General features: G+C 39.4%; 4 protein-coding genes, 1 long non-coding RNA gene and 2 pseudogenes across 12 annotated transcripts; 3 read left to right on the top strand and 4 right to left on the bottom strand.

The window, feature by feature from the left end:
- Positions 1 to 9,330: 9,330 nt before the first annotated feature.
- On the bottom strand, positions 9,331 to 12,973 carry LOC112170566 (disease resistance protein RUN1-like). The gene is made up of 4 exons (XM_024307902.2): positions 12,867 to 12,973; positions 11,567 to 12,656; positions 11,181 to 11,459; positions 9,331 to 11,088 (listed from the first exon to the last, which is right to left on the bottom strand). Exons 2-4 carry the CDS (start codon positions 12,485 to 12,487, stop codon positions 9,331 to 9,333), a joined length of 2,958 nt encoding a protein of 985 aa, XP_024163670.1. The 5' UTR covers positions 12,488 to 12,656; positions 12,867 to 12,973.
- A 15,067-nt stretch (positions 12,974 to 28,040) lies between these two features.
- On the bottom strand, positions 28,041 to 33,140 carry LOC112170565 (TMV resistance protein N-like). 2 transcript variants are annotated; one of them, XM_024307901.2, is made up of 5 exons: positions 32,897 to 33,140; positions 32,085 to 32,583; positions 30,752 to 31,841; positions 30,363 to 30,641; positions 28,041 to 30,269 (listed from the first exon to the last, which is right to left on the bottom strand). In XM_024307901.2, exons 2-5 carry the CDS (start codon positions 32,558 to 32,560, stop codon positions 28,251 to 28,253), a joined length of 3,864 nt encoding a protein of 1,287 aa, XP_024163669.2. In that variant the 5' UTR covers positions 32,561 to 32,583; positions 32,897 to 33,140; the 3' UTR covers positions 28,041 to 28,250. The 2 variants fall into 2 exon arrangements, with proteins under 2 accessions (XP_024163669.2, XP_040365100.1); XM_040509166.1 differs by having other exon boundaries at positions 32,085 to 32,580.
- Positions 33,141 to 37,777: 4,637 nt separating this feature from the next.
- Positions 37,778 to 40,600, top strand: LOC112173244 (annotated as a pseudogene).
- Positions 40,601 to 41,241: 641 nt separating this feature from the next.
- Positions 41,242 to 43,938, top strand: LOC112174361. Of its 7 annotated transcripts, none has more exons than XR_002925992.2 (6): positions 41,242 to 41,485; positions 41,577 to 41,633; positions 42,015 to 42,174; positions 42,508 to 42,564; positions 43,247 to 43,307; positions 43,692 to 43,938. It is a non-coding gene; the product is annotated as an uncharacterized LOC112174361 (long non-coding RNA). The 7 variants fall into 7 exon arrangements; XR_002925990.2 differs by having other exon boundaries at positions 41,242 to 41,494; XR_002925991.2 differs by lacking the exon at positions 41,577 to 41,633 and having other exon boundaries at positions 41,243 to 41,485.
- An 8,838-nt stretch (positions 43,939 to 52,776) lies between these two features.
- LOC112169776 (squalene monooxygenase SE2) lies at positions 52,777 to 54,219 on the bottom strand. Its single transcript, XM_024306831.2, has 4 exons — positions 53,769 to 54,219; positions 53,420 to 53,531; positions 53,101 to 53,277; positions 52,777 to 52,975 (listed from the first exon to the last, which is right to left on the bottom strand). The coding sequence occupies exons 1-4, from the start codon at positions 53,973 to 53,975 to the stop codon at positions 52,971 to 52,973; spliced, it is 501 nt and encodes a 166-aa protein (XP_024162599.1). The 5' UTR covers positions 53,976 to 54,219; the 3' UTR covers positions 52,777 to 52,970.
- Positions 54,220 to 55,793: 1,574 nt separating this feature from the next.
- Positions 55,794 to 59,085, top strand: LOC112172132 (annotated as a pseudogene).
- An 8,829-nt stretch (positions 59,086 to 67,914) lies between these two features.
- On the bottom strand, positions 67,915 to 71,013 carry LOC112172133 (squalene monooxygenase SE1). The gene is made up of 8 exons (XM_024309328.2): positions 70,604 to 71,013; positions 70,186 to 70,297; positions 69,793 to 69,970; positions 69,495 to 69,663; positions 69,164 to 69,382; positions 68,800 to 69,075; positions 68,404 to 68,682; positions 67,915 to 68,287 (listed from the first exon to the last, which is right to left on the bottom strand). The coding sequence occupies exons 1-8, from the start codon at positions 70,850 to 70,852 to the stop codon at positions 68,183 to 68,185; spliced, it is 1,587 nt and encodes a 528-aa protein (XP_024165096.1). The 5' UTR covers positions 70,853 to 71,013; the 3' UTR covers positions 67,915 to 68,182.
- Positions 71,014 to 71,234: the final 221 nt, after the last annotated feature.

Genomic DNA, 71,234 nt, shown 5'->3' with positions numbered 1-71,234 from the left:
GTCAAGGGTTCTATGTAGCGGATGATCGTTGGAGAATCATAACCAACGTAAACACCTAATCGTCGTTGAGGACCCATTTTGGTGCGCTGTGGAGGCGCAATTGGCACATAAACTGCACACCCAAATATGCGTAAGTGTGAGACATTAGGCTCATACCCAGTTACCATCTGGGACGCAGAAAAGGGTTGAGTGGCAGTGGGCCTCAGACGAATAAGCACAGCTGCATGCAATATTGCATAGCCCCAAGCAGAAATAGGGAGATTGGTGCGCATTACCAATGCCCTAGCGACCATTTGTAGTCGTTTAATGGCGGCTTCTGCGAGACCATTTTGGGTGTGAACATGAGGAACAGGATGTTCAACATCAATCCCAATGGACATGCAATAATCATCAAAAGTCTTTGATGTAAACTCTCTAGCATTGTCTAATCTTATAGACTTAATAGGATGATCAGGGTGGTGAGCCCTTAACTTAATTATTTGTGCTAGGAGTTTAGCAAATGCAGCGTTCCTTGTGGACAATAACATGACATGTGACCAGCGTGTCGATGCATCAACCAATACCATAAAATATCGAAATGGTCCGCATGATGGTTGAATAGGTCCACAAATATCACCTTGGATTCTTTGCAAGAATGGTATATTTTCTTTGGTGTCCTTTGCATAGGATGGTCTCGATCCTAACTTTGCTAAAGAGCAGGCTTTGCAGAACGAATAATGGGCTTTCGAAATAACCAATGAGGATTTTGGTTGAGCCATGAAGTCACTTTTGACTTTAGAAGCAGAAATTGGAGTCAGGGGAGCAGGGGTGGCGTCAAAGCCACCCTGGAGCCGCAGGGGGATGGCGGCGCCGGCTAGTGGTGGCCGGACTTGAAGGGGGAAGGCGCCGTGAGGCGCAGGTGCTCCTCCTTGATCCAAATTTCGAGTTTTACTTCCTTTCGTTCTGAAAAAGGGATGTCCGTGTGAAGTCTTTAATATACGGATCATCATGTCACGACCTGGGTGTCCCAAACGGTCGTGCCAAAGCCTATATGTGTCGGAATCCCATAAATCATCTCTCATGACATGGTTGGATTCAATGACTCGAATAGTGGTTGCATACAACCCACTAGAGCGACACATAAGTTTCTCTAAGACTCGTTTATGTCCGTAGTCATTAGAGGTGATGCAAAGGAACTCTTGTCCATTCTCACAATGTGTTTCCACATGAAAACCATTGGCTCTTATATCTTTGAAGCTCAATAGGGTTCTTCCTGCCCTAGGAGCATAAAGAGCTTCGGTGACATTCAAAGTAGTGCCATTAGGCAACATAAATTGAGTTGGTCCTCGACCATGAATCAATTGAGATGGTCCAGCCATCGTAGTCACAGAAGATCGAGTAGGCGCCATCCATAGGAATAGCTGCCTGTTTCGAAGGATGGTATGTGTAGTGGCACTATCCACGAGGCATTCGAGCTCTCCGGGAAACATACTGAAAAATAATAAAGTTCGAATTTAGAATATGTCCAAGACATTTGAATAAAATAAGTCGATACTTTATTAATGATAGCCAATGATTACATCAAAATTTCTTGACTAAAATCTAATCCAATATAAAATCAAATAGTAGACGAATCGTAGTCACTTAATCCGTTCGGTAATTTCAATTTGGTTGTGACCAGGTAAGGTAAGGCGAGATTTTGGTGGAGCGTTGCTCACTTTTTAAAACCGTTCTCTCAGATCAAACCTTGCCTAGACATCACAAGTACTCTTGAGTACGCCTAGAGGGAAAAAATGAATACAATAAGTCATTTTATTGATTTAGGGCATAATTGCCATTACATAATTCTTGGAAAAGTAAAGGACTATACTAATCAAAATCTGCAGCATCTTTGTGCAATTCTTTGTCAGATTTGAAGTCCGCTATGGTGAGATTGACGTCGGCATCATCACCATCTTCTTCTATATTTTCGGCAAAATTGGCTTCATGCTCTCTGAAGTCTCTAAATGCCTTATAATGCGCAGCCAATTGTTTGCTCGCGTTGCATTGTTTGAACCAGTGCTCACTAGATCCACATCGATGACACATGTCATTGTGATTTCCTCCCTTTAATTGAGGTGCATTGTTTGCACTTGGGTGGCGTCCCCCATAGGAGTTGGCGCCATTCCCACGGCCCTGGGTGGTTCCTCCATGTCCTGGAGCCCCACGGCCTCCTCTCCCACGTTGCCATGTATTGCCACGTGATCGTCCTTCATTCTGACGAGTACCTTCCTTTGTAGGGCGGTTATATGGACCAGAACGTCCGTTGTGTCCCTTATTCTTAGGGTTCCGCTCCTTGCGCCCTCCTTTGGGTGCATTATTATAATTCGCCTCATGAACGCTCTTAGTTCCGATAGGCCTTGAATTATAATTCTTCACGAGGATATTATCATGCTTTTCAGCTACAGACATAATAGTAATGAGCTGATGAAATCTCGTGATCCGTCTAGTATCAAATTCCGTTCGATATTGCTTTGAGAGCAAAATTGCTGAGACGGGGAAGGTGGAGAGAGTTTTCTCAATTAGTTCTTGCTCTGTGACGGGTTGTCCACAGAACCCCAACATGGTTTTGAGGCGTAGAACTTCTGAATTATATTCAGCTACAGACTTGAAGTCGGCGAATCGTAGATTGCCCCATTGAACTTTCAAGTCAGGGAGGAGGGTATCCTTGATATTACCAAATCGCTCTTCTAGCGCGACCCATAATTCTCTAGCATCCTTGATTGCCATGTACTCCAGTCGGAGTGATTTATCCATGTGGCGCCTCATCAAGATGAGGGCGGTGGCATTGTTCGTAGCCGTACGCTCAAATATGAGAGTAGGATTAGGAGCTTGAATTAAAGGTAGGATCCCTTTTGAAGTGAGGTGGTGCTCAACATCCGTGGCCCAACTATGATATTCCGAGCCAGTTGAGGTAAGTGCAGGAAAGTCAAGTTTCGACATCCTGAAATAAGAAGAAGAAATATATTAGTTTCGGAGTTAAAACTTCCACGACAACTAAATATTAAGATTTCCGAGCTATGCTACCAAGAAATCGATTTCCAAGAAAATTGGATTAGACCGAAACAATGATGTTTATAAGGTCATAAATCGATGCTTGCGGACGCTCTTAGTCCGAAGTCTTACGAACGCTCTTAGTTCGTTAATTGCGTGAATCCCCACGATTCCGCATTGAATCGAACCCACGTTCTATGAAAGGTGGGATGAAGAAGAAGGGAGGTTTTTAAGTCCCCGAGAAAAAGAAAGAATTTCAATTTAGGAACTTTAAAACTTACGCTATTGGATACTTACTTGTTGGTTTTGAATCACGCGCGTGTCGATGCAGGCGTGATGGAGCGAAGGTTTGCAGCGGTGTCGGATTGGGGCTGCAGTGATATTGTAGCGGCAACAAGTTGCAGTAGGTGAGAAAAGGAGCTGCTGATGTAGGTGCGCTGTAGGGGCAGCAGGGGCACGACCGAGATGTAGGGCTGCAGACGCGCGGGCGTGTGGACAAGCAGCAGCGTGCGCAGGGGCGCGGGGCTGCAGGGCAGCGACGTAGGGGCGTGTGGCTGTAGGTGCAGCGCGCAGGGCAGCAGGGGCTGCTGCGATGTGGTAGGGCTAGCTCGGGCTAGGTGGCTTCGGCAGATTTTGGTTTTTGCTTTGTGGCTAGAGTCGTGCTGATAACGTGTTTAAGTATATTGGTATTTGAGAGAGATTGATGAGAGAGATTGATGAGAGAGATGTATTTCATTATAGAGAATAGGAGCCCTATATATAGGGATTACAAAGTGCATAATCTAATGTTACAAGGAATACCAATCCGTGTAGGATTGGGAAATCTAGAACCTTCTCTCCTATTCCTATTCCTAGTTTGATAAGGCACATTAAACTTGATTTTCCTTCAACAGATGCTTAATTTTATGAGCAAATTGTTAAAAGAATTTCGGACATGACTTCAATTAAAGGACGAGTGATAAACAAAGTGACAATAAGGTCCGAGGACCTATGCCGTATGTAAAATGAGCTTTGTAGTTGTAAAGTGATGGGTATAAAATTTATCGTGGCTCGGTAATTAGTTTTTGACTAATTGGAGAATGACCCGAACTATAAGTTGTAGTTAAGGACCGAGTGCGACTACTTGGGAATCCAACGAAGAATTGTTGAGCCACTGAAAATCAAAGTAAAAAGCATTAAGAGCGCCTAGAGGCGGCCTTTCATTCCAGCTAGCTATATTTAAGGTATGACCTAAATTCGCAAGAACACCCGCCATAAAATTGTACTATATTTAAAATCTAAAAAAAAAAATCTTCTACAAGCTTGTTTTAAATTAAAAGGAAAAGCACCATGATAGCAATATTGAGTTGGGAATGCAAGACCTCAGTTGATTGCTTGCTTGTGACAACTTACATATGTAAATAGCTAGAATTGGAATGGGATTAACACTGTGCAAGGGATTTTGGTTCATGAAACTGGAAGAATTGGACTATCAGAATAATTATTGACTTTAATGGAATACATAAGAGGCAAAGGAGCATAACGACATTTTAAATGTTTCCACCAAACATTAACAAGTACAAAACAAAAATCGACCAAATTCCAAGCTGGGTAGATAATTTGATTCTCAAGATCAAAAGACATAAAAAAATGTGCAATGTACTCAGAAATTTGATCTCCCCTTCTTTTTCTTGTAAGGCAAGATGAGTGAACTTTTCATTTATTGTAATTACAAATTCTGTGCCAATTTATTTTTCAAGATATTTTTCCTAATAAAAGAGACATTCAAAATTTTGAGCTAAAGTAAATATTTACTGCTTCATTGAGATCAACTACCGGGAAAGAATAGATATTAAGGTACCAACACGCCTCATGCGCCTGAGAGATCTCCAGAAAAACCCTAAGTCGGGCTTCCGCCCTTGGATATATGCTGCTCCGATCACCGGTGGTCGTAGGCCTATACAGGTAGCTTCTACTATCCGTTCACCAGACGTCTAATCTGCACCCAATCTGCTGTGCATCGTACTTAGTACGTTGCAGTATTTTTTCTCCTATGTCGATATCGCGGTGGTCAGTGTCTGCTCTTTGTTTCGTCCCCTACTGCGATGCTGCCATTCAAAGTACTCAACTGGAATTGTCGAGGACTGGTTAACACAGAAACGTAGAGTACTTTGGTCACTCTGGTACGTCATGTCAACCCTAGTCTGGTTTTTGTCTCTGAAACCCTTGCCGGACCGAGGCTGATGGAGGACTTGAGAGTTGAAATGGGCTTCTATGGCTGTATTTGCTTCCCCAAAAAGGATGGTTCAAGAGCTTTGGCTTTATTCTGGTCTTCGGAATTAAAGGTGAGTCTTCGTACCTATTCTGCACATCACATTGATGTTGAGATAGGATTTCCTGGTGTTGCTGGAGTTTGGCGATTCACAGGCATCTATGGTTTTTCAAGGCATGGTGATAGGGTTCAAACTTGGGACTTGCTTCGTACTTTGGCAGCACAAGTAAATCTGCCATGGTTAATAGCCGGCGATTTCAATGAGATTTTGTGTGCGGATGAAAAATCTGGTGGTTCACCACAGAACGCTGCGATGATGACGCAGTTCAGGGAAGCCTTGGCCGATTGTAATTTGGAGGACATGGGGTTTGTGGGTTCTCGTTTTACTTGGTTTAATCGGTTCACCAAGGAAAGGTTGGACCGTGGTTGTTGCACTCAAGATTGGCGTGCTATTTACCCATACTCTAGGGTTATCACACTACCTCCTAATGGATCAGATCACAACCACATTGTGGTGGAGATAGCTGCTGCACCGGTTGTCAAAGTGCCAAGACTCAAGCGCTTTCGTTTTGAGAATATGTGGATGCAACATGGAGATTGCGCTGCTGTTATTCAGAAGGGACGGTCCATTCCCTCTGTGGGTGAACCTATGAAGCAAGTTGGGTTGAAAATTGGTTCAACGAGCAGGTTGTTAATGGAATGGGATGCAGGAACATTTCGGCAGAGAAAAACAGAAATGCATCTTTTGCAATCTAAGATGGATATGTTGATGAAACTCCCTTATGATCCTATTCATTTTGAGCAGCAAAAACTCTCCAATTTAGATATAATGAACTTCTATCTTTGGATGAAGCTTGTTGGCGTCAGAGGTCAAGGGTGTTATGGTTGAAAGAAGGTGATCGTAATTCAGCCTTTTTCTCCAGGAAAGCGTCTAACAGACGCAGTCGCAATAAGGTGGCAGGTATCACTGATTTGGGAGGACAATGGCAAACTAACCCTGCACAAGTGGCTTCAGTGTTTGTTGATTACTATGAAAATATTTTTCACTCTGAGGGATCTGATCCTGCAGCTTTGGCAGTAGTTCTTGAACAGATTCATCCCTGTATTGATAATGATATTAACTCTTCTCTATTAGCCCCATATTCAGACGAGGAAATCAAGAAGGCTTTATTTCAGATGAATCCATCAAAATCACCTGGACCTGACGGTATGTCTCCTGCTTTTTTCCAAAAGCATTGGGCAATTGTTCAATTTGATGTGTGTTTAGCTGTGAGGACTTTTTAAAACACATGTCTTCTGGATTCTGAGAGCAATTTTACTCATTTGACTCTTATTCCTAAAATGAAAGAGCCTAAAATTGCAGCTGATTTCAGGCCTATAGCCCTTTGCAATGTGGTGTACAAAATTGCTTCTAAGGTGCTTGCTAATAGATTGATAGTATTATTGCCTTCTATTAGCTCTCCTCTTCAAAGTGCTTTTGTTCTTAGCCGTTTGATATCTGATAACACTCTTGTTGCATTTGAAGTTGCTCATTTTATGCATAAGCTCCGACATCAGAATGAGGGTTTTTTCTCCCTTAAGTTAGATATAAGCAAAGCATACGACATATTGGAGTAGACTTTCTTGATCTCTATCTTATCTAAAATGGGGTTTGCACAAAAGTGGATTGACACTGTTCTTTGTTCCATTAGAACAGTGCGTTATTCTATTCTGCTACATGGTAAACCTACAGGTTATATTACTCCTTCCAGAGGCATCAGGCAGGGGGACCCTCTTTCTCCATACTTATTCATTTTGTGTGTTGAAGGTCTCTCGTCCCTTATTTCTCATGCAGTATCCCAGGGTTCATTGAAAAGGGCTGAAGATGAGTCCTCGAGCCCCAACTATTCATCATTTGCTATTTGCCTATGATAGCTTTATATTCGGAGAAGCCTCTGTGGTGGAATGCTCTACATTCAAGTCTATTTTGAATGTGTATGAGCGTGCTTCTGGCCAAAGGATTAATTAGAGAAGAGCAGTGTTGTCTTTAGCAGGAATGTGCACCCGGATACTAAAACTAATTTAGCTTCTATTTTGGGGGTTCAGTGTGTGGAGGACCATGGCAGATATCTAGGGCTTCCACTTCATGTGGGAAAATCAAAATTGGCAATTTTTTCTTATCTTAAGGAAAGATTAACTAAGAAGCTGATCAGTTGGCACACAAAAATCCTGAGTTCTGCAGGGTAGGAGATTCTGATTAAGGCAGTTGCTCAAGTTATTCCAACGTATGTTATGAGTTGTTATATGCTTCCTAAAGGTCTTTGTGATGATCTCCACCAACTTTGTGCTCAATTTTTTTGGGGAGGTTCAGATTCTAATCGCAAAATTCATTGGCGGTCATGGGATAGGATGTGCCTATCTAAAAGTGAGGGAGGTTTAGGTTTCAAGAATCCGCATGCTCATAATTTATCTCTGCTTGCAAAACAGGGATGGAGGTTAATCACTAATCCTAATTCCTTGTTGTCTCGTTTGCTCAAGGCTAGGTATTTTCTGAATGGTTCTTTTTTGGATGCAGATATGGGGGATTCCCCCTCGCATGCATGGAGAAGCATTATGGAAGCTAGAACTGTCCTTCAGGCTGGATTATTTTGGCAGGTTGGTAATGGCTCCTCTATTCATGTTTGGAGTGATCAGTGGATTCCAACTGTTTCTCCTCATCAACTCTGTAAATCGGCTGTTTGTAATATTGAGCTAGTCTCTTCCTTGATAGATGCGGAAACCAAAAGTTGGAGGGTTGATGTTCTGCAACGTCTATTCTCTCAAGAAGTTGTTGATGCTATCTTGTGTGTTCCTCTCAGTCATAGAAATAGAAGCGATCGTTTGAGTTGGAAACTTGGGAAAAAGGGTAAGTTTTCTTCTAAAACTGCCTACTTGTAAGTCTTTGCTTCCACCTCTCTTGGTGATCCTTTTAGTATTCTCTGGAAGTCACTTTGGAAAGCTAAGATCCCTGGGAAGGTCTCTATATGTATCTGGCGAGCTTGTCATAATGTGTTACCAACTAGGGAGAGTTTGAGTAAGAAGGGTTATACTGGTGATATGGGGCGGCTGCTTTGCCGTCACCAGTTTGAGAGTGTTGGACATGTGTTATGTGGGTACCCTACTGCGCAGGAAATCCTTACTGCTCCTCCTTTTTCAATTCAGGTTCCTATTACTCATTCTTTTATTTTTAAGGAATGGTTACTTGAGCAAGCATCTACTCTTTCCTTTGAAAATTTTTCTAAGCTGTTGATGCTTTTATGGGGTCTTTGGAAGAATAGGAATGATAAATTGTGGAATGATAATGCTAAAAATGCTTCTACAATTGTTGCTTGTACTATGGCTTGGTATGAAGAGTTCCTTCAGGCTAATAAGGGTACGATTATGGTAACCGATAGGAGGACGAAAGCTAGAGTACATTGGACTCCTCCTATGAGTGGCTTATTGTGCATGAATGTTGATGGTGCTTATGTTTCTTCTCTACAACATAGAGGCATTGGCGGTGTTCTGCATAATGAGAAGGGTGAGTTCATTGCAGGCATTGCTTATAGAGTGCCTAATGTGTCATCTGCCTACCATGCTGAGTTGCTTGCTATTAAATCTGGGCTGGAGCTTATTCAGGCACTTGGTGTGTCTAATGTTGCTCTAATGAGGGATTGCTTAGAGGCTGTGAAGGCTGTGACTGCAGAGGATCAAGACTTCTCTACATTGGGAATCATTGTTGAAGAAATTAAAGAATTGCTAGGTGATTTTGCTTTCTATAGGTATTCATCATACTTATAGGACCACTAATCATGTTGCTCATAGACTAGCAAGATTTGGTTTTGATTCTGACATTCATATAGAATGGTTTTCTCAAGCTCCAGAGTTTGTTCTGGATGCCCTACAGTACGATTGTAATCGTATAATTCATTAATACAATTTCATCTTTACCTATAAAAAAAAAAAAAAAAAAAAACTACTGGGAAAGTAGATGCACGTGTTCATTCAAATACAAGAATTCTATCTTTTGGTTCACAAAAAAAAAGAACGAAATTAAAAAAAAAAAAACATCAACCATGTTTCTGGTCATGAATATAAGGGATTCCATTGGGTCCTGCGCTATCAAGGTGGTGATGTTTAATTCTTTTTGGATGAGCCAAATTTGCACTACTAGATGTTGCAACATCATCGTCATCATAGTGTTGAAGGCCTCGTTTGGTATTAATGCGAACATTGTGCTGCTTCAATAGTGTTTCCCAAAGCTCCTCCACATCTTCCTCATATACCATACGAACCCCACACTTCTTCACTTGCACAGTTTCCTCACTCATTATTTTTCCGCCATCGCAGTAGCGAGGTTGAAATGAGAATACAAGTGGACCGTGGATATCTGGCCACTTATTTTTTAAGTAGAATTGATGACGGGGTTTATAGAAGAACCAAATGTGATCCAATACAGGTTGACCCCATTCTTTCCCAAACAATGGACTAAAGCAATTATGGAGTTGTTCCCCACTGGCCCTAAATTCGCCATCAATGTACCACGCAACAGAAGGCGGGAGTGGTTTGAGGAGTCTAAAAATGAAACAGTAGGCGAATCCCATCCACTTGTTACTAAACCAACCAGGATGCAACTCTATAGTTATCAAAGACCCCACACTTTGGTGCTTGTACCACTCTGCAATTTCATTTCCAGGACCAACAAAGTGAAATGTTTCATGGTCAGAAAATGCTTTACTCTCAAGGTAGAGGGTTAGCAATGGAAGTGCTATACTCTTACAGCTCTCATTCTCCACCATTTTGAAACAGTTAACAAATCTCCTTTTTAGCACCGAATGGTATTGTCTTATTTGATTGGCCAATGTATCTAATGAAATGTAGTCGATAGCACTTACAAATACATGAGATGGAAGCTCTGGTAATGTCTGAAGCTTGCAGCACCAATTCAAGTAAAGCCATTGAAGTCTAGAGAGTTGGCCGACGCTCTCAGGTAGTCTAACAAATTGATTTCTGCTGAGATTCAATTTTTTTAATGAAGACAAGCATCCAAAATCACAGGGCATTGCGTCTTCAGAAAGATTGCAGTCACTTAGATCCAATTCAGTTAATGAATGCAAACCAGACAAACAAGGCAACGAAAATCCTGATGGAATGTGACTTCTTTTTCGCAATAACTGAAAATGGTCGAACATCGTATTCCATGATTTAGGTGACCGTGCTTTACATCCAGCAAGAGATAATTCTTTGAGGTTTTTCAAAAGACCAATAGAGGAAGGCACTTCTCTTATGCCAGTTCCACTCACATCAAGCTTCTCCAAACAAGCAACATGACCCAACTCATCTGGCAATTTGTCAAGCTTTGAGCAACCAGAAACATTGAGATATTGGAGAGATTTTAAGCCACCTACACTGCTTGGAAGACGCACAAGATTCTTGCAGTCTTTCAAGTTCAGCACATTAAGTCTTTCAATCACTTCAGTAGACGTAGGTAGTCCTTTTATGCCGGTGCCATTCAGATAAAGCTCCTCCAAACACTCCAAATGACACATGTCATAAGGTAGTTTGTTAACCTTTGAACAACCAGAAAGATTAAGAACTTTCAGAGACTTTAAGCCACCTACACTGCTTGCAAAATGCAAAAGATTCTTGCAATCTTTCAAGTTCAGCACAGTAAGTCTTCCAAGCACTTCAATTGTCGGGTCAACCTCATTCAATCTTATACAACCTTCAAGATACAGAAACTCGAGATATGGCATACCTTTAAAGTTTGGGGTGCTGACAAGATTCAAAGAGTGACTCAGATTAATGGTTTTCAAGTTGCATAAAGGCTGCATGACAAGTAAAAACCATAGAAAAAATTAGCTTCCATGATATATTCAACAATTATTATAACAGAATGATAATAGTGATTATAGTATACCTCCATTCCTATCCGAACATGTTTAATACAACTATGAGACAAGCTTAGTTCGAGCAGTTTTTGAGGGTTGAAATGTGATGGCAGGGATTTTAACGGATACCTCGTCCAATCAAGAATCCGTAAACTATTCGGAAGAAATTCAAGACCCTTAGGCAGGTTTCCATTCTCAATCTTCAGGTATCTTAATTTGTTCATCATTGACAATGATTTCGGAGTCACATCCATGTCCACTCCTGACTTTGTTGAGTCCACATATATGCCTTCTACTGCTTCAGTTCCCTATCAACCAAATTTTATCATACCATAAAAAGCAGATTAGTAGACTACCATGTCATATATTTACAAGCAAATAACAGTTAAAATTATTCATGCACTAAATTTCTTACAGTATTATTGGTCATGACATGTTCAACGTCTTTAAGAAGCCACAACCTACTCCACCTGCCCGGCTCGCTAGGAGATTCCCGGCAGACAATTTCCCATCCCATTTCTTGGAGCAAATCGTGCATCCATAGTCTTCCATGCGAAACAGTCAAGAGAGATCTTTCGATAAGAACTTTTATTCCAATAATTGCAGAAAAATCGCAACTGTTTAGTACTTCTGTCACTCGATCTTTGTCCTCTCCATTAAAGAAACATGCAATGTCTAGGAAAATTTTCTTCTCTTCAGAGTTTAGATCATTGTAACTTATTTCAAGTATGCCAAAAATTTCCAAGTTACAAACTCTTCCCAGTTTTCTCAGTGCACTGTTCCATTCACTTAGATCTCTTCGATACAAAGAAGAACCCAGTACTTCAAGAGCTAGAGGAAGACCTTTGGCATAACTTATAAAAGATTCTGACAAACCAAAAAAATCTTCTTCAGGGTAACCTCTTTTGAATGCTTTCCAGCTAAAAAGCTGAAGAGAATCAACATCATTTAATTCTTCGACCTTCAATCTTCTCTCCACTCCATGTCTAATCAATAAATGCTCATTTCTAGTTGTGATTAGAACTCTGCTTCCTGAACCAAACCACTCTGGGTTTCCGACCAAATATTCTAAATGACTTGAATAGTTCACATCATCAAGAATGAGAAGAACTTTTTTGTCACCTAACAACCTCCTTATAATCGTGGCTCCTTCATGACAGTCTGATATGTTGGCCTTCTTTGTCCAGATCCCAGAGAGAAGTTGCTTTTGTAAATTAAGTACACCACTTTTTTCAACAGAGTTTCTAACATCGGTAACAAGGAAACTAAATTCAAATTCACGAGAGATTCTCTCATACACTGCTCTTACCATAGTAGTCTTACCAATTCCGCCCATTCCCCATATACCAATGAAGCGGACGTCATCCACCCCTACGTCTAAAAGGAAATTGACTGGCTGCAATCTTGAGTAAATTCCAACTAGATTTTCTGCATAACTGAATGATGTAGGTTGCAATTTTGTCCATATAACTTCAACAATATCTCTTATGAGCTTTGATTCATACCTGCAATATAGAATAGACTAAACTTATCAGGAATTTAGTTTATGAAAATGTCTCTGCATTGGACTTGATTTCTTTTATATTCCTGTAATGGCATTTAAAAAGCCTCATAAGCTCAATTGATTATCTGCCTACAGTATTTGTGAGTAACATAATGAAGAGCGCAAAACATAACTATGTGTAAATGAATTAGACAAAAGAGTATATCCATACCATTCCTTTGAATTCCACCCAGAGAAACTTGCTACTTCATTTAAAGCATGTCTCCACCTTCGCACTTTCCCTCTGTCACCCCTAAATCTTTCTTCATGATTAGCGAAAGCTTCTCTAAAAGTCCCTGTTTACTTCTGTACAACAGAGGGATCAACATCATAAAAAATTGGCAGCACAGTTTTTCTTGCTTTCATGCATTTAAGAATTCTCACAAGTTCATCCAAGCACCATGTCGACCATGCATAATTTTGTGAGAGAACAATGAGGCCAAATCTCGATTCTTCAATTGCAGCAAATAGTGCTGGAGAAATATATTCCCCTTTCTGAAGTTCAGGATCATCCCTGAAAGTTGTGATTCCTTTATCATCCAACACAGTGTATAGATGGTCTGTAAAACCCTTTCGAGTATCCTCGCCTCTAAAACTCAAAAAGACATCATATTTCCACCGAGGAGCTGAAGAGCTCTCTGTGCTCATTTCCAATTGAACCTTCTGTCCTGCTGCATAGAAAATAGAAATAATGACGGATTTCTTTGTAAATCCACCATATATGAACGTTGATTCTAATAAACGAATCGAGTATGAAGCGACAAACATTAGTTGCTTTGCTTTTTGGTGGGAAACTAATTTGATCACAAGTAATTTTGAATAGAAATTCATAAACACTTGGTATTAAAGCCTCTTTTACAACAAATCATCAGGCAGAGCTACAGAAATACTAGGAAAAATAAATAAATAAACGCCAAATATTATACTGAAACGAATAGCAAAACATTCGCCAACATTGGTTAGGAATAGGTCGGGCTACTTCTCTTCTTGTCCATCTATTGGTTAGGAACCCATTTCAATATTTACACCCACACTACCCCTTTTTTCTCTTCCCCACCAATTCAGAGTGCTGGAAGGAAAAATTTATTGCACCCGTTGTCAACATTCGCCAACATCATTCGTGTTTTATTTCCAAGGTACTATGTGAGAATTTACATCACTTGTCTTCAGGTAATTCGCGTTCCCATGATTATCATAAAAGGGTCTTCAACACCAATTACTTCAACATGATCCACCTATGCATGATTCTCCTGGTGGGTTTTTGGTGGGTTTTTGATACCAATTTCTTTAACATGACCCATTTTTGCATAATTCCACTGATATTGATGGTTTCTCCTTCATTGAATTTTTCACAAGACTCTATGGTGTCTTGTTGATCCTTATCTACAAATAGGAGTGAGTTATTTTTGGGCTCTTTTTGTTTTCTGCAAGAAGTGCCTTTATGAATCAAAGTTAAAGCTTATATTTTCTTGGGAAGGGAAAAATGCACGAACAGTGTGTGGAGACTCTGAGGACTGTCAAAATGATACCTGAACTTTTAAACATATCAATGTGATACCTAGACTTATATTTTCTTGTCAACGTAGTACCTACATCAACTTTCCGTCACGGCACCATTAAATTTACCACGTGTGAGGCACGTGACATACAAAATGAAGGTAAAAAGACTGATTTTCCCTGTAACTGACATTTAAAATGCACGAACAGTGTCTGGAGACTCTTAGGACTGTCAAAATGATACCTGAACTTTCAAATGTATCAATGTGATACCTGGACTTATATTTTCTTGTCAACGTAGTACCTACATCAACTTTCCGTCATGGCACCGTTAAATTTACCACATGTGACTGTATGAGGCACGTGTGGTACAAAATGAAGGTAAAAAGACTGATTTGCCCTATAACTGAAATTTTAAATATTTTTTTTGGTAAAAACATTTTAAATATTTTTTTTTGGTAAAAAGACTTATTTACCTTTAATTTTTTTAATTAATTTTTTTCACCCCTCCACCTCTCATCGTCTTCCTCTCCCCTCGATCAACCACTCTCTAAAAAGACTGGTTGTCCTCGCCAATTCCTCCCTCAACAACACCTCAGTACTCCTCGATTTCAGGCACACAGCGCTGACGTTGTTGACCTCGACGAAAGGAACGGCGGCCCACTTCATCGCTGATTTCAGATCTTTGACAATCGCTGCTGGTGTTGCCACCAATTAAGGCAGACTTGGGAGTTGAATAGGGTTGAATGATTTTGCAAAAACAAGTTGGACTTGGTTTTGTGTTTTAGAAGTGAATCGAACAAGGGAGAAGCTTTGCTAAAAAAAAATTATTTCTCATTCTTTTTTGTTCTTGGAGTTCCCAGATCTTTCATTTCTCTTTCAAAATGGGTTTGTCGAGTTTAAGAAGATGAACAAGAGTGAGTTCAAGAACATGAACAATTGAGATTTCTTTTGTTTTTTGTTTTTTTGTTTTTTTTTTTTTTTTGCCTTTTTGCTGGGTTTGAGAAGATGAACATGAAGAAATGTTAGGTTCATACTTATCGGATTGGGATTTTTTTTTTTTTTTTGAGAATATATTGGATTGATCTTGGTTAATAGAAAAAGAAAAAAAAAATTAATCATCTTTTATTTTCAATTTTAAATTTATTCATTTAGGATTTGATGGAGTGGAAAAGTCTTTTTTGCCCTCATTTTCGGCCTCACATGCGTCAGATGTGACTCGAACTGACGGAGCCGTGATGGAAAGTTGATGTAGGTACTACGTTGACAAGAAAATATAAGTCTAGGTATCACATTGATATGTTTGAAAGTTCAGATATCATTTTGACAGTCCTCAAAGTCTCCAGACACTGTTCGTGCATTTTTCCCTATTTTCGTTGGGCATCTTTTTCTTTATACGGTTATATTCGAGGTCCAAGCACTGAAAGGAAAAACTCTTTTTTTTTTCTTTTCTCTTTTTGGTGGGCCATTAGTTCTCAAGTGTATTTTTACTGATGAAAAATAGTGTATATTTAATGATGGAGACGAAGAAGTATGCTGAGACATCCAAAAAGCTTGATCAAGAGGTTTCCAAGAAGATAAATTGAGGACATATCTGGAGAGATGAAGAGAAAAAAAAAAATGAAAAACAAAGAGAAAGACGGGTCTCCCACCGATAAGACAGACGAATTCATTAAGAGAACGGACGACCCTGTGAGAGGGTGGATGAAGCCAATGATTAAAATATCAATATTTCGGTGAAGTTTTCTTTTTTAAAGACTTCAAAATTTTCGATGCCTACCAACAATATTTCGTGTGTTATTTTGATATTTTCAAAAATGTGCGATATTTCCAAAATTTTAGGGAATACACCTTAAATGAAATGCAATGAAGAACTTGACAGAATCAGGATTCAAACCTATTTCCAAAATTTTAGAGAATATTCCTGAAATAAAATGCAATGAAGAACTTGACAGAATCAGGATTTGAACCTGTTCCCTTTCAAAATCAAGTCATTGATTTTGGTTGTAGTATACTTTTTTTTTGTATAAGTAATTTTTTTTTTCATGAATAGATTACTAATTTTTTTAGACAATATATTAATTATCCTTTTAACTTCCAAGATACAATTTCTAGCCATTATAGATTTTTAGTTTTTTTTACTCTAACATTCCTAAATACTTTTGCCACGTTATAGTAATACTAATTTGTTTGTTTTTGATTGAATAGTTCTACAACTTTATACAATCTCTAATTAAAATTATTTATATTGAAAATACCAAATATTATTCGGGTGACATCAAACATTTACCCTAAATTACTATAATTCACTATGAAATTAAGCTTGTTCACCATTTTGTTTTTCCAATATAATAGATAACTGATCAAATAAGTAGTTCACTTAAAATTTCAATGATCTTCTCTCAATTTTCATCATTTTTTTTTTGAATATTTATCGATATTGAAATCTCCTTTTCTGGACCGTCTATATTTCCTCGATACTCAATATTTTAGTCATTGGATGGAACCCCTAGCGATTGGAGCAAGTTACCGACTCTCAACGATGGCAACCCAGAAAGAGTAGAATCTAGAGAGAAGGAGAAACCTTTGTACTAGATACCCTAAATGCATTAAAAAAAAAAAAGTAATAAAAGGAGCGACCTTGTTGAGCTAAACCTAGGGTTTTGCACGTTGGCCTGGCAAACGAACATTCCCCAGACTAAGCATCAACAAGGCTCTAGTGAGAGGGTAGCGAGGTGACGACACCAAGCCAGGTTCGGATAGTCTGGGAAGCACCCCGGAACAGTCTCCAAGGGATATGGGCTCCGGCTCAAGCCCAATCTGCAATGGATATGGACCCAGTCCAACAAATGCACACCGCGTCATATATGGACTAACCTAAGCCCAGCTTTAAGACCCAACACTCAATGCGGAATAAGCTAATCCCATTTGAATCCGTCCATTCAGGATTAGAAGACTTCAGAACGAGTGTTTCAGTGTACTCCCAGCAATAGGAATGGATTATTGAATCACCAGTACCTCGCTCTGTAGACCTGTACACGAAAGGAGAAGGTCAGAAGGGAGACTATGGGGTGCCGGTCTCAAACCCTCTAATGCTTAAGTCAATACCAATGACAGTAGTCTGAAATCACACAAGCATTCAAAATACAAAAACGCTAAACACTCTTACTGATTCTACAGTCGGAGTCTCTTTGACCTGTAGCACACCGGCCCTTTCACACAAAGGGTTTCGATTGTCTTTTCTTATTGTGCAGGTAATTAAAGAAGTCGACAACGTAGGCGAATTTCCGGCGCAACAGAGACAACTTGCCAAAATGGAAAGAAGCAATCCAGGTCAAATTTGACTCCTTGACTAAGGAAAAGGTGTTTGGGCTTGTTGTTTTTACATTCCCCATGTTAACTAGTAGACTTAAGTGTACGTAATAAGACAAATGAGATTGTGAGATACAAGACCAGTATACTAGTGCAAGGATTTTCTTAACGCTTTGGCATTGATTATGAGGAGACGTATTCTTCCATAATGGACGTCAAAACGTTATGCTACCTCATTAGTTTGGTAGTTTCAAAGAAAAAAAAAATCAATATGTAGCTTATGGATATGGTCACAACTTAACTCTATAGGGATCTTGATACATAGATATATGTGAAAGTTCCCGAAGGACTTATGATATGCAATGCAAATATTTCTAGAGGAGATACCGAAATAACGTAAAAGAGGCCATAGATCCGATAGACATGTACCGAGATCAGGTAAAGGTGAGTCCCGTAGAGGAGACACCGAGAGGAGGACATAATCTCGTTGAGGAGTCTCCGAGAGGTGGCCAAAAATCTCGTAGAGGAGGCATCGAGAAAAGGCCATAAGATCGGTCTCATAAAGGATGCATTCACCGAGAGGTGGCCATAAGATCTCGTAGAGGAGGCACCGTGAGAAGGCCACAAAATCTCATAGAGAAGATATTGGAATCATGTCAAGGAGGCCATGCATAGGCCTGAACCTCCTAAAGGAGGCACTAATCCGGTAGAGGAGGCACTAAGATATGTCAAGGAGGCCATGCAAGCACTGAGAGGAGGCCATAAGATCTCATAGAGTAGGGATCAGGATCATGTCAAGGAGGCCATGCATAGGCCTGAATCTCGTAAAGGTGGCACCAATCCCTTAAAGGAGGCACTGAGATATGTCAAGGAGGCCATGCATCTCAGGCGGGAGGGCATGGATCTCGTAGAGGAGATACCGAGATCATGTTAATTAAATAGGTCATTCATCTCGTAAGGGAGGCACCGATCCCTTAGAGGAGGAACCGATCCCATAGAGGAGGCACCAGGATCATGTCAAGGAAGCCATGCATGGGCTGGAATCTCGTAAAGGAAGCACTGATCTCATAGAGGAGGCACCGAGATCATGTCAAGGAGGCTATGCATCTCGAGCTGGAGGGCTTGAACCGATCCTATAGAAGAGGCACCTAGATCATGTCAAGGAGGCCACGTATCGAGTACGAGAGGGCGTGAGGCTCGTCGATGAGGCACCGATCCAGTAAAGGAGGCACCAAAATTATGTCAAGAAGCCATGCATCTCGTACGGAAGGGCCTAAGATCTGTCTCATGGGGTCATGGCAAGGTGACCAAAAGAGTATGGGTAATTAAAATTAGATTTTGAAAACAAGCTTCAAGCTGCAGCAATGATAAGTACGTTGTAATTACCCTCCTCAGCTTAACGATTGGACAGCTAGTAATGTTTGTTTCAACCAGGAGGAAGAAGAGGAAGTGATGACCATAACTCCATAGGTTAAGAAGCTTTCATACAATTACTCATAATTCTGACTTTCTTGAGCTCCATTGTCAACTGTTCTAATTCTTGATGTTCCCTCAATGTCTCCAATGTGTTTGGGTTCTCAGAATATAAGCTGCCAAATCTTAATCACTGACCACAGAATTCAAAGTGTTTGGATTCTCAGATTTACGAGGAAGCCTTCTTCTGCATCTTAACCTCCCTGGGGAGTAGTGACCAGCAGCAATATTATCTTTGTTGGGATTGGTAACAGAGTACGCAGTAATATAGAAAATATAAGAACAATAAAGAGACACCAAATTTAACGTGGAAACCCTTCAATGTGAAGGGAAAAAACTATGGGACAAACTCCGAAAAACTTCCACTATAAAAATAGGATTACAATCATCAATCTCTCTAGAACACTAGAGGAAAAACTCTCAAGAGAAGCACTCTTGGGTACACACACAAGAACATTGTAAAAGAAGGATTGCTTTCTTTTTCTCTCCTTTTACAACTCTCTCACTTTCTCTCTTTCTGTCTCTCTGCCGATTTGAGGATTTTTTGAACTTCTCAGGTTCTCTCTCTCCATGCAGCTCCTTAAGAATATGAGGGGATAAAACAAAGGAAGAAAAACTGTTTTTCTTCTCAATCAATGTCAGCCATCATTCATGGAGAAGAATCCAAACACCTTTTTCTCTTTCACATGCACACATGCTTTCCTTCCTTTTCTTTCCTTGTTCTTTCTGCCGCATGCTTCTCCTTTTCTTCCTTTCTCCAAGTCAAGTCCAACTTGGGTTCTGACATCTATTAATTAAATGTCTAGCATAGCATGCTTATGTCTAGCATGACATGAGGAGGGAACCCAACAATCTTCATGCATCACAGGATGCATCCTTAGTTCCTTCTGCTGGAGTAACTCCAGTCTTTGGATTAATATCACTCCTTTGCATCAATGCCTCCCTTGCTTTAATTTCCCGGAACCAGAACTCGTTGCCCTCATGCTTCTTCCAATTAGCTGGCCCTGGTATCACTCTAATTGAAGCGTCACCGAGTAGTGTTGCCGTCTGGATTACCCAATTCAGCATTCCTGATAAGGATTCTCGTCGCTTTCTTTTACGAACTTTTAATCGTCGTCACAATTGCAAGTTCCAGTACCTGAATGCATTGTACATACATCTTTGGTATCTGATAAACTATATTCAATCTTCCCATTTTGGTCAGATTCCAAATGAACCAGTCCATCACCTTTATCATTCTTCTGTTGTCATTGAAGCGTAGGATCCATCCCAATTAACCAATGCTTCAGACATTTTCTCATTTACATTCTTAACAGCTTTTCTGACATTATTTCCAAGATACGATCCCTTATCCCCATCTCGCAATTCAACAGACTCATACATAGTTTCATCAAATCCATCAAGCTCCAAAGTATGCAGATCAATGTTTTCCAAAGCACCAAACTCAGTTGTTTCCTCAAAATCTGTTTCTAACAAAGTCTCATCATCACTAAATTAACCCATAAAAGAAAGCTCAGGGCTTGAACAGGGAGAACCAAAGTCAGCATCATAAGTCGAATCTTCTTTGACAACAAGGCTTCCAATTTTTGCTTCTTCTTCTTGAACACATTCTTCTGTAACAAATTGCTTAACATCCTCATTTTCAATCACCATATCAGCAGATTCTTCTCTCATCTGTACTGAGAGTTAGGTATATATTTTATAATACCTCCAGTAGAAGAAGCAACACTAACTTGTAAACATCAAATCCTTAGTAACATATGCAGCACTAGTAGCATATCACCAAATGTAGCCATAGCAGTCTTTGAGGACAAAGACATGGACTTTACAGAAGAGATCTCATCTTCAGCAATTAACAAAAGAGAATTTAATTCTTCCATTGAAACAGAGGATTTTAGTGTTTTGATTCTTATTATAATTTTAATGACAGCAAATTCTGAGAGGGAAAACCATGAAGAACTGAGACTATTATACCTCCATCAGCCATATGGAATCCTACATTAGCAAGCTGATCACATATTAACTTCACTCGAAGTAAGTACTTGTCAATAGTCTGAGCCTTTTTGGATGTTGTATAAGGAGGTCATGAGATTCATTCTATTATGAACTGAAGCATTAGCATATTTCTCCATACATCGACACCAAATTTCTCTAGAAGTATGACTTCCATCAATGAAGGAGAGAGCATTACTGGAGTAGCAGCAAGTATAGACATAACAGCACAATCATTTTGCACCCAATCCATGTACTCCTTTGTCATATCTTTGTCAGATCTTAAAGTTATCCAATGTTCTTTCTCAACTATTGAGCTTGGCCAATTGTTAAGACATTTGCTTAAATTGGGTATGCATTCGTTTGCTTTGCTTATACTTCAATTTTATATTTGCTTGAATTGGTTAGGTATACAGATTTTTAACTTGCTATCTTTGCTATCATATTTCTTTTGATGAGTCGATCGTTTATCACAAGTTTGTTGTAGGAGAATAGAATTGTGTTTATTATTGATAATAGGAGCCCTTTATATAGGGAGTTTACAGAGTACACAAAAGGTAACAGAATCGGAATACAATTAGTATACCTAGGGTACTTTCCTATTACAATTCTAACCCTAGTTTGAAGAGGCACACATTATGTCGATATCCTTCAACACTCCCCCTTGTGCCGCTCAAACTTGGTGATGACGCTTTGATTGTTGCCTCGTTAAAAACCTTGGCAGGTAACAAAAACCCTGTGGGACAAAAATAACCCTGGTCGAAGGACAAAAAGAGCACAACACGTCCTTCACTCTTCGAGATCGAACATGTAGACATCATGCCTCCCCCTGATGTCAATATCTCCCCCTGATTGCTACAATCATGGGAGTTCGGATAACTTTCTCAATCCGATGCTCTTCACATGTTTCTCGAAAGTGGATTTTGGTAACGACTTAGTAAATAAGTCCGCTACATTATCCTCTGATCGGATTTGGTTCATTTCAATATTTAGAAATGCTTGTTGTCATTTCGATGGAGGGGAGGAGGAGCACGGAAGTTGGCATTTTGCCTTGTGGGGTCCGATCCCACACTTCCGTCATCCCTTTTCTCTGTAGGGATAGAACAAGCCCATATCAATTGTACCTCTCAAATATCGAAAGATTGTCTTTATACCAATCTAATGGCGTTGCGTTGGCGCGGGGCTATATCTAGCCAACAAGTTCATAATAATTGAGGTGTCCGGTCTTGTATTGTGCTAAGTACAATAATGCGCCTATTGTACATAAGTAAGCAATTCTGCTATTAACACGTCTTCGTCATCATCCCTGGGACGAAACGGATCCCTTTTAGGGCCAAGACTACGGACGACCATGGTGCATCTTTGACTTTATCAAAAATGTCTATTGACACGGTATACAAGTTCTGAATCTAGACAAAACCGTGTTCTCCCAAGGTCCTTCCTCTTAAACTCGGATTTTAGGTGTTCAGCGGTTTCCCTTAACTCTCAAGGGTTCCAATTATAAACCGCGACAATTGCAAATCCAGAACTTGTCATGGAAACGCGTGGGCATAGTTCATCATATCCCTTCCCAATCAAGTAGTCATTTTAGTGAGCATTTCAACCTCGTTGCAAATACGCTCCGTGGTCTAGAGCCACTTGACTTGGGTAAATAAAGTCCACAAGAACTTTCATTATATTCCGTATCTAGATCCCCATAAAGATACGTAGTGACCACATTCGTAAGCTGCATGTTCAGTTATTTGGAAACTACCAAACTGACAAGGTAGTGGAGTGCAATGACATCCATCACGAGAGAAATATGTCTTCTCGTAGTCGATTCCAGGGCGTTGTGAGAAACCTTGCGCCATAAGGTGAGATTACCATATCTTTTTCTCATCACGCTATCTAACGAAGACCTATTAATGTCAATAGGTTTTATATTAGGAGGTGTTGGCATCTCAGGCCCGAATCTTTCCTCTTCGTTAGTGAATCCAATTCAACCTGGATCGCATTTTTCCATTTAGCCCAAGTTTCTCTACGTTGGCATTCTTCAACGGAGTAAGGTTCGATGTCATTGGTCTCAATAATTCCACGTCCTCATGTACACTAGTGTAGTTCGTAGAGATCTCTATATTCTTAGGAATTGGTTCTAACATTGAGGCGTCCCCCAACGATGTCTCTTGGACATAACCACAATCCAAAATATTCTCATGAGACGGATTATGAGTATCAATGATCAATGGATCAAGTTGTGCCAAACTCGCTCTCTTCTTAGGGCGAGAATCCATCGAACCTATGGGTCTCCTACTCTCTCTAGCGGAACCCATGGCCTATGACGCCATTATGCCACTTTTGTGGCGTCACCATACTACCATCCATGGTAGTGGTGCAGTACCCATCTTCTCTGGGTGGCACCATGTCCTCTTGTGGGGACATCAATCCTTGCAGGCATGTTTGCAGCAGGTATGTGATCTCGTCACTTTTAGGGGATCAAGATGAGACATAGTGGGGACAGACCACGACAATTCCTGTCGTTCCTGTTGAACATTGACGTTCTAATCTCCCCCTAACGACGGGAAGACTGTCTCATCAGAGTGACAATTCGCAAATCCAGCGAAATAGAGATCGCCTGTCAAGGGTTCTACATAGCGGACTTATAGTTGGAGACTCATGTCCAACAAATATATATATGCATTCGTTGCAATGACTCATGTTGATGCGCTGTGGCGACGCAATTGGCACATGAATCGCACACTCAAATATGCATAAATACGAGATATTAAACTCGAACCCAGTCACTAGCTGTAACGCAAATAAAAGTTGAGTGGCGGCTATGAGTCGTAGACGAATTAGCATAGCTGCATGCGTTATTGCATAACCCAAGCGGAAATATTGGTGCGCATTACCAATGTCCGGGCTACCATTGTAGTCGTTTAATGGTGGCTTTTCCGCGAGACCAATTGGGTGTGTACATGGGAATATGATACTTGATATCAATACCCAATGATATGCAATAGTCATCGAAAACTTTCGATGTAAACTCTCTAGCATTATCAAGTCAAATTGACTGAATGGGATGATCTGGGTAGTGAGCCCGTAGCCATATGTTATGTGCTAGGAGTGTAGTATAAGCAGCATTACGAGTGGATAATGGCACAACACGTGACCAGCGTGTTTGCGTATCAACCAACACCATAAAACATCTATATGGTCCGCAAGTTGGTTGATCAAATCCATAGAATTCCCTTAGATTCTTTGTGAGAATGGAATTATTTCCTCAATCTCCTTTGCATAGGATGGTCTCAATCCTAAATAACAGGCTTTACAGAACGAAACATGGGCTTTATAATCAACCAATAAAGGTTTTGGTGAAGCCATAGTGTCACAATAGACTTGAGAAGTAGATAGAGGAGTTTATGGCGTCAATGCCATGTATTTGCCGCAGGGGGTAGGCGGCACTGGCCATGTATGGCCTGTCTTTGCACAATCATGGCGCCATGAGGCACATGTACAGCTCCTTGAACCAATTCTTGGTTCTTACTTTTCTTCGTTCTGAAAATGGATGTCCGTGTAAAGTCTTTAATACATGGATCATCATGTCAAAGCCTATATGTGTCAAAATCCCATAAGTCGTCTCTCATGACATAGTTGGATTCAATAACTCAAATAGTGGTTGCATACAACCCACTAGAGCGACACATAAGTTTCTCTAATACTCGTTTATGTCCGTAGTCATTAGAGGTGATGCAAAGGAACTCTGTCCATTCTCATAATGTGTTTCCACATGAAAACCATTGGCTCTATAAAGTTCGAATTAAGGTATGTCCAAGACATTAAGTAAAAGAATTGACACTTTATTAATAGCCAATGATTACATCAAAGTTTCCAGATTCTAATCCAAAATAAAATCAAAGTAAGACACATTGTAGTCACTCTATCCATTTGGTAACTCCAATCAAATATGACCAGGAAAGTAGAGAGAGATGTTGGTGGAGCAAGACTCTCTTAAGTACCAATAATCTCAATGACTTTCCTAGACATCACATTTTATTGGGTCCGCCACATAAGAAAGAGTTTAAGACAATTGTCATTTATTGACTAAGGCAAATTGCCATTACAAAAGTTCTTGGAAAAATAAAAAGGACTAATCTAATCAAAGTCTGTTGCATCCATGTGCATTTCATCTTCAGCTTTGAAGTCCTCTATGGTGAGATTGACATCTCCACCATCTTCTTCTTCTTCTGCAAGGTACACTTCTTGCTCTCTCAGGTCCCTATATGCCCTGTATCTTGCAGCTAGTTCCTCACTTGCCTGGCATTGCTTGAACCAATGCTCAATTGATCCACATCGATGACACTCATCATTGTGGTTGCCTCCCTTTAATTGAGGTGCATGTTGTGCACGTTGTGGGCGTTCCCTAGGAGGATTTGCGCCTCCACCACGACCCATGGCGCCACCACCACGAGCTATGGCTCCATTACCACGGATAGGGTTGCCACGACCTCCTCTCCCACGTGTGGCATTGCCACCACGTGTATCCGCTCCAAACTTGCGGTTTCCTTCCTGATTAGGGCGGTTATATGGACCCATACGTCCCTCATGTCCCTTGTTCCTAGGGTTCCGCTCCTTGCGCCCTCTTTTGGGTGCATTATAATTCGCCTCATGAACGCTCTTAGTTCCAAAGGGCCTTGAATTATAATTCCTCACGAGGATGTTATCATGTTTCTCAGCTACAGATATGATATTGATAAGCTGATGAAACCTCGTGATCCGTCCAGCATTGACCTCAGTACGGTATTGCTTTGATACCACAATGGCTGAAACGGGGAAGGTGGAGAGAGTTTTCTCAATTAGCTCTTGCTCTGTGACAGGTTGTCCACAGAATCTCAACATGGATTGTAAGCGAAGAGCCTCTGAATTATATTCAGCAACAGACTTGAAGTCAGCAAAGCGCAGATTGTTCCATTGAACCTTCAAGTCAGGGAGGAGGGAATCTTGGACATTGCCAAAGCGCTCTTCTAGCGCTACCCATAGCTCTCTTGCATCCTTGATCGACATATACTCCAATCTGAGTGCCTTGTCCATATGGCGTCGCATCAAGATAACTGCTTGAGCATGCTTTGTAGATGTTCGGTTGAACACAAGATCCGGGTTAGGTGCCTGGATTATGGGTAATATTCCCTTGGAAGTGAGATGATTCTCAACATCGGTTACCCAACTGTGGTAATCCGAGCCTGTTGAGTCAAGCATGGGAAAGTCGAGTCTAGGTTCATTCGACATTCTGAAAATAAGAAGAGAAGATATATTAGTTTCGGAGCTAAACTTCCACGAAAACTAAAATAATAAGATTTCCGAGCTTTGCTACCAAGAAATCAATTTCCAAGAATCTCTTTTGGATTAGACCAACAATGATGTTTTAATATGGTCACAATTTGATGCTTACGGACGCTCTTAGTCCAAGCATTGTGAACGCTCTTAGTTCACACGAACACTCTTAGTTCGTTTAATTATGAACACTCTTAGTTCATACGAACACTCTTAGTTCGTTAAGCATGAATCCCCACAATTCCGCTTTGTTAAGTACTCAAAATCATTTGGCAACATATATTCCAATATTTGCAGATAATAAAAGGAATTTAAATACAAGAAAGCAAGAACTTTAATTGTAAAAACTTACTTGATAATTTAAAACTTTGCTTCACGATTCTTTATACACGCGCGTGTTGATGCAGGCGTGTAGCTAAAATAGGATTGCTGGAATCTGGTCGGAAATTGGCAGTTGGTGGCTGCCCTTCTCCCTGCCCTTTTTTTCTTCTTCCTTCTCCTTTTTTTTCTTTCCGGGCCCAGCCCTTCTCCCTTTTTTTTCTTTTTTTTTCTTCTTCTGGGCCGGCCGGGTCCTTTCCTTTTCTTCTTTTCCTTTTTTTTCGGTCTTCCTCCTTTTTTTTTTTTTTTTCGCAACTTCTTTCTTCCTCTGGTTCTTCTCCCTGTTTGTTGGCGTGGAGGCAGCACCGGCTGTGCGTGGATAGGCTACTGTGCTGCCGAAGGATGGAGGCTGTGCTGCAAGGCGCGGAGGCTGGCTGAGGTGGGCAGATCGGGCGCGACTGGGCTGCAGGGAGGCGAGGCTGCTGCTGCTGCAGGGACGTTGCTGCTGCGGGGAGCTGCTACTGCAGGGAGCTGCTGCTGCGCAGGTGGCTAGCACGGGCTGCAAGGGTAGTAGATGCGGTGCAGGGGCAGCAGGGGCTGCGGTGGGGAGGCTGTAGGGGGCTGCTGGGTTTGGCAAGGCGCGGGGCAGGAGGCAGCAGTGGTGCCGGCGTCTGGGTGCGGGGGCGCTGGGGAGGAGGCCGGCCGGGCTGGGCTGCTGGGTTTGCTGCAGGTATTGCTGGAGAGGTCCGGCCGGTGAGGTGAGGTCGGGGTGGAGAGATTTTTTTTTTTTGTTTGTTTTGGGTTGGCGGCAGAGAAGAAAAAGTTTTTTTTTTTCTTCTAGGGTTTTTTTCTTTTTTTTGAAGCTAGGGTTAGAACTCGTGCTGATAACGTGTTGTAGGAGAATAGAATTGTGTTTATTATTGATAATAGGAGCCCTTTATATAGGGAGTTTACAGAGTACACAAAAGGTAACAGAATCGGAATACAATTAGTATACCTAGGGTACTTTCCTATTACAATTCTAACCCTAGTTTGAAGAGGCACACATTATGTCGATATCCTTCAACAAAGTTCTATTTTAGTAGTCTCTCTAACATTGCGTAGATTTGTCCTTGCAGCAGTTCTATTTTAATAGTCTCTAACATTGTCTATGTTGACTGCAGGTTAATTCTTTCTAAGGCGTCAGATTCTTGAAGTATCAACTGATGAAGAGTTTTTTTTTTCTTTCTTTTTTTAAAGAGGATCAACAAATGATGAAGAGGTTGCCTCACTCTCCGAGATGTTTACATCAAAAGCGAAAAGCAAGTACTAATGAATTGTTTTGGCGTTAGCATGAATAGGATTTTCTCCTTTTGCTTAACACCTTTTGTGCATATATACCTAGAGCAACTAGAACAACTATTTTTTAGAAGATGCTCTTGCGGCTACTGTAACTAAGGTAACCTAAGATAGCCAATTTGTTGGCAGCTGCCATAGATATTGAAAAGTGATCATATTGTACTGTTTTGTCATTTATATTCTGTTTTTTATGTTTAGTTTTATACGACCAATTGAAGGTGATGAACAAAAGGGAGTAGACAAAGGCACAATGGATTAAAGGGAAGCCTTCAGTTTAGAAACAAAGTTGCTTAAACTTAGTACATTTCATGCTCACAATTCATATCCCGCAGCAAAGCGCTGGCACTATTCCTAGTGTTTCCGAAAGCTCCTCTGCATCTTCCTCATATATCATACGGACCCCACAGTTCTTCACTTGCACAGTTTCCTTGATCATTATTTGTTTATCCCAGCACCACGGTTGAAATAAGAATACAAGCTGATAGTAGATATCCTTGCAAAGTCGAGAGAACCAACCACGCGCCCCACAAAAGAACCAAATGTGATCCAACACAGGTTGACCCCACTCTCCCCCAAACACTGTACAACCGCGAAACAAGGATTTTCCATTGGCACTCACGTAGCAATAAATGAACCACTCAGTGGCAGGCGGGAGAGGTTTGAGGAGTTTAAAAACGACACACCAGGCGAATCCCATCCACTTGTTACTAAACCAACCTGGATGCAGCTCTACGGTAATCGAAGACCCCACACTTCGGTGATTGTACCACTCTGGAATTTCATTTCCAGGAACAACAAAGCCAAATTCTTTATGGTCAGAAAATGCTCGACTCTTAAGGCATCGTGTTAGGAATGAAAGTGCTATACTCTCACAGCTTTGATTCTCCACCAGTTTGAAACAGTTGACAAAATTTCCTCCTCGCACCGAATTGCTTTGATTGGCCAATGTATCTAATGAAATGCAGTTCTCAGCGTATACCCATAGATGAGATGGAAGCTCTGGTAATCTCCGAAGCTTGTAGCACCGATGCAACAAAAGATATTCAAGCTTAGAGAGTTGGCCGATGCTCTCGGGTAGTCTACTGAATTGATTTCTGCTGAGATTTAAATCTCTTAATGAAGACAAGCATCCAAAATCACTGGGCAATGCTTCTTCAGAAAGATTGCAGTCACTTAGATCCAATTCAGTTAATGAATGCAAACCAGACAAACAAGGCAACGACAATCCTGCCGGAATGTGACTTCTTTTTCGCAATAACTGAAAGGGATTGAACATCATATTCCATGATTCAGGTGACTCTGCTTTACATCCAGCAAGAGACAATTCTTTGAGGTTTTTCAAAAGACCAATAGAGGATGGCAGTTCTCTTGTGCCACTTCCACTCACATCAAGATTCTCCAAACAGGCAACATGACCCAACTCATCCGGCAATTTGTCAAGCTTTGAGCAACCAGAAAGATTGAGATCTTTGAGAGATTTTAAGCCACCTACACTGCTTGGAAGACACTCAAGATGTTTGCAATCTCTCAACGACATAGAAACAAGTCCTTGAAGCATGCCAATAGAGGAGGGCAGTTCTCTTATGCCACTTCCCCTCACATCAAGATTCTCCAAACAAGCAACATGACCCAACTCATCCGGCAATTTGTCAAGCTTTGACAAACCAGAAAGCTTGAGATATTTGAGAGATTTTAAGCCACCTACACTGCTTGGAAGACACACAAGATGTTTGCAATCTCTCAAGGACACAAAAACAAGTCCTTCAAGCAATCCAATAGAGCAAGGTAGCTCTTTTATAGAAGTTCCACTCACATCAACCTCTACCAAGCACTTTCTATCGCCCAACTCCTCTGGCAATTTTTCAACCTTTGAGCAACCAGAAATAATAAAGACCTTGAGAGATTTTAAGCCACCAAGACTAGTTGGAAGACACACGAGATCTTTGCAATCTTCTATTTTCAGTAGAGGAAGTCTTTCAAGCATTCCAATAGAGGAGGGTAGTTCTCTTATGCCGGTGCCATTCACGTGAAGCTTCTCCAGACTCTCTAAATGACCCATGTCATTTGGTAGTTTTTTAAGCTTTGAGCAACCAGAAAGATTCAGAACTTTGAGATTTTTTAAGCCACGTACACTGCTTGCAAAATGCACGAGACTTTTGCAATCTTTCAAGTTCAGCACAGTAAGTCTTTCAAGTACTTCAATTGTTGGGTCAACCTCATACAATCTTATACAACCTTCAAGATACAGAAACTTGAGATATGGCATACCTTTAAAGTTTGGGGTGCTGACAAGATTCAGAGAGTGACTCAGATTGATGGTTTTCAAATTGCATAAAGGCTGCATGAGAAGTAAAAACCATAGAAAAAAAATTAGCTTCCATGATATATTCGACAATTATTATAACAGAATGATATAGTGATTATAGTATACCTCCGTTCCTATCCGAACATGTTTAATACAACTATGACACAAGCTAAGTTCGAGCAGCTTCTGAGGGTTGAAATGTGATGGCAGAGAATCTGACGGACACCTCGTCCAATCAAGAATCCGTAAACTATTGGGAAGATATTCAAGTCCCTTAGGCAGGTTCCCATTCTTGATCTTCAGGTATCTCAATTTGTTCATCATTAAAAATGATTTTGGAGTCACGTCCACGTCCACTCCTAACTCGGTCGAGTCCATAAATATGCCTTCTATTGCTTCAGTTCCCTATCAACCAAATTTTTATCATACCATAAAAAGCAGATTTAGTAGACTGCCTTGTCATATAATTTACAAGCAAATAACAGTTAAAATTATTCATGTACTAAATTTCTTACAGTATTTTTGGTCAAGACATGTTTGACGTCTTCAAGAAGCCACAACCTACTGCACCTGCCCAGCTCATTACGAGACTCTTGGCGGACAATTTCATGACCCATTTCTTGGAGCAAATCATGCATCCTTAGTCTTCCGTGCGATACAGTCAGGAGAGATCTTTCGATAAGAACATTTATTCCAATAATTGCAGAAAAATCGCAACTGTTTAGTACTTCTGTTACTTGTTCTTTGTCCTGTCCATTAAAGAAACATGCAGTGTCTAGGAAAATTTTCTTCTCTTCGGAATCTAGATCATTGTAACTTATTTTAAGTATGTCAAAAATTTTCAAGTTACAAATTCTTCCCAGTTTTTTCAGTGCACTGTTCCATTCACTTAGATCTCTTCGATACAAAGAAGAACCCAGTACTTCAAGAGCTAGAGGAAGACCTTTGGCATAACTTACAACAGATTTTGACAAACCAAGAAAATCTTCTTCAGGGTAACCTCTTTTGAATGCATTCCAGCTAAAAAGCTTAAGAGAATCATCATCATTTAATTCTTCGACCTTCAATCTTCTCTTCACTTCATGTTCAATCAACAAATGCTCATCTCTAGTTGTGATAAGAACTCTACTCCCTGAACCAAACCACTCTCGGTTTCCTGCCAAATATTTTAACTGATTTGAATGGTTCACATCATCAAGAATGAGAAGAACTTTTTTGTGACATAATAACTTCTGTAATATGGTGGCTCCTTCTTGAAGGTCTAATATGTCAGCCTTTCTTTTCCCAATCCTAGAGAGTAGTTGCTTTTGCAGTTTAAGTAAACCACCTTTTTCAACAGAGTTTCTAACATCAGTAAGAAGGAAATTAGATTCAAATTCATGAGAGATTCTCCGATGCACCGCTCTTACCATAGTTGTCTTACCGATCCCGCCCATTCCCCATATCCCAATGAAGCGGACGTCATCCACCCCTTCATCTAAAAAGAAGTGGACTAGCTGCAATCTTGAGTAAATTCCAACTAGATTTTCTTCATAACTGAATGATGTACGTTGCAGTCTTTTCCATATAACTTCAACAATATCTCTAATGAGCTTTGCTTCATACCTATGAAACAGAATAGACTAAAGTTATTAGGTTATTGATATGAAGATTAATTTAGTTTATGAAAATGTCTCTGCATTGGACTTAATTTCTTTTATATTCTTGTAATGACATTTAAAAAGCCTCATAAGCTTAATTGGTTATCTGCCTACATTATTTGTGAACAACATAATGAAGAGCAGAACAATTATTTATTTATAAATTAAAGAAATGGAAAGAGGCAAAAAGAAAAGGGTATATGTATACCATTCCTTTGAATTCCACCCTGAGAAACTTGCCACTTCAGTTAATGCAGATCTCCACCTCCACACTTTCTCCTTGTCACCGCTAAACCTTTCTCCATGATGAGCAAATGCTTCACCAAAACTCCCTGTTTGCTTTCGTACAACAGAGGGATCAACATCATAGAAAATTGGCAGCACAGTTTCTCTTGCTTTCATGCATTCAAGAATTCTCACAAGTTCCTCCATGCACCATGTCGACGATGCATAATTTTGTGAGAGAACAATAAGGGCAAATCTCGATTCTTCAATTGCAGCAAAAAGTGCTGGAGAAATTGCTTCCCCTTTGTGAAGTTCAGGATCATCCCTGAAAGTTATGATTCCTTTATCATCCAATGCAGTGTATAGATGATCTGTAAAACCCCTTCGAGTATCCTCGCCTCTAAAACTCAAAAAGACATCATATTTCCACCGAGGAGGTGAAGAGCTCCCTGTGCTCATTTCCAATTGAACCTACTGTCCTGCTGCATAGAAAATAGAAATAATGACGGATTTCTTTGTAAATCCACTATATATGAACGTTGATTCTAATAAAAAAATCGAGTATGAAGCGATAAACATTAGTTGCTTTGCTTTTTGGTGGGAAACTAATTTGATCACAAGTAATTTTGAATAGAAATTCATAAACACTTGGTATTAAAGCCTTTTTTACAACAAATCATCAGGCAGAGCTACAGAAATACTAGGAAAAATAAATAAATAAATAAACGCCAAATATTATATTGAAACGAATAGCAAAACAACGTAAATAAGGAGAAATTAGTGGAGCTTTAAAACCTGAGTTTGGGGTCAGTTTGAAGTTGCGGTTCAGTATTCAAATATGGGAATCACGTAGCAGCAGTACTTGAAGAGAAAATATAACAAGATGGAGAAGCATGCAAGGGCGAGACTGAGATCGACAAGTGTAGATTTAGTGAGATTAGTAGAGAGACTAGCTGAAAGAAATGGGTGAGGATAGATCGTGAAGGCTTTAGCAGGAGGAGACTCCGGGGTCTTCAGAGTTTACCGGTCAGTTAGTGCGATCCAAGTCAGCTGGGGCCCGCGAATTTGTTTTGTTGTTGCAAGCAGGCTCGAACCCATGTCAATCGCTCACATGGATGGAACCCATCTTTGTTTTTTTTATCAAGTATTTATATTATATCTTTCATGTTTACAATAAATAAATTAATAAAAAAAATTAGTAAATATTCTCATGCTAAAGGACCCTGATCTAATGGATGGAAGAAAACATCAAAAAGTGAGTGAATAATATTTTGAATAATTATTGTTTATTTACATTATGTTGGCATGAAAAAATTCATTGGAATATTTCCTCACCTACTTTGCTGACTGTAGTAAAAGTGAAGACTTCTTAGTCAAGAAGTTGTTTTTAAAGATATCTTTTGGATTCGATTGGCATTAGCAAGTCAAGTTTTGAAAAGGAGGTACCTGCAAAAGACTGTCTGATGCATAGGTCAGTGAGTGTTTAAGTTGTAATGAGTGAAGTAGAAATCAATTGCTTCCCGTAATTGTTCACTATACCAAATATTTATAGGTGAGCCTGAGCAAATATCTTTGTTAGTGTGCGTAGTGATGTGCAATTTTTGCAAGTCACATGTAGTGAGTCCATAACGCCACTTTTAAAATGACATGGGGCAGGTCCTCCTGCTTGTTAAGGATTAGTCAAGCTAACCAATTCTTCCTTACCCGAATTGATTCCGAGTGGATTCGTCCTTGAGAGAATTTCTTGAATAGGTCGGGCTACTTCCCTTCTTGTCCATCTATTGGTTAGGAACCCATTTCAATATTTTACACCCACAATACCCCTTTTTTCTCTTCCACACCAATTTAGAGCGCGGGAAGGAAAAATTTATTTCACTCGTTGTCAACATTCGCCAACATCATTCGTGTTCTCCCAGGTACTATGTGAGAATTTACATCACTTGTCTTCAGGTAATTCGCGTTCCCATGATTATCATAATAGGGTCTTCAACACCAATTACTTCAACATGATCCACCTCTGCACGATTCTGCTGGTGGGTTTTTGATACCGTTTTCTTTAACATGACCCACTTTTGCATAATTCCACTGATATTGATGGTTTCTCCTTCATTGAATCTTTCACAAGACTCTATGGTGTTAACCATAGAAAAGAAAAGCGTTCACCATGCTTCTGGTCATGAATAAAAGGGCTTCCACAGGGTCCTGCGCGATCAAGGTTGAGTTGTTTAATTCTTTTTGGATGAGCCTGACTTGAACTACTAGATGTTGCATCATCATCATGGTGTTGAAGGTCTCGCTTGGTATTAATGCCAACATTGTTCTGCTCTAGTAATGTTTCCCAACGCTCTTCCTCATCTTCCTCATATACCATACGGACCCCACAATTCTTCACTTGCACAATTTCGGAAACAGGAGTTGGATTATGTGGGATGAGCTACAATACGAAAATAAGGTCACTTGTGGACAATTTAAAGGTATCAATTGCCATAGAAACCCAATCCATGGAACACAATATCATCGTTACGGAGTCTACAGTTGGTAAGGATTTGAGCTTGGATTCTATTATCACCCTAATTTGATCTCTAGTTCTCAATTTATAAATGTATTTTGAATTTACCTTCAACCAAAAAACACTCACAATTCACTGTACTTGAATTTTATTTTATTTAATTTGAACGACAATTTGGGTTCGACCTTGATAGCCATGCTATCATGCTATAGATTTGGCCGTTCCATTTCATGCTGAATTACTACATTTCATAAATTCAATACAATGCCGGCAAATCGTTACAAAAGTTTTATTCACTTCCTGCAGAAAATTATCCAATAATTTGACCCTTAATTATACATTAATTCTACTAACTTCCCACCAGTAGTCTCTTAGTTGTGGCAAGGCGTCATCATCATATATAGTTGGATGATGACGAAAACTGCAAATCTTTTTTTAATTAGAAGCCCCAATTCAAATATATCCTCGTTTGATTAAAGAAAATAATCTTGTTTTTCATGAGTTATGGTATTGTAACATATGATAGTAGATACATGCATGTGACTATTTCTCCACGCTAATGAGTTAATATCTTGATATTGCTTACCTGACCCATCTTCCACGATGCCTTCACAATTTCACAGTCTCAATCACTCCCAAGTCCAAGCCATGCCAGTAGTCAGTAGTCACTCTATAATTATATTGCGCGTGGATTTCGTTGATGATTTGTTTGCACACTTATAATATGATTCATTGACAAAGTGCGTATTTGCATTTGTACGTATATGGATACAAAGCACAAAGAAAACGTATATGGATACAAAGCACAAAGAAAACAATGTAATATGTAAATAAAGGGTTGCTGCTTGCTTGGAAATATATGGAGGCCACACGTATGCACCAAAGGTTTCTTTGACCAAATTTAGTGATCTCAATTGGAGAGCTGATTAACAAGATCACGCGTGTTTGGATTATATTACCAATTGGAAACGCACCGAAGGTTTCTTGGATATGGAGTATATCTTGTTTGGAGTGATCTTGTCACGCGTTTTAGATTTGTCCGATCAATTAGTATTCATTTTGATAAATTTATACTCAAAACCCTCATTATTTGTACATAAAAAGTTGTACATGTAGCGAGACATTGTCAGCTAGTTAGACAGTTCCAGCAGCATTGTAACTCCTCTAATGAAATGGCCAATCAAGTTTTATTAAATTTTTTGTTATAAAGAAATTACTTAAATATATTAAATGAAAATAAGGAGTACAAGGTCACAAAAAAAATTTACTCTCACAATAAATTTTTTAGGACGTGATTTAATCTACAATGAATGAAACAATGCAACATCAGTTTATAAATGAATATAATGATGTAGTATAACCAACCCCAATCAAAATTCGTTAGTCCATTTGTTTACCATTTTTAGTGCTTCATTGTTGACTTTGTTTCGAGTTCGTACGTCTTCTGTCAAGGGGGTCAATATCTTCTATGATGTGAAACCAAGTTCTAATAATTCAATAACTATCATTTAACCGTTGTAAAAAAGTGAAAGGAGTGACCAAAAAGAAGGAGAAGAAGAAGAAGTGCAAATCAATTACAATGTAACTTCGTTCGGAAGTCACTATCGGTACTATGACTACTATCAACTACCACTGCTGCCGTCGGAGGTGACCTTACTAGGGTGAATAGGTTTGTCTGCATGAGACCATTGAGTCAATCTCTAGAATCAACGAGAAAATTTGGTCTCATGCATTTCATGCTTGTTCTTGTGCGCTAGTATGTATATGAAGGTATAAAGAAAAATTCTTAAAGGCACATTACTATATACCTATTCAAGACTTAGTAAAGATTCTCAAATGTGAGAATTACTATGGAAAGTATATAGCTATGGAAATGGAATATTAAAAGTGTTTTAAGTATTGAAATTTTCTTCGTCTTATGAGAATTTAGGTGTGTACAGTTTTAGAGCATCTCCAATAGCTTCTCTATAATTTCTTTATTATAGGGAAGCAAAAATTAAAATCTCCAAAAAAATTCTACACCAACTCCAACAGATTCTCTATTTTACAGATTCTATAATTCTTCCCTACATCCTTCCCTCAAATTTTAGAGAATGCTGTAAATATAGGGAATTTTGTTTTCTCTCTCATCATTTTCTCTTTTTTTTTTTTTTTTTTTTTTTTTTTTGGGAACCCAAATTGTGAAATTTATTAAAGAAAAGAAGGTTACAAAGAGAAAGGAGATATGACAGGCATAAGAAGCGCCGCTAGCCTCCTAACAAAAGAATACAAATTAACGAAAACGAAAATTAGGAAGACCTAAATGGTCCCTATTACAATGACTCATCATAAAATCAGGAGTTGAATCCCACATCATTATCTCTATTTTAGAGAAAGTTATAGGAAATCTATTGAAGCAAAACAACCAAATTTTTCTTTAAAATAGAGAAAAATCAAGATATGAAGAATCTGTTGGAGTTGCTCTTACACTGTAATTAGGGAGGGTTTGGATCAAGCAAAATCACTGCAACTGCATAATGTCACCAAAGAGAGTCTTCATCTTGAAGCAGGACAAGAAATTTCTTGCAACAATCAGGTACCTAAGTGAATTTGGAGCTATTCTTGATGATATTCATGTGCTTATGTCAGAAATTTAAGGTTTACAGATCCAACATGCACCAAGAACATGTTTTGAAGCAAATCAACGTGAGGCCTAGTTTCAGCAACCTCCGGAGTATATACTTGATGTATTACAATATGATTGTAAGTTTGTAACAATGCCACTTAACTACAATGAAACTTCGGTACGTCTTGATTCGAAAAATGTATACAATTTTACTTCTTAGTTTTTACCATCGTTTTTTTTATTCTAGTTCTAGACTAAATTTAATTTTTGGATCATCAATAATTCTTTACATAATCTTCTCTTTGAATTGTCGTGAACAACACTTCATCCCCTTTCAAAATATGGATGTTAATTTCCTTGCACAAAATCCAACCTTCACTCGGATATCAATCGGAAAAACGTTCCAAGTCCCGCATAGCAGTAGTTGAACTCTATTTTTGTCTCTTTCCGGCAGGCGCGCCTTTCATATTTTAATTTTGATTGAAGGCACGTACACCTGCTTCCAACACATCTCTCTACAAACCCATTCAACATCCCTAACAGTCCATAACCATAACTCCTTCACATCCCAATCAATCCCGAAAGCTAAATCACAGAGACGCAGAGAACTAAATTCCCACTCTTGATTCCTATTCAGTTTATTGAAGATGGTTTCTTATGAGGACGTTCTGGGTGGGTTGTTAGCTTCATTGCTGGGCTCTGTTTTCTTCATGATCATCAGTGCTACACTTGGTGGAAATAAAAAGGTCAAGGCTTTAAGTGGAGGAGTCAAGAGTAATGGGTTTGGAAACGGTGAGTTTCAGCCGGAAATGGAGGAAGAGAAAAGTACAGATGTCGTCATTGTCGGCGCCGGAGTTGCCGGAGCAGCTCTTGCTTACACTCTTGCCAAGGTCAGACTATATTTTCTTTCTTTGTAATTGATTGGGAGTGTGTCCTATTTCTACTTCATTATCACCAACAACCCAGAACTTCTAGGATTTTTTTATATTTTTTATCATGCTTTTAAGGTACAAAAAGATGATGCTTCCTTCAGTAGATGAAAGTTAAATTGCTTATTCTGGTGGCTAGTAATTTGATTAGTGTAGTCCAAAATGTAGTTAAAGTTTCATTCTTTAAGGAGGAGAGTGGTGAATTATATTTCAGGTTTCAGATACTGCTGTAGTGGCTCAGCTTTTTTAGTACTTAAAGTTATGTAGTTAAAGTTACATAAGTATATATTTGCTTCTTGTTACAGGAAGGACGCCGTGTACATGTCATCGAAAGAGACTTGAGTGAGCCAGATAGAATTGTTGGGGAGCTATTGCAGCCTGGGGGCTATCTCAAATTGATTGAGTTGGGTCTTGAGGGTAAACAATCACCTTATTCAGTTTAGAATGAACTGTGTACATCTACATATGAAGTTACTGCACAGTTTAATTTCAGTGATCTTCCATAGTTTCTGATGAACAATATCTATTTGTGACTACAGACTGTGCAAATGAGTCCATTGATGCTCAGAAAGTGTTTGGCTATGCTCTTTACAAAGATGGGAAGGACACAAAATTGTCTTATCCCTTGGAAAAATACAGTTCAGATGTGGCTGGCAGAAGTTTTCACTATGGGTGTGTCATCCAAAGAATGCGTGAAAAAGCTGCAACTCTAAGTAATCCTCATTTCCATACTATGTTACAAGATTTATTTTATGAATTCTTGTTTTTGGTTCCTTTTCATGTAACTTGTTTCAACCGCTTACACATGTTCTCCAATTTTTTTGCAGTGTAAAATTGGAACAGGGATCAGTTACAACACTAATCGAAGAAAAGGGCATTGTCAAAGGTGTAATTTACAAGAACAAGGGTGGAGAGGAGTGGGAACATATGCTCCACTAACAGTCGTGTGTGATGGTTGCTTTTCAAATCTGCGCAAATCTCTCAGTTCTCCAAAGTTAACAATGGGGTACCTCATGCACATGAGTGTTTGTTGTTTCAAAAGACCAACAATGTTATTTGGTATTGTTGCACGTTGAAAGTCCATCTTGTTTTGTTGGTTTGATCTTGGAGAACTGTGAGCTTCCACACACAAATCATGGACATGTCATTTTGGGAGACCCTTCACCCATCCTGTTTTATCCTATCAGTTCCCATGAGGTTCGTTGTTTGGTGGATGTACCTGGAACAAAAGTACCTTCAGTTGCTAGTGGTGAAATGGTTAAAAATATTTGAAAAGCAAGGTGGCTCCTCAGGTATTTATCTCTATAGTTTGCTTGACTTTGATTAATTTACACTTCATATGAACTGGACTAATATGATGATTGCATTATACTTCAGATTCCGCCTCAGCTCTACAATGCTTTTATGGCTGCTATCGACAAGGGAAATATCAGAACAATGCAAAACAAAAGCATGGCTGCTAATCCTAGCCTCTTCCCACTCCTGGTGGAATTTTATTGGGGGATTCGTTCAACATGAGGCATCCATTAACAGGAGGAGGAATGACTGTGGCTCTTTCAGACATTGTTCTTCTCTGCAATCTTCTTAGACCTCTACGTGATCTGAATGATGCACTTGCTTTGTTCAACTACCTTGAGTCATTCTACACATTGCATAAGGTAAAGCCTCAATTCAGATAACTAGTAACTAAACCTTGTGCCATTTTGTGTACCAGAAAACTTATTATTTGTGGTTCGTGCTTTGCTGACATTGTGCTCAGTATGCATTGCAGCCTGTGTCATCCACATAAACACATTGGCAGGTGCTTTGTATAAGGTGTTTTGTGCATCACCTGATCGGGCAAGACAGGAAATACGTGAAGCATGTTTCGGCTATTTGAGCCTTGGAGGCATCTGTTCATATGGACCAGTATCTCTTCTTTCTGGTCTTAACCCTCGTCCGCTGCACTTGTTTCTCCATTTCTTTGCTGTTGCTATCTATGGTGTAGGGCGTTTAATGCTTCCATTCCTTTCACCCAAACGCATGTGGCTTGGGGCTAGATTGATCTCGGTGTGCTAACCAAACATTCCCACCATACTTTCTCATCAAAATGTTGGCATGTTGCCAATTATAAATTTTCAGTTACAAATTATCTTTCTGGTTTTTTATTTGCAGAGTGCATCAGACATTATATTCCCCATAATAAAGGGTGAAGGAGTTAGACAGATGTTTTTTCCTGCCACAGTGCTAGCATATTACAGATCCCCTCCTATTCATTGAAGAAATCCAAACAACCATGTCGATCTTTAGAGAAAAATTGGTACCCAGATTCTTTTATTTTATTGATTTGATAGACCAATTTGTGTATGATCAAATCAGAAGCATTAATTTCATCTAGGAAGGAAAGATCAACATGAAAATTATGTTCTTGGTTCTTTTTCAGATTTGTTGTTCCGCTAGATCGAGATCCATGAAACCTTGTACAAAGCTATAGCTGTGGTAATTAATCCAAATATTTTTTTTTGTCATTGGCTTTTTTATTTCCAAGTGCTTTAGAGTTGAATGAACAGCTTCTTTACAGTCAATACCAACAATAAGAGGTGCAATTCTCCAATCCTACTGCACTTTGCACATACAAATAACCACTTGGAATCACATATAATCACACCCACTCCACAGGAACCATACATTTTTCTATCTATGATGACCATTTCATAATCAAATGAGACACAGGATGTTCAAATCCTTCTGAAATAACCTAGTGTATTTGGATGCCGACCTCTTTACCTATCTGGATTGTGTTTACTAGAAATTTGAATTATGTGTTGAAGTTAATATTTTCTGATTTGACTATGTTCTACTCGTTAATATGAATAGGGTCTTGACTGACACTACTACAAATGTGGGCAAAGGCCACACTCTCTTTAGCCACAAAGAAGTTAATCGTGGAGATTTTGCTCGGTTAGTACTTGGCATAGTAAAGATTCTGACTTTTCTGACTATAATCGTGCCTACGCAATTGTTTATCTTTTTCCCTACCACTGGGGCCCACTTTTACTGTTACGAATAGAGAACCAGGCAAGTTACCGCACCATCAGTCTTTATCTTTGCACGTGGTAACCATTCACTCTCCTTATTCTTCTTCTTCTTCTCATCTCTCTCTCTCTCTCTCTCATGTTGCAGCCATCTCCAGTCCATGGCAACAACAGCAGTACTTTTCCACTTGCTCGCTCTATCAGATTAGCAATCCGCTGCTCATTGTTAGGGCTTCAAGAGTATCGGCCATGACCTTCTATTACGGATGGTCTCTATATGTGTTTGGCTTCATCTCACTTAAATGGCGAGACTGAAATCTCATATCTGTAAGAAAGGTGCAACAAATTGGTTTTCTTTGTTAACTTTAGGGAATTGATTCTTTTCTTATGTTTGGTTGTTTCTTGATTTTGTTTTTAGGCTCTTACATGCCCCTTTTTGTCAGGCAGATCTAAATTTTGGGGTTAACCTTTGAAGGTTAGAAACTTCGAATGTAACTTTCATATTTTTCAAAAAAGATGAGTTCTTTTTATGATCACTGGATTAGGCAAAGTTGGGATAATTTAGATTAGTAACTAGGATTTCAAAATAGGTTCAACATTGTTCTTTACCTTCCCTAAAAGTGTGCTGGGTTCTTCCAAAAACATGAGAAAGGCTGGTGGGTTTTAATTAAACAATTTCAAGTCATGTTTTTATAAATTGTGTTGGGTTTGGGGTTCTGACCTTATAAGTCATGTGAATTTGTGTGGGTCTTTGGTATTTTCTTTTTGTTATCCAATAGATTTTTGCTGAAATGGTTAGCAATTTATATTTTTTTCTTTTAAGACTTTTAACTTTTGTTGTTTCTATTATCTATAGATGTAAGACAGATAGTTGGAAAACAAAAGAGAAGCCTAATTGGTTTCTGTTGATGCAAGAGATGTTGCCTTGTTGGGTCTGAATTTTTGTTTGCAGAAAGGACTTGTCGTAAGGACATCACAAATCAGGGGTCATTGGATCTTACACATCATTAGAGAAGGTTGGGCAATTTGATCATTTAGAACTTGTTACTCTTTACATATATGGATTCCAACATAATCTATATAAAATAAGGCTTTTGCCCGTGGAGTTTGATACTCGTATTATCTTTATGAGTTAAAAAATCTCATATACATATGTTTGTATTTTTGCTGGTTGGCTGGGCGTGTCAATCAAATGATAACCATAGTTTATTTAAATTTTTTCTTTTAGCACATAAGAGGGCCAGAGGGTGAGTTCGAGGTCATAGATGTGTAATGTATAACTCTGTTTAGCCAAATTAGAAGCATTTTGTTGAGGTGGTATGGCCTCTGATCCATTTCTTGATTTGCAGGTTTGCGGACGAGTTTATCAGTACTTAGTTGAAGTGATCAAGTTGGAAGAGTTGCAAGTAAATTATTTCATATCTTATCATGTGTGATGTTTTGTACCATACTACATTTCAATGTTATATGCTTGTTCTTGCTATGGACTTCACATGTGTATATTGCTCAATTTCACAGCTTGTGCTTGTCCAGCTAGTGTGATTTTAGACTTTGATTTTCATATGGTTTTTGGGTGTGCAAGTAAGTTTCAATTGATTTGTTATATGCTTTACAGAAGTAGATGTTCTTATCAAGCATTTTTTGGTAGTGTGGGTCTACTGGTTTTGTTGCAGATCTTATGTCATATCTAGTTTTTTATTCTTTTCTACTTTTGTAACAACATAAGTAATCTAACACCAATTTTAATATCCTTGTAGCTCAAAAATTGGGCACTTAATTTTCTAATAAGAAACATGGCTGTTCTTATCTAGCTCTATTCTTTTGGCAGTGGAAAACTAGTTCACAAGGTCCAATGACTAGCTAGGCATAAATTGACGTAAGATTTTTTTGCTCAACTTAGCTGAGTCAGATGCATTTTGTTGCCGACTTACCTTTTTATGATGACTCGTTTAGTGTTATTGTGTGCTTCAACTTAGACTAATTTACAGAAGTTGGAAACTTTATACTTAAAGTCATTTTTTGTGAATTTCATTTATTTCTACAATTACTTCATATTATGTGGCATATGATCCATTTCCTGCCTTACAGGTTTGACTAGGAGTTTAACAAAGAAGTTGCTACTGAAGTAATCTAGCTATTTGCAAGTTTTGTAAGTACATGACTTAGTATATTTTCATGTGTGATATTTTGTACAATACTTTTCAAATGTTATATGCTTGTTTTGCTTTGGACGACTTCATCTGATTAGCTTTCTTATAATGCCATTGTAAGAGCTTTGTATCTCTTACTGTATTACTTATTGACAGAGAATGAAGGTATATTTTCATACTAAAAATGTGTAATATTCATATAGGGAGTTAACCAAGTAGTAGAAAAGTTTGAAGTTGAAGGTGGTGTTATATTCATGGCAACTCCAGTTGATCTGTTGCAACTGGATTTCTGGTGCTCATATGTTTCATTGTAATTGCTATTTTATATTTTAGTAACAACTTTTTGTTTAGATATCATATTTAGAACTTCCATTTATATACAGAATTTTCAAAAGTTGAAGTTGTCACCAGAGCTTAAGCAGAAGTTGAAGTCGTCACCGGAGCTTAACCAGAACTTGAAGTCATTTAGTAGAAATGCTCAAGTCATGATAACGAGGCCATCATATAAAGAAATCCTATATTCCTTCTTGTGAAATATTCCTTTACTTGTTCCAGTGTGTAAGTCTTTGGATTGGTGGTTTAATGAACTTCGTTGGAGTTATTTTGCTATGTATTGCTGTTTGGTATGCATTCCTTTGTGGCAGTTGATGGAAATATCAAATATGTAGTTTGCAGCTATGAAAAAAAAAAAAAATTGATCAACAGTATTTTTTAAAAATATATTTGTTTATGAAGACACGAACAGAAAGCAAATGTGGCTTGTACTAATAAAATAAAAGAAGCCGACCACTTGCATCAGTTGTGGGACCCATCATGTCACGTTTGAAGAGTCTGTGTCTGTTTCGGCAATAGATACGGCTCTACAGGGCACGGACCGTAAAGAAAGTGGCTGCACCGTTACTGTACTCTATAGACACGCATAACCGTGGCCTTTGACCCTCACACCCACGAATCATGAACGTGCCTGTTGCTAAGAATTGTAGTAGTGTGATGGGGTCAAACTCATAGTGTTGTGGTTAAAAGACTGAGAATTTTGCCTTCAATTCTGTTCAATGTAATGTGACTGAACTTTAAGGGGTACATTGTGCCTATGTCCATCATTTGTTATTTTGTTTCATTATATTCATAATGTATTATGGCTATATTACCAAAAGTGTTGTAAATAATTATGGCTAATATCATGTAAATAGATGGAGAGTCATATATGCCTTTCCTTTCACTATAGATTAGTGATTGATAGGATTGTGAATAAGAGTAATTGACGTTGCTATTAAACATTGCCTATTTGTATACATCATGTACTCCTATATAAACCCCCTCATGGTGAGATGAATACACACACAATCTAATTCTCTGTGTCCAAACTCTCTCTCTCTCTCTCAGAAATTATTCTGTTTTACAACACGTTATCAGCACGAAGCTCTAACCAAAGCTCTAGCCAAGAAAAAAAACCCCCCCTGCTGCAGCCTGTTTGCACGCCCCGAAACCTCTTGATCGGGACCTCAGATCAAAAACTTTCCTTCATCAAAGTTGTTCGTCTCTGCCTCTTCTATTTGCCCTCCAAATTTCAGCCATATTGGAGTCGTTTTGAGACCTGTACACTATTTGAAGTGGCAGCTGTTCAGAAGAGAATCTGCTCCGTGTTCACGACTAGCTCTAAGATTTGGATCGAATAGCTTTGAGATTCGGGATTTCCTACCAGAAGAGGCAAATAGTTCTTGGATTGGCTGAGAAGACAACTTTCTCAGTTCTGCACACATAAGCTGAAGATTTATCCGTCCTTCATCAAGTAACATTTTCCAAAACCTAATTTTATATTCATGCTTCTTGCTTATTGTGCCTATTAATTGAATATGAAAAATCACCAGAATGCATGAACCCTAGCAAATCCTACATGATTTATTTATTTGGTATACGTATTTGTATATATTTGTTCATGTGTTTGGGATTGTTTGATTGGAAAAGAAAAGAGAAAAATTTATGGACTGCAACTATATATCTGTAGTACTTGTTCCAGTAGTACCAAATCAATATCAGTAACATCAATTCAACAAGAAAGAAAGAAAAAAACAGATTATGCAGTTGCTGGGATTCGAACCCAGCTAAAATAGGTACCAACTCAACCTGTTGTCCGCTGTACCACTATGGCAAGTTAATATGTGTTAACATTATTTAGTATTAATTTTGCCAGAAGCAGATTTGAGGCCAATTAATTGGTGATTGATCAACCCGTGATTTGATTTTGATTGATTTTATCCAAAGCAATTACCATAGTAATTTATGCTCATTACCACAATCACTTCATTATCACATTGAGACAATTATGAATTATTACGTGAATTATGATAGAAGAATTATGGGCTTAATTTTTAGTTACACAAATTTGAATCTGCCATTATAATTCTTTATGCTATAAGCATTATGGGCTAAATTATTACGTGATTATTACATAAACATTGTGCCAGAAGCATTTGCCAAATTTATTACCTGTACATAATGCCAGAAGCATTAATAGGATTTGAACCCATTTCCTTAGGTATATAACCGCTGCATTAATTTATTTATGTTACTATTTAATAACAAATATTGAATTTGGTTTTGTTATAATTGTGAATATTAATAGAGGCTGAGTCAGAAGCTCAAATCAAGCCCAAAGTCATAGCAACAAATTCGAGCCAGAAGCTCAGGCCCAAGTTGCAAGGCCAGAATAGAAACTTACTACATGTTACCATGACAAAAGTTATGAATCTTCTCAAACTAGGCTCATCCAGTTGGATGCGATGTCTAGGAAAGGTTCAGATGAGGCCGTGTACTTAAGTGAGTCTCGCTCTACCTAAACCTCATCTTTCCTTACCTGGTCGTATTCAATTGGAGTTACCGAAAGGGTTGAGTAATAACTTTTCATTCCTTGGCAGACTAGCCTGAGCCCAGCAGGCCCACTCTCCCTCTGCAGGACCTAGCAGCCCAGCAGGCCTCACATACTTTTTGACTAAGCGCATGAAAGCCTAGGTCACGAGCCCGCAGACTAAGCTCGATAGGCTTCACTATCAAGCCCACTCCTTCTTTGGTCCAACAGAATCAAAATAAAAGGAAAAATGATTTCATATTGTAAATAGATTCACCATATTTAATATGTGTAATTAATTGCCAGAAGCATTTATTCACATAATTGTGTGATAATTAATCTGTTATTTACTAGCATGCAATTAATATCTCAATTGATTTGTGATTTTCATTTAGCCAATTTGTGAGATATTATTACAATTTTCTCTATTCAGTATCATTTTATTACTTGCCAAATTTTCGCATTAGAATATATGTGTAGAAAATGCAGGTATCTGATGAACCAGTAGTTCATACATAAATCGAACTTGTAGTTTCGATATTGCCGTTTAAGAAACTTGAAGTTTCCTTTCATAAATTCACCACACATGATAAAACCAGTAGATTTTACATGTCTAATCCGATTTTTCATACCATGTTATAGAACCTGAAGTTCTCATTACTTGCTTATGGATGATATTACCCAAAGCACTAATATTATTTGTTCCTTTCCTGTAAGAAATGTCAAATCTCAACATGTTTGACTTTGTTGCTTTGGAGGTCTCCAGAAGAAACTATCTAAAGTGAACTCAAGATGTGAAAATTCATCTGACTGCAAAGAAGATGAGATCAACAATCGATATTGACAATGTCGTCACTGAGGCTTTTAAGGCGAGTGCCATAATGTTCATAAAGAAACATATGGAGAGAGCACTCCAAGTTAAGTACCCGATTAAGAGGATACACAGACTCTTTGGGTTGCTCTGGAAGAGCACTTTCACCATCAGATGACCATTTCTTGCTTGAAGTAAGACATGATTGGCAGAACAAAATTAGCCCATATGACCGTCTGCCACTTGGCCAAAGCCCAAGAGGGCCATGTAATCAAGCTCCATGTGGCCAAGGCCCATGTGGTAGGAACCATGATGCCATAACTCAGCAAGCCCGAGTTCAAAGGAACACTGGTCCGGCCTGCTGCCACCAGAATCAGCATGATCTTTGTTATCGATGTGGAGGAATTGACTGCTGGTCCCGCACCTGTTATGCGATAGTCGAAGCAGTAGATGAGTATTACGCCGGTTGCGGAACTCGAAATACCAACTTTATTGAAGGGTAATTTTCTATCGATTCCACACTAGAGATCATGGATTTTCAGGCAGTTACTAAACATACCGAGGATTAGAACTCAAAGACATGGGTATAATTGGTCCCTTGTGTCATATCTATTTCATCTTAATGAATGAAACATCTTCGGATTATTTTTGGTGATTTATGTTTTCAATCATTTTGGATTATGAAAATGTGGTTATGTTCGAATGTATTTAATTCAATAAACTTATTTATACGTGTGATCCATTGAATTAAATAAATGAATAGACATATTATGTGGGGAAGTTTGTTGTCTGGTTAAAAGTGTTATTACACACACCATACTCCCAGATCGGAGATGTTTTTCAAACTTATTGTTTATTCATACCTCTGTGACAACCGTATCAGGGCAATCCAACCTGATAGAGGGCTATGGCAAAACCCACCATATGTTGTCCAATGGTACTGAACCTACCATTAATGAGGCCTTATAATCTCCACGTTCCAGAAGAACGTTATTGAGTATTAAGGATATTCGAACGAACGGTTATCACGCTAAAACCACTGAGAAAAATGCGTGGAATATCTTTGCATAACCTTCGAGTGTGCGGCCAGAAGCGTACATTGGAGAAATTGAAATTTGTTAGCTAGAAGCTAACTAATTCAAGCAACTACTTGCTATGGCATGACCTTTTGGGACACCCAGGTCAAAGTATGATGCACCGTATCCTCAATTCATCGCAGGTGCACCCCCTTCTGAATAAGGGTCTTGTATATAATGACACACTATGCCATACTAGACCATCATATGCAAAGACTAGTACATACACCACCATTTTTTTGCACAGAATGCAAGGGAAATTTGTGGACATATCCAACCACCATGTGGACCAGTTAAATATTAATGGTTTTGGTTGATGTATCGACAAAGTGATCACATGTTACACTATTGTCCACAAGAAAACGCTGCTTTTGCTAAACTCTCACCCAGATCATGAAATTGAGGGTTCACCACTCGGATTATCCCATAAAGTCTATAAGACTTGATAATACCGGAGAGTTTACATCGAAGTCTTTCGATGATTATTGCATATCCCTTGGGATTGATGCTAAACATATAGTTCCCTATGTCCACACCCAAGATGGTCTCGCAAATAGAATCTTGGTAATGCGCACCAAGCTCCTAGTTTTTGTGTGGGGCTATGCAATCTTGCATGCAGCTATGTTGGTCCCGTTGAGGCCCACTGCTACCCAACCTTACTCCGCGTTACAGTTGGTGACTGGGTACGAACCTGATGTTTCGCACTTACGCGCATTTGGGTATGCAGTCCTCGTGCCAATTGTGCCGTCACAACGTACAAAATTGGGTCCTCAACAAAGGATGGGCATACATGTCGATTATGAATCTCATCCATTATGTGCTCTTTCGAGCCCTTGACAGGCGATCTCTTTACCGCTAGATTTGCGGATTGTCACTTTGATGAGACAGTCTTCCAGCCGTTAGGGGGAGATAAGAACGTTACCCTTCCTGATGAACGACGTGAATTGACGTGGAATGTCCCCACTATGTCTCATCTTGATCCCCGAACCGCACAATGTGATAATGAAGTGCGGAGAATTCTAGATCTACAGAGTGTAGCCCAAAATATGCCAGACGCTTTCTTTGATCTAGCTAAAGTGACGAGATCATATATACCTGCTGCAAATGTGCCTGCAAGGATAGACGTCCCTGTAGGATGTATCGTCCCAGATGGACGAGGTACGACCATGGCCGCTAACCAGTCATATGTCCCTGCCCTGAAGTGAGGTAGACCATTAGGTTCGAAGGATTCTTATCCCTAGAAGAGGGTAAACTTGGCACAAATGAATCCTCTTAACATCGCAATCACAAACCGATCCATCTTATGAGATAAATCCGGATTATGGGTCTGTCCTAGAAGAGACGATGTTGGGGGACGCTCCAACATTTGAACCCACTCCCGAGAATAGAGAAATCTCGGTAAATTTAGTGAGATTTGTAATCGGATTGAGATTATCATCGATGATATATTAGTATTTGCGGTGGCCACCGAAATTATAATAAGCGATGACCTCGAACCCTGCTTTGTTGATCAATATTAACGTAGAGACGACTGGCCAAAATGGAAAGAAGCAATCCAGGTCGAATTAGATTCCTCGATAAAGAGAAAGGTGTTTGGACCTGTTGTTCCTACACCTCCCCATGTTAAACCCGTAGAATTTAAATGGGTATTTGTAAGGAAGCGTAATGAGAAAAACGAGATTGTGATACACAAGACTCGTCTAGTGGCGCAATAATTTTCTCAATGCCCTGTGGTTGATTACGAGGAGACGTATTCTCCCGTAATGGACGTCATAACGTTCCACTACCTTTTCAGTTTGGTAGTTTCCGAAAAACTGAATATGCAGCTTATGAATGTGGTCACAGCTTATCTCTATGGGGATCACGATACAGAGATATACATAAAAGTTCCAGAAGGACTTAATATACCCGATGCAAATAGTTCTAGACCACGGAACACGCTCTTCATTAGTTTTGAGGCGTTCACTTTATGGATTGAAACAATCCAGACGGAGGTGGTATAACCGTCTAAGTGAATATTTAATCGAGATGGGATATGTGAATAATAAACTATGCCCATGCGTGTTTATTAAGGAAACAAGTTCCTAGTTTGGAATTGTGGCGGTCTATGTCAATGACATGAATTTGATCGATACTCCTGAAGAAATCAAGGAAACCGCAAAGCACCTGAAGTTGGAATTTGAGATGAAAGGCCTTGGGAGAACAAATTATTGTCTCGACCTGGAGCCCGAGCACAGTGCAGATGAAATTTTGGTCCATCAACCAAATTATATCCAGAAGATGTTAAGATGCTTTAATGAGGATAAAAGCAAGCACAACCATGGTCGTCTGAAGTCTAGAAAGAACCGTATCGTCCTGCAGATGATAACGAAGAGATATTGGTGCCAGAAGTCCCATATCTAAGTGCAATAGGCGCATTATTGTACCTGGCTCAATGCCCTAGACAGGACATCTCATTCAATGTGAACTTGTTAGCTAGATATAGCTCTGCGTCAACACGCCGCCACCGAAATGGCATAAAAGACATTTTTCGCTACCTTAGAGGTAAGGCGGATATAGGCTTATTCTATCCCTATGCATCAAGGAATGGATCAAACCCCCTTGATCCTCAGAATGATGCTCGCCTTGTTGGATATGCTGATATAGACTATCTATCAGACTCGCACAAGGCATGTTCCCAGATTGGTTATGTCTTTACCATTGGGAATACTGCAATTTCTTGGAGGTCTACGAAATAGACAGTTGTTGCTACCTCTTAGAATCATGCTGAGATACTAGCTCTTCATGAAGCAGTATGTGAATGTACATGGCTAAAAGTCGTTACAAAGCATGTTCAAAGCACATGTGGACTGCATTCCACCACTGATGAACCAACCATTATCTACGAGGATAATGCTGCTAATTACATAGAGCAGATAAAGATGAGTTTCATCAAAGGAGACAACACCAAACATATTGTATCGAAGTTCCCCTTCAATTAGCAACAACAGGAGCATCAGAAGATTGAAGTTAAGCATATTTGATTTGAAGACAATTGTGCAGACCTCTTTACCAAGTCACTACCAAAGTCTGCATTCCAGAAGCATGTTCAAGGTATTGGTCTACGTAAACTATCTGAATTACCTAACATGTAATTTTCAGGGGGAGTCGAAATCAGGGGGAGTATCTTGAAGCATACCCACTTGACCATCGTGTACTATTTTTGTCCTTCGTCCAGGGTTATTTTGTCCCACTGGGTTTTGTTACCTGGCAAGGTTTTAACGAGGCACATCTTTAGCATGGTCACCCCACTTATACTACATCCTGAAGATGCTTTGATTCGACATATACATGCATTTGCTCATCTTTTCCCTTCGACCACGGGTTTCTCCCACTGGGTTTACCGGGCAAGGTTTTGGTGTAGCAACTCTAATGCATCCCTCTCGTAGACATACTATCTACTTATGATGATGATAAGAAGACTTCACCTATCTCTATTGTGATACGACTACTCCACATACACGCGCGTTGTGCTCTTTTTCTCCTTCTACCAAGGTTGTTTTTCTCCCACAGGGTTTTTATTACTTGGCAAGGTTTTTGACGAGGCAACTTAGAAGCGCTCAGCCTAGGCAACACTATTGACATGAAATATCCAAGGGGGAGTGTTGTAAATAATTATGGCTAATATCATGTAAATAGATGGAGAGTCATATATGCCTTTCCTTTCACTATAGATTAGTGATTGATAGGATTATGAATAAGAGTAATTGACGTTGCTATTAAACATTGCCTATTTGTATACATCATGTACTCCTATATAAACCCCCTCATGGTGAGATGAATACACACACAATCTAATTCTCTGTGTCCAAACTCTCTCTCTCTCTCTCAGAAATTATTCTGTTTTACAACAAAAAGAGTATTTATTTTTCTTGAACTTCTCCCTCATTTTACCAAAAGAAAAGGTATATCAGCGAAAAGACTGAATTCTGAACAAACTGAGATCTAAAATCTAAACTTTGTGGTCCTGTTTGAGGCCAAGATTTTTAACACCAGAATGTAGTTAGGGTTCTGTATTTCGTTTGGAAGGAAATGAACAGACTAATGGATGAGTTTGTTTCCTACAAAAGTATGGCTAGAATTTAGCAATATTTTCATTCTTTTATCTATGAAAATTTGAATTAGCTTCTATTTGTGTGACATTTAATACCAGTATGACAGTACTTAATATGTAGAAATTGACCACAGTCAGATTTGGGATATATGTATGCTACAAGATCATAGGACATATATTTCTTGTGAACTAGCAGCTAGTAGTTTCCTGTTAAGCATACCTATAGTGCTGGTATTTTAGTTTTGGAGATGGCAAGTAAAAAGAAGATCTTCAAACATATGTAGAGAGTTTGGAGTATGTTCTAAGCTATGCAATGAATGCAATAAAAGAAAAAAATAAATATCTCTTAAGAGTATAGTTCCTGAAAATTCACAAATGGTTTCTCAGAATGTGAAAATTGGGGTGACGAGACAGTTCCTCACTTCCTCCCAATAAGATTCCACATTGAGGATGTAGTTGATATACTAACAGGATATATAGTGTTTCTGATGCATGGAAGCTTGGACAAGGCGGGTTTTCTACTGTTTACAAGGTAATACTATATATCTCTTAGAATAGTTTTAAATGGGTTTTAGTATTGATTCATAGCTAGGTGTACCAGATGCGAAAGAACAAATAACCCTGCCAACAAAACTTTCCTGTCAATACTAAACATGAGGTACCCCACTGTTACCTTTGGAGCACTAAGAGATTTGCGCAAATTTGAAAAGCAGCCGTCACACACGATTGCTAGTGGAGCATATGTTCTCATCTCCTCTCCAGCTTTGTTCTTGTAAATCACCCCCTTGACAATGCCCTTTTTCTCTATTAGTGTTGTCACTGATCCTTGTTCCATTTTCACACTGCAATGGAATTCCATGGGACATGAGTAAAATATTGAAACTTGAAACAGATTCCACCTCAGTAATCACATAAAGAATCCGTAGAATAGAAATATTGTAATATACATAAGGGAAATGTGCATTACTTTGAAAGAGTGGCAGCTTTTTCACGCATTCTTTGAATGAAACGCCCATTGTGTAAACTCCTCCCGGCCACATCTGAACTGTATTTCTCCAAGGGATAAGACAGTGTTGTATCCTTCCCTCTTTGTAAAGAGCATAACCAAACACTTTCTGGGCATCAATCGACTCATTCGCACAATCTGTGGTCACGAATAGATATTGTTCAATGTTCATCAAAATTTAGGTGCCAGTTTAGTAATAATCATTCAACTTCAGCAGAAGTATGAAGTTAAAGTAAACAACTTTACAATGCACACAATTCTAGATTAGGTGATTGCTTACCTTCACGACCCAACTCAATCAATTTGAGATATCCCCCAGGCTGCAACAGCTCCCCAACAATTCTGTCTGGCTCACTTAAGTCTCTTTCAATTACATGCACACGCCGTCCTTCCTGTAACAAGAAGCAAACAGATGCTTAACTCAGAAGCCCAAATTAGAAGGCACTAGAGCAAGACTTCCTAAACCTGAATGTAATAAACTTTAGGTAATGCCTATGACTACTATCCTTTTGAATTTTTCTTATATGTAACATTCTTTGGTTCTGTCTTGCTGCTGATTGTAAAGAATGGAACTTCAAATAAATAGAACAGAATCACATCAAATACTAAGAAAGAAATCATAATCTGACCTTGGCAAGAGTGTAAGCAAGAGCTGCACCAGCAACTCCGGCACCAACAATGATGACATCGGTAGTTTTCTCCTCCTCCATTTCCGGCAGAAACTCACCGTTTCCGAATTGTTTCTTTCCTCCCAAAATCGAGCTGATGATCATGAAGAAAATAGAGCCCAGCAAAGAAACTAACACCCCAGCCAAAACATACTCGTACGAAACCATCTTCAACAACTTTGGTGATCCAAGAATGGGAATGTAGTTTTGTGGGTCTATGTGACTCTGTGATTTAGTTCTTGGGAAGTGAAGGACTTGTGGTGATGGACAGTAATGGAAGTAGAGTAGGGTTTATATATAAGATACAGGTGTGTAGGGTTCTTCTTATATTTGGCGCCCTTTATGTTACAGACGAAAATATGATCACATGAAAATGAGCTAATGACTTGACCCAACTTCCACGATGCGTTCACAGTCTCGATCACTCCCAAGTCCAAGCATGCCAGTAGCAAACTTATAATCCGATTAATTTGATTACGTATTTGCATTTTTGTATAAAAGTATAACAAGAAGGAGACGAAAATATATAAATAAAATAGAGTTGCTTGCTTGGAGTGGAAGCCACACGTATGTACCGAAGGTTTCTTTGACCAGATTTTGTCTCAATTGGAGAGCTGAACTAGGTCTTCCGCTCTTTCTAGGTAACTTCTCACTGGTGACAGTGCCATTCCTTGACGAAATTTCTCATGTGTTTTATGATTTCATCGCTCATCAAAAGTTGCAAGACTCGGCAAATTATTATATATTTTTTTTCTTAAATAAATGTTAAGTTAACGCCAGAAATTAGTCAATTTGATAGAAAAAAATAACTTCACATAACTTATAAATAAATTTGACGAGTGAACCATCATTACTAAATCCATCAGTAGGTCACCCAATTTGTACACCCACCTACTGCTTTTGTATCTACCTAAAGAGGAAAGTTGTCTTCTACTTATGTGAAATAAGAGATTATGATATATCGGATTACTAAGTCCTACCAATTTGACAAGATTTATTCAACTACAAATGACTTATTCGTTAAGAAAAGTGAAATTAGAGACCAAGGAAAACATAGATGGTGAATATTGAATAAACGAATGATCCGCATCCGCTTCGTGAAATAAGGATTAAAATGAATTTATAATGTATTGAATGGAACATTGATTGCATCCCATTAAACATTGCCTAAGTGCAATTTTTTTTTACAGATGATTTATTTTCCAAATAATCTCTTCTGGTCGTGTTCTCTATATATATATATATATCCTATCCAGAGCGGAGCTCCGCTTTGAAATTAACGTGTGAAGTTCGAGTTTTGGGTCACTTTTCGGTCGCATATCCACATCTCGACCGTTCAGTTTTTAGGGACTACGTACTGTATAGATCATATCTGCAAATTTTCAGCCAAATTGATGATCGTTAAGGCATTGATAACTACTTTAAAGCTAATACGGTTCAGATTGACAGATTCAGTCTGTCCATTGGTTTGAGCGAGTTAGATACCTTAACGATCATCAATTTGGCAAAAAATTTATAGAGATGATCTATACAGTAGTACCTAAAAACTGAATGGTCAAGATGTGGATATGAGACTGAAAAGTTACCGAAAACTCGAACTTCACACTTTAATGTCAAAGCGGAACTCCGCTCTGGATAGAATCTGTATATATATATTATTAAAAAAGAATGTTGGATAATAATTTCCTCATGAACGTACAAAACATTATTCAATCTATCAATTTAAAAAAACGTTCTTAAACCCCCCAGAGTTTCTTTTGATTTAAAAAAGAAAAGGTAAACTAATTCCACATAGTTCTTCTGACTCTTCAGTCATGGGCAACTCTCCATAGCAAGCCCTTGATTGGCAAATCGTCCCCATTGTGATGTGACCTTATATTTATTTGTCTCTTCCAATATTAGGCGCCTCATATTTTATTTTTATTTAAGAAGAAACCACACCTCTGCTTCCAAGTTCCAAGTTCCCACAGCTCTCTCTATATAAACACATTCAAGTTCCCCAACTCTCCATCTCCATAAGTTCTTCACTTCCCAAACAAATCCCACGAACCAAATTCCCATTCTTCATTCCTAATCAGTTTTATTAAAGATGGTTTCTTACGAGTATATCCTGGGTGGGTTCTTAGCTTCTTTGCTGGGCTCTGTTTTTTTCATGATCATCAGTACTACTCTTGGTGGAAACAAAAAGGTCAAACCTTTAAGTGGAGCAAAGAGCAATGGGTTTGGGAACGGTGCGTTTCAGCCGGAAATGGAGGAGGAGAAAAGTACCGACGTCGTCATTGTTGGTGCCGGAGTTGCTGGTGCAGCTCTTGCTTACACTCTTGCCAAGGTCAGATTCTTTTATCACTTTTAGAATTTGATGAGAAATCTGTTAACAAAGAAAGCAAAATATTTTGTTTCATTGTTTGATCAGTGGAAGACTTGGTCAGTGTTGTTGTGGTGCTTTTGTGTTTGCTTTTTCAACCCACTTCAGCGCTCAAAACTTCAAGCCGGCTTTTTTTGACTCCTAGTACTTTTGCCTTAATCAAAATATTTTTGGCACAGATGAGGGTTCTTCAGTATATCATATTGATCAAAGTTAATTGCTATTAGCTCTTTCGATTTGTTTCTGTTGGGTAATAATTTGATCAGTATGGTCCAAAATGTACTTGAGGTTTCAAAACGAACCAAAGTATTTAGTCCAAACTGTACTTGAACTTTCATCTGAAGTTCCATACTTGACAATCAGTAGAAAGACAGAACTAGAGTATGTTAGTTGTTGCTAACATTGCTACCCTATTGTAAATAATATTTGAGAAGGCTTAAGGCGGAAGTATATGAATTACATAAGCATTGGCTAAAGTGGACACATTTAGATTTCAGATTTTGCTGTAGTGGCTGAGCAGTTGGTTCCATCTTTAATTTGGGGTTTGAGTTAAGCATATGTTTGTTTCATGTTACAGCAAGGACGTCATGTCCATGTCATTGAAAGAGACTTGACCGAGCCAGACAGAATTGTTGGCGAGCTTTTGCAGCCTGGGGGTTATCTCAAGTTGATTGAGTTGGGTCTTGAGGGTGAGCAATCTCCTAGCCAATACAGACATCCTTCGTTGTTCTTGTGTTATTTTGCATAGTTTCTGTGCTTATTGAATGATTTGTACTAAGTTGGCAGACAGTGGTTTTTAATCATTAATATCTACTTGTGGCTGCAGAATGCGCAAATGAGTCCATTGATGCTCAGAAGGTGTTTGGATATGCTCTATACAAAGATGGAAAGGATACAAAACTGACTTATCCCTTGGAAAAATACAGTTCAGATGTGGCTGGGAGAAGTTTCCACAATGGGCGTTTCATCCAAAGAATGCGTGAAAAAGCTGCAACTCTTGCAAAGTAATCTTCTTATCCCTTTTAAGTCTATTGCAAGCTTTTTATTCTATGGATTCTTATATGTGATTACTTTGGTGGAATCTGTTTCAAGTTTCAATCTGTTGCTCATGTTCTTTTCTCTGGAACTTCATTGCAGTGTGAAATTAGAACAAGGATCAGTGACAACACTGATCGAGGAAAAGGGCATTGTCAAAGGGGTCATTTACAAAAACAAGGCTGGAGAGGAGATGAGAACATATGCTCCACTAACAATCGTGTGTGATGGCTGCTTTTCAAATCTGCGCAAATCACTCAGTGCACCAAAGGTAATAATGAAGTGCCACACTTGATAAAATCAACAATTTGAACTTGATTTTGTTACAGAAGTTTTTTTCTTTCTTGAGACCAACAGTGTTATTATTTATTGCTGCAGGTTGAAAGTCCCTCTTGTTTTGTTGGTTTGATCTTGGAAAATTGTGAGCTGCCACACGCAAATCATGGACATGTCATTTTGGGAGACCCTTCACCCATCCTGTTTTATCCTATCAGTAGCACCGAGATTCGCTGTTTGGTCGATGTACCTGGAACAAAAGTACCTTCAGTAGCTAGTGGTGAAATGGCTAGCTATCTGAAAACTGTGGTGGCTCCTCAGGTATCTTTCATTCCTTTGAATAATTTTGTTGACTCGATTAGTTTAAACTTGATTTACATACCGATATGATTGAATTGAACTAATCTGAGAACTTTGTATTTCAGGTTCCCCCACAGCTGTACAATGCTTTTATGGTTGCAGTAGAGAAAGGAAACATTAGATCCATGCAAAACAAAAGCATGGCTGCTAATCCTGTTCCCACTCCTGGTGCAATTTTGTTAGGGGATTCCTTCAACATGAGGCATCCTTTAACAGGAGGAGGAATGACTGTGGCTCTTTCAGACATTGTTCTTCTCCGCGATCTTCTTAGACCCCTGCGTGATCTCAATGATGCACCGGCCTTGTGCAATTACCTTGAATCATTCTACACACTTCGGAAGGTAAAGCCAACAATTTGATAACTCTTAACTAAAACCTTCTTTATTTATGTGATTTTATGTCCCAGAGACTTATTCTTTTGTGGTTCTTGTTTTGCTGACATTATGCTTTGTATTCATTGCAGCCTGTGTCATCTACCATAAATACATTGGCAGGTGCTTTGTACAAGGTTTTTTGTGCATCACCTGATCCAGCAAGACAGGAAATGCGTGAAGCATGTTTCGGCTATTTGAGCCTTGGAGGCATCTGTTCATATGGACCCGTATCTCTTCTCAAATATCTGTTCATCTGGTCTTAACCCCCGTCCACTGCACTTGTTTCTCCATTTCTTTGCTGTTGCTATTTATGGCGTAGGGCGCTTGATGTTTCCATTCCCTTCACCTAAACGCATGTGGCTTGGGGCTAGATTGATCTTGGTATGTTAACAAGATTCTCCCACAACTTTCGTATGAAAACATTTGTCAATTACAAATCTGCATCTGCACATAACTGAGTTCTTATACAAATGTTTCTGGTTTTATATTTTCAGAGTGCATCAGGCATCATATTCCCGATTATAAAGGGAGAAGGAGTTAGACAGATGTTCTTTCCTGCAACAGTGCCAGCATATTACAGATCTGCACCTGTTTACTGAAAAAATGGAGACAAGCATATTTGGAGATGGACATAGTTAACCAGATTATTTTGTTCTTGTGTTATGATAACCCAATTTGTATCAAAGGAGCAGCATTTGTTCCACCCAAAAAGTACAGACGGGGGTCACTGCTAAAAGTAGGACAGAACCAATTATGTTCTTAATTCTATTCAGATTAGTTGTTTTGCCATGGAAGCAAGTAAGAACAATGAACCTAAACTTGTACAAAGCTATAGCAGTGGCTAACAATCCACATTGTTTTTCAGTCATTTCGTTGGTTCAAGTGCAAACGAGTAAACTAATTTGACATTTTATACCGGTAGTCGTTATTCACACTACCAAACTATTAAAGAAGAAAAAAGTTAGCCAAAGAATCTGTTACAACTTAAAATCCCTATATCACTCTCAAATACCAACTAACCAAACTCGAAGAGAAAATGAAGTGAAGAACTAGAGGAGGGAATGCACCTCAAAGGCAACATGCTTTTCAAGCAAGCTCGATGCTTTGACATCGCCATTCATTCAACTACGACTAAACCAGGAATGTCTGAAGGAGCACAAGGTCTCCTAACCTTGATAAATCAGGGAATACTTCTGCAGACCTTGTGCTCAGAAGGTTCTGCACAATGACAATCATTAACAGAAGAGATTATGAAAGAAAGATAGGGAAGCCAAGCCATTTGTAAGATCATTTATCAGAAGAATTCTAATATATACGATCTCCTATATTTGTATAAATCAAAATAAGACCACATACATTCATCTTAATAAAATAATAATAATAATAATAATAACGAGGAAAAGGAATATATGAAGAAAACTTCATTACATGTAGGAGGAGGATATTTAATCATGTGTTTAAGTATAATGTATTTGAGAGAGATTGATGAGAGAGATGTGTATTATTATTGAGAATAGGAGCCCTATATATAGGGATTACAAAGTGCTAGTTCTAATGTTACAAGGAATACCAATCCGTGTAGGATTGGGAAATCTAGAACCTTCTCTCCTATTGCTACTCCTAGTTTGATAAGGCACACTAAATCGATATTCCTTCAACACTCCCCCTTGTGCCGCTTCAAACTTGGTGGTGACGCTTCATCCGTTGCCTCGTTAAAAACCTTGCCAGGTAACAAAAACCCTGTGGGATAAAAATAACCCTGGTCGAAGGACAAAAAGAGCACAACACGTCCTTCACTCTTCGAGATCGAACATGTAGACATCATAACTCCCCCTGATGTCGATATCTCCCCCTGATTGCTATAATCGTGGGAGTTCGGATAACTTTCTCAATCCGATGCTCTTCACATGTTTCTCGAAGGTGGATTTAGGTAACGACTTAGTGAATAAGTCCGCTACATTATCCTCTGATCGGATTTGATTCACTTCAATCTTTAGAAGTGATTGTTGTTGCTGATTATAAAAGAACTTAGGCGATATATGCTTGGTGTTGTCGCCCTTGATGAAACCTAACTTCATTTGTTCAATACAAGCTGCATTATCCTCATAAATGCATGTAGGTTCATTTGTGGTAGACTTCAAACCACAACTTCCTTGAATGTGTCGAATTACAGACCTTAGCCATACACATTCACGTACAGCTTCATGTAGAGCAATAATCTCTGCATGATTTGAGGAAGTAGCAACAAGGATCTGTTTTGTAGACCTCCAAGATATCGCAGTGCTTCCCATGGTAAAGACATAACCAGTTTGGGAGCGGCCTTTGTGAGGGTCAGAGAGGTACCTTGCATCAGCAAAACCCATCAAGACATCATTGTCGTTTTGATGGAGGGAGATAGGAGAACGCCGGCCACCATGAGCGGTGGCGGCGCCGACGGCGGCAACATGGCCGGCGGCCATTCCATGGACGGGGGCGTTTTGCCTTTTGGGGTCCAATCCCAATTTTCCGTCATTCCTTTTCTCTCTGTAGGGATAGAATAGGCCCATATCAATCGTACCTCTTAGGTATCGAAAGATTGTCTTTATACCAATCCAATGGCGGCGTGTTGGCGCAGAGCTATGTCGAGCTAACAAGTTCACTGCGAATGAGATATCCAGTCTTGTGCATTGAGCTAAGTACAATAATGCGCCTATTGCACTCAAATAGGGCACCTCGGCCTCTAATGGTTCTTCGTCCTCATCCCTTGGACGAAACGGATCTTTTCCGGGCTCAAGACTACGGCCGATCATGGGAGTACTCGTAGGCTTTGCTTTATCTTCATTAAAGCGCCTTAGGATTTTCTGAGTATATGCAGACTGATGGATCAAGATTCCATCACTACGGTGCTCGAGTTCTAAACCGAGACAAAACCGTGTTTTCCCAAGATCTTTCATCTCAAATTCGGATTTCAAGTATTTAGCAGTTTCCTTCAACTCATCTAGAGTTCCAATTAGGTTCATGTCATCGACATAAACTGCTACGATTGCAAATCCGGAACTTGTTCTTTTAATGAACACGCATGGGCATATTTCATTGTTAATATATCCCTTCCCAATCAAGTAGTCACTTAGACGGTTATACCACATCCGTCCGGATTGTTTTAATCCATATAGTGAGCGTTTTAATCTTATTGAAAACGCGCTCCGTGGTTTAGAGCCACTTGATTTGGGTAATTGAAGTCCATCTGGAACCTTCATATATATCTCTGAATCTAGATCCCCATAGAGATATGCTGTAACCACATCCATAAGCTGCATGTCAAGTTTTTCGGAAACTACCAAACTGACAAGGTAGCGGAACGTTATAACGTCCATTACGGGAGAATATGTCTCCTCGTAGTCAATTCCAGGGCGTTGTGAGAAACCTTGCGCCACAAGGCGGGCTTTGTATCTAACAACCTCGTTTTTCTCATTACGCTTTCTAACAAAGACCCATTTATGGCCAACAGGCTTTACACTTGGGGGTGTCTGCGTTACAGGCCCAAATACCTGTCTCTTTGTTAGTGAATCCAATTCAACCTGGATTGCATCTTTCCATTTAGGCCAATCCGCTCTTCGTTGACATTCTTCAACAGAGCGAGGTTCGATATCATCATATTCTATAATTCCTTTTGCAATATGATATGCAAATGCATCATCAATCGCTATAGAATTTCTATCCATCATCTCATGTACACTAGTGTAATTTATGGAGATCTCTCTATTCTCTGGAGTTGGTTCTGACATTGGAGCCTCCCCCAATGATGTCTCTTGGACATAACCATAATCCGGAATATTCTCATGAGATGGATTATTTACATCGATGATTAATGGATTATTTTGTGCCGAACTCGCTTTCTTTCTTGGGCGAGAATCCATCGAACCTATGGGCCTCCCGCGCTTCTTGGTGGGAGCCGTGGGCCTAGCCACAACGTCACCATCATTGAGAGATGGGACGTTGGCGCCATGCTCATGCATTCTTGAGTTGGCGTCATGTCCTCTACTTTTAGGGACATCAATCCTTGCAGGCACGTTTGCAGCAGGTATGTGTGATCTCGTCACTTTAGCGATATCAGAAAATGCATCAGGCATCGAATCTGCTACGTTCTGAAGATCGAGAATTCTCCGCACTTCAATTTCTGACTGTGCGGTTCGGGGATCAAGATGAGACAGAGTGGGGACAGACCACGACAATTCCTGTCGTTCTTGTTGAACATTGATGTTCTTATCTCCCCCTAACGACGGGAAGACTGTCTCATCGAAGTGACAATCCGCAAATCTAGCGGTAAAGAGATCGCCTGTCAAGGGTTCTATGTAGCGGATAATCGTTGGAGAATCATATCCAACATAAAGGCCTAATCGTCTTTGAGGACCCATTTTGGTGCGCTGTGGCGGCGCAATAGGCACATAGACTGCACACCCAAATATGCGTAAGTGTGAGACATCAGGCTCATACCCAGTAACCATCTGGGACGCAGAGAAGGGTTGAGTGGCAGTGGGCCTCAGACGAATAAGCACAGCTGCATGCAATATTGCATAGCCCCAAGCAGAAATAGGGAGATTGGTGCGCATCACCAATGCTCGAGCAACCATTTGTAGTCGTTTAATGGTGGCTTCTGCGAGACCATTTTGGGTATGAACATGAGGAACAGGATGTTCAACAGCAATCCCAATGGACATGCAATAATCATCAAAAGTCTTTGATGTAAACTCCCCAGCATTGTCTAATCTTATAGACTTAATGGGATGATCAGGGTGGTGAGCCCGTAACTTAATTATTTGTGCTAGGAGTTTAGCAAATGCAGCGTTCCTTGTGGACAATAGCATGACATGTGACCAGCGTGTCGATGCATCAACCAACACCATAAAATCTAAATGGTCCGCATGGTGGTTGAATAGGTCCACAAATATCACCTTGGATTCTTTGCAAGAATGGTATATTTTCTTTGGTGTCCTTTGCATAGGATGGTCTCGATCCTAACTTTGCTAAAGAGCAGGCTTTGCAGAACGAATGATGGGCTTTGGAAACAACCAATGAGGATTTTGGTTGAGCCATGAAGTCACAATGGACCTTAGAAGTAAAAATGGGAGTCAAGGGAGCAGGGGTGGCGTCAAAGCCACCCTTGGGCCGCAGGGGGATGGCGGCGCCGACCGGGGATGGCCGGACTTGAGGGGGAAAGGCGCCGTGAGGCGCAGGTGCTCCTCCTTGATCCAAATTTCGAGTTTTACTTCCTTTCGTTCTGAAAAAGGGATGTCCGTGTGAAGTCTTTAATATACGGATCATCATGTCACGACCTGGGTGTCCCAAACGGTCGTGCCAAAGCCTATACGTGTCGGAATCCCATAAATCATCTCTCATGACATGGTTGGATTCAATGACTCGAATAGTGGTTGCATACAACCCACTAGAGCGACACATAAGTTTCTCTAATACTCGTTTATTTCCGTAGTCATTAGAGGTGATGCAAAGGAACTCTTGTCCATTCTCACAATGCGTTTCCGCATGAAAACCATTGGCTCTTATATCTTTAAAATAATAAAGTTCGAAAAACATGTCTACGACATGAGATAAAATAAATCGATACTTTATTAATAATATCCAATGATGACACCAAAGTTTCGTGACCATAATCTAATCCAATATAAAAATCAAATCGTAGACAAATCGTAGTCACTCTATCCGTTCGATAATTTCAATTTAGTTGTGACCAGGTAAGGTAAGGCGAGATTTTGGTGGAGCGTTGCTCACTTTTAAAACCGTTCTCTCAAATCAAAACCTTGCCTAGACATCACAAGTACTCTTGAGTACGCCTAGAGGGAAAGAGTTAATACAATAAGTCATTTTATTGATTTAAGGCATAATTGCCATGACATAATTCTTGGAAAAATAAAAGACTATAAATAAAAATCTGCGGTATTTTGTCTTCATCGCCAGATTTAAAGTCTTTGTGAACTCGAAGTCTTGATCACCATGATGCGACTACCTTCGTAGGTACATTGCAAATTCAGGTCCATTGATCAGACGTTCCATATCAGAAATAGACACCATAAAGAGGATTCTCCCTTGATTGAGGCGCATTGGCGCAATATGCATAGTCCCTAAGACTAGTGGCGTTGGAAAGTGGTGCCCATGGCCAACGTTGGCTCCATGGTTTCCAACCCTATGTCCCTCAAAATCACGCCTCCTACGGTCGTGTGATTGTCGCCTTGAGTGATTACCTTCTTGAGCGTTTCGATCATATGGATCATGACGTCGATGGCGACTTTCTCTAGCCATAAGACGATGCTCTTGATAGCTATCTTGAAGCCTATCAAATCTTCTTTTCACAAGTTCATTGCCATGTCTTTCAGTAGTGACCATAGCTTCAATAAGCTGTTGAAAACTTGTGATCCGCCTTGCATTTACATGAGTCCGGAATAAGTCAGAGGACCTCATAGCATAGACGGGGAAGGTATTGAGGGTTTTCTCAATCAATTGGTCTTCTGTGATTGTTTTTCCACAGAGACGCATCATTGCTCTGATGCTGAGAGCTTTCGAATAAAATTGCATGACAGTGTCAAATTCAGAAAAGCGGAGATGTTTCCATTCTGCTTCTGTATTCGGAAGTATGGAGTCACGAACATTGCCATATCGTTCGCGAAGCGCATACCAAAGCTTTATGGCGCTATCCTCATTTATGAACTCAAACTGTAGGTCACTATCCATGTGACGTTTCATGAAGGCAAGTGCCTTGGAATTATCTTTCTCAGTTTGAGGGTCTGGAGCTGTTTCTATAGGACAAGGCTCTTGGATTGTATGCAATAAATCACGAGCAATGAGGTGGATCTCGACATCAGTGACCCAAATTAAGTACCTTTTGCCTGCATAATCCAATGGAACAAAATCGAGTTTGTTTGTGTTTGACATCCTGAAAGATGAAACAAAAACAAGTTAGTTTCGGAGTCAATGCTTCCACGAAAACTAAATAAGATTTCCGAGCTATGCTACCAAGAAATCGATTTCCAAGAATAATTGGATTAGACCGAAACAATGATGTTTATATGGTCGTTAATCGATGCTTACGGACGCTCTTAGTCCGAAGTCTTACGAACGCTCTTAGTTCGTTAATTGCGTGAATCCCCACGATTCCGCTTTTCAAGAATCGAACCCACGTTATAAGAAAGGTGGGATGTAGAAGAAGGGAGGTTTTCAAGTCCCCGAGAAAAGAAGAAATATTTAAATTTCGAATTATAGGAACTTCAAAACTTACTCTTTTGAATACTTGTTGAAAATTCGGAGCAGATTCTGTTCTGAGCAGCTTGTACTTCGATTGGTGTACAGATCTCAATATAACTCCGATAAGGCTGAAATTCGGAGGTTGGATGGAAGAGACAGAGACGAACAACTTTGATGAAGAAAGTTTTTCGATCTGAGCTTCCTAACTAGACGTTTCGAGGCTTGCAAGAAGACGGATGTGCACAGGAACGGGAAAAAGATGCAGTGGGTGTGCGTTGGCTTGTTTGCGCAGCAGGGATGCTTCGGTGGCAGCAGGCTGGAACGCAGGGCTGCAGGGAGGGGGCAGCAGGGGCTGCTGTGCAAGGTTGCAAGCACACGGGTGCTCGGGCTGCAGCGAAGGCTCGGCTAGCTCGGGCTAGGGGCTGCTTTGTGAATGAGTTTTGGTTTTCTGTTTTGTGGTTAGAGTCGTGCTGATAACGTGTTTAAGTATAATGTATTTGAGAGAGATTGATGAGAGAGATGTGTATTATTATTGAGAATAGGAGCCCTATATATAGGGATTACAAAGTGCTAGTTCTAATGTTACAAGGAATACCAATCCGTGTAGGATTGGGAAATCTAGAACCTTCTCTCCTATTGCTACTCCTAGTTTGATAAGGCACACTAAATCGATATTCCTTCAACATCATGCACTTTTAATGGTCCATGTTTTTTTTCTTTTAATGGTCCATCCACTGGACTTGGTTGTCTACTAGTATGAAATCTAACATTCACACCAACTGCTACAATATCCAGTCGTATAGTAGTGATGAAGCAACAGAAGATCAATCATACATTGACCTCTTTTGGGACAGTCAGAACAGGAGACAAGCTAGTGTACTGCCATGTGGAGTTTTGGAGTCAGCTGTAAAGCTCCCCCAGCATGCGTTTATATCAATACAAGATGACACTATGACGGATGATCATGCTAGCTGTTGCCATGATCATTATTACCCAGATTATTTTGTTTTAGTGTTATGATAACTCAATTTGCATCAAAGAAAGCAGCATTTGTTCCTCGCAGAAAGTATGGATGGGGGTGAATGCTAAAAGTAGGAGAGAACCAATTATGTTCTTAATTCTTTTAGGATAGTTGTTCTGCCATGGAGGCATGTCAGAATTAATGAACCTAACCTTGTACAAAGTCATAGCAGTAGTAATTGGTAAATAATTCACTTTTTTTTTCAGTCATTTACTTGGTTCGAGTGCAAACGAGTTAACTAATTTGTCCTTTTATAATGGTAGTCGTTATTCACACTACAAGAATGTAAAGGACATTAGTCATAAACTATAAAAGAAGAAAACAATTAGCCAAAGAATCTGTAGCAATCTCCATGTCACTCAAATACCAACTAAACAAACTCGAAGAGACAATGAAGTGAAGAACTAGGGTATAAAATCCACATCAAAGGCGACATGCTTCTTAAGTAAGCTCCATAACCTTGATAAAACAGGGAATGCTTCTGCAGACCTTGTGCTCAGAAGGTTCTGCACATTGACAATCATCAAAAGAAGAGATTATGAAAGAAAGAGGGGCAAGCCAGGCCATTTGTAGGAGCATTTATCAAAAGAACACCGCATTCATCTTATTTCTTATTACAAAAAACAATACCAGGAAAAGGAATGAATGAAGAAAACTTCATAAATCTAGAATATTTAATCCTGTACTTCTAATGGTACATGTTTTTCTTTTCCCTTGAAAATTAAACAATGTAATGGTCCAGCCACTGGTATGAAATCTAACATTCATCCCAACTGTTACAATATCCTGCTTTATAGTAGTGATGAAACAACCTAAGATCAATCATACGTTGACCTCTTTTGGGATGGTCAGAACAGAGCACTCTCTGAGAACTTGATTCCAGTTGTAGGGTCGGTAACGATCAACCAATGCATTGTTAAGGTTCATGGCATTCTCCTTTGGTGTGTTAAGACAAATAAAAGATGACACCAAGAAAGGTTTCTGGTCATGCTAGCTGTTGCCATTCCTTCAGGGATCATTTGGTTTTGGTGGTGGGCATTTTTTCTCTTAATTTAGACATTCCTAGCTAGATTATGGGGATGACATCTAATTTGGCTTCATGAATGTACCCATGTCTTCTTAAGGGGGATTCAATGCTCTAGTTCTCAGCTTTCTTCACTCTCCAAGTTTGGTTCTTTGCATTTGGGAGTGATAAGATATTATTCGTATCAAGTTTTACTTATGTAGGGAGTGGAACATGGAATCCACCTCAAGGCAACCACTGCTTGGGCTTACCGTTTGGCAGTTCTAGAGTGGTATTCTTTTCCTTTTCTGTGCTTCGTAAGTTGGTAGTCACAATGTATTGTGGACTAAACATCGTGAGCGTATTCGGAACTGTGAACAATTACCGAATGAATTGTTTAGTTAGTTTACTCGTAGGCATTTGAGATATAGATAAGCCAATGACCAAAAAACTGAATTATTTATCACTGCTATAGCTTTGTACAAGTTTGATTAAATGGTAAATGTAGCTCGTTCCTATTGCAGAACAACAACTCTAAAAGAATTAAGAACATGATTTGCTATCTCCTAAATTTAGCATTCTCCCCCATCTTGATCTCTAATTTCTATTAGGGGAACTAAGACTGCTGATACTGATACAAATTGGTTTATCATCTATAAAAAATCTGGGTAGTAAATGACTGTGTCCAAATATTCATGTGTCATTTCTTCAATGAACAGGTGGTGATCTATAATATGCTGGCACCGTTGCTGGAAAGAACATCTGTCTAACTCCTTCTCCCTTTATAATGGGGAATATGATGCCTGATGCACTCTGAAAAATAAAAACCAGGAACATTTAATAAGTAGCTAGACAATTAGGTGTATACGGGAACTTGTAATTGATGAGCATGTTGATGACAAAGTAGTGTGGATAGTTGGTTAACATACCAAGATCAATCTAAACCCAAGCCAGGTGCGTTGAGGTGAAGGGAATGGAAGCATTAACCGCCCAACACCATAGATAGCAACAGCAAAGAAATGGAGGAACAAGTGAAGCGGACGAGGGTTAAGGCCAGAGAGCAGAGATACTGGTCCATATGAACAGATTCCTCCAAGGCTCAAATAGCCAAAACATGCTTCACGCATTTCCTGTCTTGCTGGATCAGGCGATGCACAAAACACCTTGTACAAAGCACCTGCCAATGTGTTTATAGTAGATGACACAGGCTGCAATGAAAATGGAGCACAACATCAGCAAAGCAAACACCGAATGCCACATTGGGTAGAGTTTTCTTGATAAAAGAAAAAAGTTTGAGTTACTAGTTTTCTGACTGGGGCCTTTACCTTACGCAATGTATAAAATGATTCAAGGTAATTGCACAAAGCAGGTGCATCATTGAGATCACGTAGGGGTCTAAGAAGATCGCGGAGAAGAACTATGTCTGAAAGAGCCACGGTCATCCCTCCTCCTGTTAAAGGATGCCTCATATTGAATGAATCCCCCAACAAAATTGCACCAGGAGTGGGAACAGGATTAGCAGCCATGCTTTTGTTTTGCATGGATCTAATGTTTCCTTTCTCTATTGCAACCATAAAAGCATTGTACAGCTGTGGGGGAACCTGAAATACAATGTAGTCATCATATTAGTCCAGTTCAGATTTTTATCAACTGTAGACTAATCAAGTCAAGTAAACTACAGATGCATACCTGAGGAGCCACCACAGTCTTCAAATAGTTGGCCATTTCACCACTAGCAACTGAAGGTACTTTTGTCCCAGGTACATCGACCAAGCAACGAATCTCAGTGGAACTAATAGGGTAAAACAGGATGGGTGAAGGGTCTCCCAAAATCACATGTCCATGATTTGCATGTGGAAGATCACAGTTCTCTAACACCAAACCAACAAAACAAGAGGGACTTTCAACCTGCAGCAGTAACAAAAAACATTGTTGGTCTAATGAAAGAGCAAAACATCCTATGATTGAGTCTGATACATAACAAATGCTTGATCTTCCAATATTGAAAATGCATCATTACCTTTGGAGCACTGAGAGATTTGCGCAGATTTGAAAAGCAGCCATCGCACACGATTGTTAGTGGAGCATATGTTCTCATCTCCTCTCCAGCCTTGTTCTTGTAAATCACCCCTTTGACAATGCCCTTTTCCTCGATTAGTGTTGTCACCGATCCTTGTTCCAATTTGACACTGCAATGGAAATTCCATTTGACATGAGTAAAAGATTGAAACTTAAAACAGATACCACCAATCACAGAATGAATCTGTAGAATACAAATCTGGTAAATTGTAATATACTTGAAGGGAAAGGAGGATTACTTTGAAAGAGTTGTAGCTTTTTCACGCATTCTTTGAATAAAACGCCCATTGTGGAAACTTCTCCCAGCCACATCTGAACTATACTGCTCCAAGGGATAAGATAGTTTTGTATCCTTGCCATCTTTGTAAAGAGCATAACCAAACACCTTCTGAGCATCAATTGACTCGTTTGCACAATCTGCAGCCACAAATAGATACTGTTATCATGTGGCCATGTAGTACTAATTAATCATTTAAAGCAGAAACTATGGCAATGTAATGGAATCATAGAATTCTGAACAGCTTCTGCTATAATGACAGCAGTTTTAAATTGGGGATGGAATCAAACAACTTTGAACTTCAACTTCAAAGATGTACACAGTTCATTTTAAACTGAATAAGGAGATTGCTTACCTTCAAGACCCAACTCAATCAATTTGAGATAACCCCCAGGCTGCAAAAGCTCACCAACAATTCTGTCTGGCTCACTCAAGTCTCTTTCAATAACATGTACACGCCGTCCTTCCTGTTACAAAAAGCAAACGTATGCTTAACTCAAAAGCCCAAATTACAGATTTAGCTCCAAACTCTTCCGCAACAAGATATCTAGACTCTAAAGTTCTCCCCTTTTCGAAATGCCTTCACATCACACATAAAATGTGGGTTCAATCACACCCCTGTTTCTGAAATTTGAAAGCTCTTGTATGCAATATTCATCTAAAATTACTAGTATTTATTAATTTCTAACAAAATCCCAATCGAATTCTAAAGCTAAAAGCAAACTTGGGTAAATGCTTCAATAAGAGATTTCATATTGTCACTACAATCTGACCTTGGCAAGAGTGTAAGCAAGAGCTGCACCGGCAACTCCGGCGCCGACAATGACGACGTCGGTACTTTTCTCCTCCTCCTCCATCTCCGGCCGAAAAGCACCGTTCTGCGGCATCCTTACAAACCCATTATTAGTTTTCAAATCCTCCACCTTTTTCTTGGCGCTAAAAGTGCTGCAGATGATCATGAGGAAAACAGAGCCGAGCAGAGAAGCCAAGACTCCACCCAGAACGTACTCGTAAGACACCATCTTTACCAAGATTCACGGAAACCGATGCTCTAGATTGAAGAGAAGAACAAGAAGAAGAACGAGGCACTTGGGATTCTCTGTCTCTCTCTATGTATGAAGCTATGAATCAGTTTAGTTTTTACGTGTTGGGAAATGAAGAAGCTTTTGTGGTTATGGTGACAGCTACAGAACTCCAACGGGGTTTATATAAGACTAGTTAGACGCAACGAGTACAAGTTAGTAGTACGTGTAGGCGCCTAAAGACCCAAACTAAAACGTGTAGGCGCCTACCCATTATTAATTATTTTGTGTAAAACAGGTTGTGTTAGTGTGTAGTTGAGCCTATGCTAGAGCGGGATGGGGGTCATGGGATGGAACGACAAAAGTCGGGTCAGTTGTGACT

The sequence above is a fragment of the Rosa chinensis genome, chromosome 6 (genome assembly GCF_002994745.2).
Source record: "Rosa chinensis cultivar Old Blush chromosome 6, RchiOBHm-V2, whole genome shotgun sequence".
Classification (NCBI taxonomy): Eukaryota; Viridiplantae; Streptophyta; class Magnoliopsida; order Rosales; family Rosaceae; genus Rosa; species Rosa chinensis.
The sequence above is the reverse complement of the archived record's forward strand: the minus strand, read 5'-3'. Positions and strand labels throughout refer to the sequence as shown.

What these genes read in the sequence shown, in the direction of transcription:
- LOC112170566 (XM_024307902.2), bottom strand. Translation starts at nt 12,487, where the DNA reads ATGGGCGGAATTGGTAAGACTACTATGGTAAGAGCAGTGTATGAGAGA. An exon ending in ATGTCATGACCAATAATACT is followed by an intron (nt 11,460 to 11,566) that starts GTAAGAAATTTA and finishes TTTGGTTGATAG; the next exon opens with GGAACTGAAGCAGTAGAAGG. An exon ending in ATGTTCGGATAGGAATGGAG is followed by an intron (nt 11,089 to 11,180) that starts GTATACTATAAT and finishes CTTGTCATGCAG; the next exon opens with CCTTTATGCAACTTGAAAAC.
- LOC112170565 (XM_024307901.2), bottom strand. Translation starts at nt 32,560, where the DNA reads ATGAGCACAGGGAGCTCTTCACCTCCTCGGTGGAAATATGATGTCTTT. An exon ending in GGGTGGAATTCAAAGGAATG is followed by an intron (nt 31,842 to 32,084) that starts GTATACATATAC and finishes TCTGTTTCATAG; the next exon opens with GTATGAAGCAAAGCTCATTA. An exon ending in ATGTCTTGACCAAAAATACT is followed by an intron (nt 30,642 to 30,751) that starts GTAAGAAATTTA and finishes TTTGGTTGATAG; the next exon opens with GGAACTGAAGCAATAGAAGG.
- LOC112169776 (XM_024306831.2), bottom strand. Translation starts at nt 53,975, where the DNA reads ATGGTTTCGTACGAGTATGTTTTGGCTGGGGTGTTAGTTTCTTTGCTG. An exon ending in TTGCTTACACTCTTGCCAAG is followed by an intron (nt 53,532 to 53,768) that starts GTCAGATTATGA and finishes TTCTTGTTACAG; the next exon opens with GAAGGACGGCGTGTGCATGT. An exon ending in GATTGAGTTGGGTCGTGAAG is followed by an intron (nt 53,278 to 53,419) that starts GTAAGCAATCAC and finishes TCGTGACCACAG; the next exon opens with ATTGTGCGAATGAGTCGATT.
- LOC112172133 (XM_024309328.2), bottom strand. Translation starts at nt 70,852, where the DNA reads ATGGTGTCTTACGAGTACGTTCTGGGTGGAGTCTTGGCTTCTCTGCTC. An exon ending in AGACTGTGGTGGCTCCTCAG is followed by an intron (nt 69,076 to 69,163) that starts GTATGCATCTGT and finishes ATTGTATTTCAG; the next exon opens with GTTCCCCCACAGCTGTACAA. An exon ending in CATTTTATACATTGCGTAAG is followed by an intron (nt 68,683 to 68,799) that starts GTAAAGGCCCCA and finishes TTTTCATTGCAG; the next exon opens with CCTGTGTCATCTACTATAAA.